The 72,089-nt window shown below is 45.9% G+C and overlaps 1 protein-coding gene across 5 annotated transcripts; it reads left to right on the plus strand.

Annotated features, from left to right (window-relative positions):
* The first annotated feature begins 1,488 nt into the window (after positions 1–1,488).
* Positions 1,489–53,924, plus strand: SLC16A3 (solute carrier family 16 member 3). 5 transcript variants are annotated; one of them, XM_073588147.1, is made up of 6 exons: positions 7,265–7,317; positions 20,138–20,222; positions 34,997–35,238; positions 48,030–48,173; positions 48,316–49,083; positions 53,227–53,924. In XM_073588147.1, the coding sequence occupies exons 3-6, from the start codon at positions 35,016–35,018 to the stop codon at positions 53,514–53,516; spliced, it is 1,425 nt and encodes a 474-aa protein (XP_073444248.1). In that variant the 5' UTR covers positions 7,265–7,317; positions 20,138–20,222; positions 34,997–35,015; the 3' UTR covers positions 53,517–53,924. The 5 variants fall into 5 exon arrangements, with proteins under 5 accessions (XP_073444250.1, XP_073444246.1, XP_073444249.1 ...); XM_073588146.1 differs by having other exon boundaries at positions 7,267–7,331; XM_073588149.1 differs by lacking the exons at positions 7,265–7,317; positions 20,138–20,222 and adding an exon at positions 1,489–1,586.
* Positions 53,925–72,089: the final 18,165 nt, after the last annotated feature.

The raw sequence follows: 72,089 nt of genomic DNA on the forward strand, positions 1-72,089 counted from the left end.
GAGCGGCTGCCCCAGTACAGGTGCCCGCGGAGAGGGGAGGCTGCCCCAGTACAGGTGCCCGCGGAGAGGAGCGGCTGCCCCAGTACAGGTGCCCGCGGAGAGGAGCGGCTGCCCCAGTACAGGTGCCCGCGGAGAGGAGCGGCTGCCCCAGTACAGGTGCCCGCGGAGAGGAGCGGCTGCCCCAGTACAGGTGCCCGCGGAGAGGAGCGGCTGCCCCAGTACAGGTGCCCGCGGAGAGGAGCGGCTGCCCCAGTACAGGTGCCCGCGGAGAGGGGAGGCTGCCCCAGTACAGGTGCCCGCGGAGAGGAGCGGCTGCCCCAGTACAGGTGCCCGCGGAGAGGAGCGGCTGCCCCAGTACAGGTGCCCGCGGAGAGGAGCGGCTGCCCCAGTACAGGCGCCCGGGGAGAGGGGAGGCTGCCCCAGTACAGGTGCCCGCGGAGAGGAGCGGCTGCCCCAGTACAGGTGCCCGGGGAGAGGGGAGGCTGCCCCAGTACAGGTGCCCGCGGAGAGGAGCGGCTGCCCCAGTACAGGTGCCCGCGGAGAGGAGCAGCTGCCCCAGTACAGGTGCCCGCGGAGAGGAGCGGCTGCCCCAGTACAGGTGCCCGCGGAGAGGAGCGGCTGCCCCAGTACAGGTGCCCGCGGAGAGGGGAGGCTGCCCCAGTACAGGTGCCCGCGGAGAGGAGCGGCTGCCCCAGTACAGGTGCCCACGGAGAGGAGCAGCTGCCCCAGTACAGGTGCCCGCGGAGAGGAGCGGCTGCCCCAGTACAGGTGCCCGCGGAGAGGAGCGGCTGCCCCAGTACAGGTGCCCGTGGAGAGGAGCGGCTGCCCCAGTACAGGTGCCCGCGGAGAGGAGCGGCTGCCCCAGTACAGGTGCCCGCGGAGAGGGGAGGCTGCCCCAGTACAGGTGCCCGCGGAGAGGGGAGGCTGCCCCAGTACAGGTGCCCGCGGAGAGGAGCGGCTGCCCCAGTACAGGTGCCCGCGGAGAGGAGCGGCTGCCCCAGTACAGGTGCCCGGGGAGAGGGGAGGCTGCCCCAGTACAGGTGCCCGCGGAGAGGAGCGGCTGCCCCAGTACAGGTGCCCGCGGAGAGGAGCAGCTGCCCCAGTACAGGTGCCCGCGGAGAGGAGCGGCTGCCCCAGTACAGGTGCCCGGGGAGAGGGGAGGCTGCCCCAGTACAGGTGCCCGGGGAGAGGAGCGGCTGCCCCAGTACAGGTGCCCGCGGAGAGGAGCGGCTGCCCCAGTACAGGTGCCCGTGGAGAGGAGCAGCTGCCCCAGTACAGGTGCCCGCGGAGAGGAGCGGCTGCACGGACTACAGGTGCCCGCGGGGAGGAGCGGCTGCCCCAGTACAGGTGCCCGCGGAGAGGGGAGGCTGCCCCAGTACAGGTGCCCGCGGAGAGGGGAGGCTGCCCCAGTACAGGTGCCCGGGGAGAGGGGAGGCTGCCCCAGTACAGGTGCCCGCGGAGAGGAGCGGCTGCCCCAGTACAGGTGCCCGCGGAGAGGAGCGGCTGCCCCAGTACAGGTGCCCGCGGAGAGGAGCAGCTGCCCCAGTACAGGTGCCCGCGGAGAGGAGCGGCTGCACGGACTACAGGTGCCCGCGGAGAGGAGCGGCTGCCCCAGTACAGGTGCCCGCGGAGAGGGGAGGCTGCCCCAGTACAGGTGCCCGCGGAGAGGAGCGGCTGCCCCAGTACAGGTGCCCGGGGAGAGGGGATGCTGCCCCAGTACAGGTGCCCGGGGAGAGGGGAGGCTGCCCCAGTACAGGTGCCCGCGGAGAGGAGCGGCTGCCCCAGTACAGGTGCCCGCGGAGAGGAGCGGCTGCCCCAGTACAGGTGCCCGCGGAGAGGAGCAGCTGCCCCAGTACAGGTGCCCGGGGAGAGGGGAGGCTGCCCCAGTACAGGTGCCCGCGGAGAGGAGCGGCTGCCCCAGTACAGGTGCCCGCGGAGAGGGGAGGCTGCCCCAGTACAGGTGCCCGCGGAGAGGAGCGGCTGCCCCAGTACAGGTGCCCGCGGAGAGGAGCGCACTGGACACAGCCCTATACAGCTGGTGCAGCAGAGCTGTAGGTGTGGGCTATGCCATGGGCACGGGGCTGGTGTGGTGCTGCGTCTGCTGGTGGGGTTTAACGCTTTTGTATCAGTGCAGCTTTGTATGAATGAATGTGATACACAAGTGACCTACCCCCAGGTGCCAGTGTATGCCAGTATCAGGGGTCTGGGTATGGAGGCTGTATGGGCTGTGGTCTCCATGGGGGGAGGTCTGCCCTGCATTGCATTGCTCTGGGTCAGTGTGTGATGTTTGTCGTGTATTATTTGCTGTATTTTCCTATTTGTATCAGTTACCAATCTTCTCTTCCATCTCCAGCTTATTAGAAATACTTTGTCCAGGGCCTCCTTATCGAAGAGATTGCTAATAATCTGAGTCACTGACAAGGCTACTGCATTATTATTATTATTATTCTAATTGTGATATTGATGGTTTATGGATAGACATTTTGGAAACCGCAATGATTTCCATATATTGGAGATTATGGTTATGAATGATCGTTAGTATTTAGAATTGATTTGTATTTATTTATTTTTTTAAATGATGTTTTAGTGACTCTTCAGATGCGGCTGGAGGAGATGACCTATCTGTAGCCTACCCAGGCATGCTGGGGGGGTCATACACTAGCAGTAGGGGGGCTGCATTTGGCTCTTTGCACTTTGTCTGGATCAACAGGTAGTAAATATTGGAAGGGTTTTAGAAGCTGTATAACTTTCCTTCCTGCTGCTATCTGTGCTAAATGCACTGAATTGCATGCACGCGCTGGAGAATAAACTCTGGCTTTTTTAATTTTTTTTTTTTTAATTTATTATTTATTTTTTATTAATTAATCTGCAGTTGTCCCCTGCAGATTGTGTATGGCAGCTTCCCCCCACCTAAACAACGGCTGTTGATCTCTTAGCACCACGTAATGCAGGTCTGGCAATTTGCATAAAACTTATTAGCAGCTGCCATGGCAAAGACATCTGTTGTCCTGTGCCATTATGGTGATCTCCCTTGTATCTCCCATCTCACTGGCGGCTGCTGATGTAGGGAGGATTAATACTCTCGGGTTACTTTAAGGGTTTAAATAGAATTAAATTGAGACCTGATTTGAAGTCTGTTAGGTTTGTGTGCTGGGCCGTCAAAACGTTATTTATTTCTGGCTGGCATCCGGCTTTCCTATTGATCTAAATAGGAAATGTATCCTGCAATAATGATCTACTCTTCATTTCACAGAAATTTACTCTAATTAACACATTGACTTTATTAGTTACTTATTAAAAAAATCTGAAAAAAAAAAATTAAAAATAAAATCAAGCTACACTAGTTTGTTAACTGTCCCCAAACTGTATGCAGTATCCAATATGGGGTAAAACACAGAATGAAGGGTGGTCCTGCGGCCAAATACTATAAAGGGGAGAAAAAAATTACCCTGTTATCAGACTACTATCAGCCCTACCTAACCACAGAGGTTGGCACCCTAGAAAACGCAATTGGCGTGATATTCCCTATTACACCCTATATATTTATCGAGGCAATCAATAACTGATGGCTAATACAGAAATCATGTAGCAGAACCAGTGTCGGAGTGGGATGCCAAAGGCCCACCAGTAACCAACTCCAGGGCCCCACTTTTCAGCTACATACAAATGTGACCTTATCCTCAATCATAAATTTATATAAAAACTAGCTGAAGAGCCCGGCGTTGCCTGGGCATAGTAACTAACTGTGGTTAGTTATAACAAATTATAGTGATTATATTGCACATAAAAACATTTCACATCATATATTCAACACTACAGATTTGCAACACAAATTAACTAAACGATTGCCCAAGTATTGATAGTATTTTATTTTCAACTCATTCAAGAGCCTTTTGATAAACAACATTTTTGGTTTTTCCTTTTGGTGCAAAGATGAACAGATTTTTGGCAGATCCAACTCTTGAACAGACCACGTAAAGTTGACCATGAGAAATGCATGGAGATTGCAAATTGATCCCTACTACTTTCAAGGACTGTCCCTGAGCATTGTTAATGGACATTGCAAATAGCAGTTGAACTGGAAACTGGAGGCGTTTAAAATCAAAAAACAAATCAGATGGAATGAGTGGAATTCTTGGAATGAAAATGTCCTCTCCTTTGGCACATCCTGTTTCTGAGCTGTGTATCTAACCCTATCCTGTGTGATAATGTCTGCTGAGCTGTGTACCTAATCATCTCCTGTGTGATACTGACTGCTGAGCCGTTGTCTGCTGAGCCGTCTATATAATACTATTCTGTGTGATACTGTGTGCTGAGCTGTGTATCTAATCCTATCCTGTGTGATACTGTCTGCTGAGCCGTGTATCTATTCCTATCCTGTGTGATACTGACTGCTGAGCTGTGTATCTATTCCTATCCTGTGTGATACTGACTGCTGAGCTGTGTATCTAATCCTATCCTGTGTGATACTGCCTGCTGAGCCATGTGTATCTAATCCTATCCTGTGTGATACTGACTGCTGATCCGTGTATCTAATCCTATCCTGTGTGATACTGTCTGCTGAGCCATGTATCTAATCCTATCCTGTGTGATACTGTCTGCTCAGCTGTGTATCTAATCCTATCCTGTGTGATACTGACTGCTGAGCCATGTGTCTAATCCTCTCCTGTGTGATACTGACTGCTGAGCTGTGTATCTAATCCTATCCTGTGTGATACTGACTGCTGAGCCATGTATCTAATCCTATCCTGTGTGATACTGGGCTCCCCCTGCAGTCTGTGTCAGAAGGTGGTCTGTGTTGTCACGGTAATAAATTGTGTTATTTCCAGCTTTACAGAAGGACGATAACACCATAGAAATAATAAAAATAATAGGCAAAATTGTTTGGTGAATTGGACCGTGCGGGGTAAATTTCGCCTCACAACATAGCCTATGATTCTCTCGGGGTCCAGACGTGTGACTGTGCAAAATTTTGTGGCTGTAGCTGCGACAGTGCACATGCCAATCCCGGACATTCACACATACATACATACATACATACATACATACCAGGGCCGGACTGGGACTAAAATTCAGCCATTGCATTTGCAGTTACACAGACCCACTAGTCACATGGTGACTATATAATATCTTCGTACACTTGTAGGTTACAAGAAGTGAGAGGAGATTAACATGGCTATATAACGTAGTCACAGCTGTGCCCAGTATTTCAGCTCAGTCCTATTTATTGCTTTTAGGTACAGTACTCCTCCCAAAGCTCTGTCCCCTTTTGTACGCACGGTGACAGAATTCCTGGCAGAACTGCGATCCATTGGGCAACCAGACCCCCTGGTCATAGCCGCCCCTATCATACCTCCCAACTTTTGAAGAAGGGAAAGAGGGACAAAGACTGCGGCGCGCGTAGCCGCTGCAAATTTCAGGCCATGCCCTGGCCACATCCATTTCGCAACTAGTCACACCCATGTCCAGGTCCAACCACACCCATTTAGCACTGCTGATCACACTGACTGGTACTGAGGGCACAGTGGCTGGCATTATGGGCACACTGACTGGCACTAAGGAAGAGAGAAAACAGAGAGAAAAAAGAAACCAGAGAGAGAGAGAAAGAAAGGAGAGCGAGAGAGAAAGAAAGAACAGAGAGAGAAAGAAGAAAGAACAGAGAGAGAAAGAAAGAGGGGAAAGAAACAGAGAAAGAACAGAGAGAGAGAGAAAGAAAGAAGTAAAGAAAAGAAAGAAAGAACAGAGAGAAAGAAAGAGAGGAAAGAGAAAGAAAGAGTGGAAAGAGAAAACAGAGAGAGAGAAAGAAAAAAGAAAGATTAGAGAGAGAAAGAAAGAACAGAGAGAGAGAAAGAAAGTGAGGGAAAGACAGTACAGAGAATGAGAAAGAAAGAACAGAGAAAGAAAGAAATAAAGATTCTATAAAGATACTATAGCAGCCCGGCTCCCATTGTAATGCCCACCTGAGCCTCCCGATGCAGGACATATCATGATCCGCTCACACGGCCGGCACCCCCGATTCCAAGGCGATCCTGCTGTCTGCGCTGTCGGAGGAGGACATGGTGATGGATCTGAAGCATTCCTAGTTCCGTCACAATCTCCCCATGAAATTATCTCATTTCCGGTCAGCTTCCAGCGCATCACGTCCGGTGGAACGTCATGTGTAAGTTTTAAAATGCTCCTCGGGGCTCTGCCGTGTACTCCTGTGTCTGTGGGAAAAGCCCGCTTTGTATGCTTCGTACACACACTTGGCTCCGCTCCGTACATCCCGTACACATATGGCTCCACTCTGTACACACACGGCTCCGCTCCATATACCCCATACACACGCGGCTCCGCTCCGTACACCTTTTACACGCGCGGCTCCGCTCCGTACACCTCGTACACGCGCGGCTCCGCTCCGTACACCTCGTACACGCGCGGCTCAGCTCCGTACACCTCGTACACGCGCGGCTCAGCTCCGTACACCTCGTACACGCGCGGCTCAGCTCCGTACACCTCGTACACGCGCGGCTCAGCTCCGTACACCTCGTACACGCACGGCTCAGCTCCGTACACCTCGTACACGCACGGCTCCGCTCCGTACACCTCGTACACACACGGCTCCGCTCCGTACACCTCGTACACACACGGCTCCGCTCCGTACACCTCGTACACACACGGCTCCGCTCCGTACACCTCGTACACACACGGCTCCGCTCCGTACACCTCGTACACACACGGCTCCGCTCCGTACACCTCGTACACACACGGCTCCGCTCCGTACACCTCGTACACACACGGCTCCGCTCCGTACACCTCGTACACACACAGCTTCGTTCCATACACCTCTTACACACACGGCTCCTCTCCGTACACCTCGTACACACACGGCTCCGCTCCGTACACCTCATACACATACGGCTCCTCTCCGTACACCCCGTACACACGCGGCTCCTCTCCGTACACCTCGCATACGCGGCTCCGTTCCGTACACCTCATGCACACATGGCTCCTCTCCGTACACCTCGTACACACACGGCTCCGCTCCGTACACCTCATACACACAGCTCTGCTACATCTACCCTGTAAACCCCTCCTGACCCCACACATACTTCCCTCATCCAGCACCATGACAACCAGCACAGCAGAGTCCGGCAGACACCAAGAGGCAGGGCAGTACACACAGGACCTGTGATGAGGTCACAGGAGGGACGGAGTCAGGGGTCACATGATCAGGGGTCTGGACAAAGGCTCCTGATCATGTGACCCCTGACTCCTCCCCTCCTGTGACCTCATCACAGGTCCTGTGTACAGAGAAGAGAGCAGGCAAGCGACGCTGTGAGTGGCTGCGGGTGAGGATGGGGTGCGTGGGGGTGGGGTGTGGCGTGGCGGCTTATCTCCCTGCAGCGTGGGATAGAAAAATCCCGGGAGGGTTGGAAACTATAACCGCCGTGTCCGCAGAGGGCTGGCGGCAGGAAGCATCAGCTGGCAAGCGGCCTGATGAGAGGGCGCTGCCGCCCGCGGCCCATATGACAGCGGCCCAGCGGGAAAATGCTCGGTTGGTTATATTACCAATCCGGGCCTGATACATACATACACTTTTTCCCCATTATGTAACTAGGGGCAAAATTGTTTGGTGAACTGATCCCAGGCACCGGCTGCTGAAGGCAGCTCTCATTATTGTCGCCTGGTCTCCCTAAGATTAGCGCAACCAGGCAACAATGATGGGAGTTGTATTCAGCACTTGCTGTCAGCAGGCCGACTCCAGGTTTTCGTGGGCCCCGGGTGAAAGAGTTTCAATGGGCCCCTTTAACACAAACCACAATACATGATGCACAGATACGACATAAATATAGGGATAGTACAATGCCAAAGGTTTCAGTTACTTCTTACTTTACATGAGTAATATCTATTGTAAATTCTACAATAGCTCAGAAACCGGACAGTATAGTTCTCCATACAGTATTATGGGCACCAGATAGTGCTCCATACAGAATAACGAGCCCCATATATTGCTCCATATAGTATTACTAGCTATGAACCCGTTCTACGCCCGGGTGGCGAGCATTTTTATTGGTATATGGTCTCCCATCCTGGTATGTGCTGCCCCCCTCCTATCCTGGTGTGCATGGCACCCCTCATCCCTATCCTGGGATGCATGGTACCATCACCCCCCTCCCAATCCTGGTAAGCATGGCACCCTATTCCTCATCCTGGTATGTATGATCCCCTCACCCACCAATCCTGGTATGCATGGTACCCCCTTATCCCTATCCTGGTATGTATGGTCCCCTCAATCCCCCCATCCTGGTATGCATGGCCCCCTCACCCCCCAATCCTGGCATGCATGGTCCCCTCACTCCCCTTTCGTGGTATGCATGGTCCCCTCACCCCCCCTATCCTGGTATGCATGATCCTCTCACTCCCGTATCCTGGTATGCATGGCCCTCTCACCCCCCTATCCTGGTATGCATGGTCCTTGCACCCCCCTATCCTGGTATGCATGGTCCTCTCACCCCCCCTATCCTGGTATGCATGGTCCTCTCACCCCCCCTATCCTGGTATGCATGGCCCTCTCACCCCCCCTTTTCCTGGTATGCATGGTCCTCTCACCCCCCCCAATCCTGGTATGCATTGTCCTCTCACCCCCCCCAATCCTGGTATGCATGGTCCTCTCACCCCCCCCATCCTGGTATGCATGATCCTCTCACTCCCGTATCCTGGTATGCATGGTCCTCTCACCCCCCTATCCTGGTATGTATGGTCCTCTCACCCCCCCATCCTGGTATGCATGGTCCTCTCACCCCCCTATCCTGGTATGTATGGTCCTCTCACCCCCCCTATCCTGGTATGCATGGTCCTCACCCCCCTTATCCTGGTATGCATATTCCTCTCACCCCCCCCAATCCTGGTATGCATGGTCCCCTCACCCCCCTTTCGTGGTATGCATGATCCCCTCACCCCCCCTATCCTGGTATGCATGATCCTCTCACTCCCGTATCCTGGTATGCATGGTCCTCTCACCCCCATATCCTGGTATGCATGGTCCTCTCACCCCCCTATCCTGGTATGCATGGCCCTCTCACCCCCCTATCCTGGTATGCATGGTCCTCTCACCCCCCTATCCTGGTATGCATGGTCCTCTCACCCCCCCCCTATCCTGGTATGCATGGTCCTCTCACCCCCCCTTTTCCTGGTATGTATGGTCCTCTCACCCCCCCCCCAATCCTGGTATGCATGGTCCTCTCACCCCCCCAATCCTGGTATGCATCGTCCTCTCACCCCCCCTATCCTGGTATGCATGATCCTCTCACTCCCGTATCCTAGTATGCATAGTCCTCTCACCCCCCTATCCTGGTATGTATGGTCCTCTCACCCCCCTATCCTGGTATGCATGGTCCTCTCACCCCCCTATCCTGGTATGTATGGTCCTCTCACCCCCCCTATCCTGGTATGCATGGTCCTCTCACCCTCCTTATCCTGGTATGCATATTCCTCTCACCCCCCCCCCCAATCCTGGTATGCATGGTCCCCTCACCCCCCTATCCTGGTATGCATGATCCTCTCACTCCCTTTTCCTGGTATGCATGGTCCTCTCACCCCCCCTATCCTGGTATGCATGGTCCTCTCACCCTCCTTATCCTGGTATGCATATTCCTCTCACCCCCCCCCCCCAATCCTGGTATGCATGGTCCCCTCACCCCCCTATCCTGGTATGCATGATCCTCTCACTCCCGTATCCTGGTATGCATGGTCCTCTCACCCCCCTGTCCTGGTATGCATGGTCCTCTCACCCCCCTATCCTGGTATGCATGGTCCTCTCACCCCCCCTATCCTGGTATGCATGGTCCTCTCACCCCCCCTATCCTGGTATGCATGGTCCTCTCACCCCCCCTATCCTGGTATGCATGGTCCTCTCACCCCCCCATCCTGGTATGCATGGTCCTCTCACCCCCCTTTTCCTGGTATGCATGGTCCTCTCACCCCCCTTTTCCTGGTATGCATGGTCCTCTCACCCCCCCCAATCCTGGTATGCATGGTCCTCTCACCCCCCTATCCTGGTATGCATGGTCCTCTCACCCCCCAATCCTGGTATACATGGTCCCCTCACCCCCAATCCTGGCATGCATGCTACCCCTCACTCCCAATCCTGGTATGCATGGTCCTCTCACCCCCCATTCCTGGTATGCATGGTCCTCTCACCCCCCAATCCTGGTATACATGGTCCCCTCACTCCCCTTTCGTGGTATGCATGGTCCCCTCACCCTCCTTTCGTGGTATGCATGGTCCCCTCACCCCCCTTTCGTGGTATGCATGGTCCCCTCACCCTTCTTTCATGGTATGCATGGTCCCCTCACCCCCCTTTTGTGGTATGCATGGTCCCCTCACCCTTCTTTCATGGTATGCATGGTCCCCTCACCCCCCTTTCATGGTATGCATGGTCCCCTCACCCTCCTTTCGTGGTATGCATGGTCCCCTCACCCCCCCTTTCGTGGTATGCATGGTCCCCTCACCCTCCTTTTGTCGTATGCATGGTCCCCTCACCCCCCTTTCATGTATTGCATGGTCCCCTCACTCCCCTTTCGTGGTATGCATGCAACCCCTCACCCCCCTTTCATGGTATGCATGGTCCCCTCACCCCCCAATACTGGTATGCATGGTCCCCTCTCCCCCCTTTCCTGGTATGCAGGGTCCCTTCACCCCCTTATCCTGATATGTATGCTCGCCCTCACCCATATTAAACTACACACATACAAAAAAAACATTTATACTGACCCTTCTTTCCTGTGCTCCAGCGCTGTCACGTTCTGCTAGAGGCCGGGGGAGGAGTGTGGCGCCGAAGTATGCGCATGCCCATAGCTCTGTCCGGCGCCATATTGCTGAAGACACACTGCAAATGTGTCTTCAGTAAAATGGTGCCGGATTGCGCTATGCGCATGCGCGATTAAGGTCGAACTCCTTCCCTGGTCTCCGGCCGAAGAGAAGCGCCGCGGCAACGCTGCTCCGGGAGAGGTATGTATGTAAGTATAACGTCGGAAATAGCGGTATGCAGTGTGTATGCATGCCGCCATTTCAGGCGGCATACATAATCGTCACCGCTGGATGCCTCATTCTGTCTGGAGCCAGACTGTGCAGGCGCATCGCGCTTGCGCAGTCTATAAAGGCTTCGGACAGAGTGACACTTAGCGCGTTATATTATAGATGGGAACACAGTGCTCCATATAGAATAATGAGGCCCATATATTGCTCCATATAGTATTATGGGAACAGCATAGTGCTCCTTACAGAATAATGAGGCTCATATATTACTTCATACAGTATTATGGGCACCACATAGTGCTCCATACAGAATAATGAGCCCGATATTATGCTCCATACAGTATTATGGGCACCACATAGTGCTCCATACAGAATAATGAGTCCCATATAATGCTCCATACAGTATTATGGGCACCACATAGTGCTCCATACTGAATAGTGGGCCCCATGTATTTCTCCATACAGTATTATGGGCACCACATAGTGCTCCATACAGAATAATGAGCCCCATATATTGCTGCATATAGTATTATGGGCATCACATAGTGCTCCATACAGAATAATGAGCCCCATATATTGCTCTATACAGTATTATGGACACCACATAGTGCTCCATACAGAATAATGAGCCCCATATATTGCTACATACAGAATAATGGACCCCATATAATGATCCATACAGTATATAATAGGCCCCAGATATTGCTCCATACAGTATAATGGGCCCGTCTAATGCTCCATAAAGAATAATGAACCCCATATATTGCTCCATACAGTATAATTAGTTCCATATAATGCGCCATACAGAACAATGAGTCTCATATATTGCTCCATACAGTATATAATAGGCCCCAAATATTGCTCCATACAGTATAATGGGCCCCGTCTAATGCTCCATAAAGAATAATGGGCCCCATATATTGCTCCATACATTATAATTAGCCCCATATAATGCTCCAAACAGTATATGATGGGCCCCATATATTGCTCCATACAGAATGGGACACTATCCCAAAAGATTCACAGGCTATTAATAACAACTCAGAGCTCTTTGCTTAGTCTTTCCTGGTGATGTTACAGGGGACCCCAGAAAAAAAATGATGTAGGGTCCCCCTATAATGTCAGTCCAGCAAAGGCTAAACAGACAGCTGTGATATTAATGGCCTGGAAGGGGCCAAAGATACCCCCCTCCTCCCAGGCAGTCAACATCAGCCCTCAGCCACCCCAAATCTGACAGTTAACCTCACTCTTTCCACTTGCCTTGTGGTGGTGGCAAGTGAGGTAATAGGGTTGGGGTTGATGTCAACTTTGTATTGTCAGCTGACATGAAGCTCAGGGGTTAGTAATGGGGAGCTGTCTATAAGATGCCTCCATTATTATGCCCATAGTAAATTTGTAAATAAACACTCAGCAAGAAAAAAATCCTTTATTTAACCCCTTAATGTCTATGGACATGCACAGTCCGTCATGGCAGGAGGTAACTTCCCGCACCAGGACGGACTGTGCAGCACGTCATCCCTTTGAACTGTCGCGCAGTGATAGTTCAGTGCCAACTGCTGTCTATGACAGCTGAGAGGCACAGCAAGGGGTACAGGGACCCTTGCAGTCGGTCCCTGCACCCCAAGCGCTGTGATTGGTCAGTCAATCTGACCGACCAAACACAGCAGCGATCGGCCAGGAGAGGCTGAAATTTCAGCATCTCCAGCCCGATCTCAGTGCAGGAGCTCAGCGCTGCAGTGGCTGAACTTTTGCACTGACAGCTGGGAGCGGCTTGAGAAAGGTCCGCACTCACTGGACCGAAACGTTGCTGCATGGGCACATAGCCTGATGGGCTATTAAATAGCACTTTATTGAAACTCTCATGGTGTGCTGCTTTCGTGTTTGAAGGACTATTTAGAGGTTTGGTATATGCCGTGAAGGCTTGCACCTGAATGCTTTTGCGTTTTTTTGTCCTGCTTATTCAATCTTTTTCTCTCTCTCTCTCATACATTATATATATATATATATATATATATATATATATATATTGTATGTGTGTGTCAATGACATATATATACACCTATTCTCTCTCTCTGCATTGCATACGCATGTCACACGGATGTTCCGTGGAAAAATCGCATGGAAATCACATGACACTCACATAGCACTCGTCCAAATCGGACCTTTTTTTTCTCGCAAATGGGTATGAGTCCTTTATACCAGTCTGATCAGCCACAATACAAAGTATTGAAAAAATGAACCAGGCAGATATCCAACCTAAAGAGCAAGCACCCAAAAATAGGTCAGCTGTTGGCATGACAAGATACAAGGTTATTTCTGGTGTATGTGTGAGAATGACTTCTGAGGTGTAAATGTCACTGAAAGGACACCCACCCTGACCCAGAAATCATCCAGGGCTGTGGACAGGGGGCATTCCGGGAACGCCAACTCTAACGTGGGTTAAGAATAGCTTGGCAGCCTCCTAACATGGAGTTTATTTGTATTATATGGTAATCTGATGTAAGGTACAACTCTGAACTATTCTAGGGCTAGAAATTTAGCATTTCTGATACTGGAGTTCTTTTGAGTGGCCATATGCATTTATTACCGTATGTTCCCTGAGACTTATCTGCTCCAAAATTGCCACAGCAGGAAATCTGCCGCAAAAACCACAACGGATTTAATTTGTATCTTCTGTAGCCTAGCCATGTAGCAGAAATAATCCATGCAGAAAAGCTTGCATGCTGCAGAATCCTGCTCATTTTGTTTCAGAAAAACTGTGGATTGTTGCCTTCCCGTTCAGTGAAAAACGTGAAATCCACTGTAGATCCACAGGTTTGCAATCACTTTGTTTCCTCTGTGTGTGAACGTGCCCTCGGGCTGCGTCAACATGGATTTTTCTGCTGCAAATATGTTGTGGAAAATTTGCATGTGTAACAGGCTGTTTTTGCTGTAGATTCACGAGGGAATACATTCCTCCTTGTATATACAGCTCCTATGTCTTTCTATGTATAAGATGTAAGGGGTAACGTTTCTCCTTGTGGAGAGTGACAAGCCAAGCCTGGCATATCAGAGTTAGGAGACTTATACACCAGGCTTGCTCTTCTGGGAAATTAAAAATGCAAATTGCCTCTTCAGAGAAGAAGGGGACTAGACCACTAGTGCCACCTATTGGAAGTAGCAGTCATAAAAGTCGACCCTTTAATGAGCCTCAGCACTGAGATCTCATCTCCCGAGATCTTGGTGCCGAGATCTCTATCTACACATGCCCAGGCAGCCATTTTCCCTAAGTCTACCACACAGTAAACCATGTAAGTGCGGGGGCTCTGGGCTTTCACAAAATGTCGGCAGAGCCCCCGAACCATCGAACACCCGCAGCGGCGCACATCGGAACACTCCCTCATCCCAGCCTGTGGCCTGCAGAAATGCTCCACTCTTGCCTCCTCCAGCAGCGACCTTGGGACCCTGCTCCACCGCAGCCAGTAAGGTATTTCTGCATTATAAGACGCACCCCCATTTTACCCAAAAATTTTTGGGAAAGAGCGCGTCTGATAATACGAAAAATACGGTACATCCAGGTACCTTATAGATGATGTTGTCTCTGATTGGAGTCGTTCTTTGTCTTTTTGTCTTTTTCTTGTCCAGACGCCATGATGACTTTTCTCATCCACAGCCCGTCTCTGCAGACTTCCATCTTCTCGGGTCTTGTGCAGCACATCCCCACACGTTACCCTTAAAAATAGCATTGACATTATAATACTCCTGAATAAAAAATATCTAGCCAACGCTAGGGGGGGGGGGGGGGGGGGGGGTTCGGTCCGATGGGTGTCACAGTTCTGGGTCCAGTGCCTCCCATCTTCTTGCGATGCCACCCTCATGCTTGCTTCATGGCTCCCCGGCATCGCGCTCCTGCCCAGGCATAGTTATCTGCCCTGTGCACAGGCGCCGGGAACGCTCAGAGAGACCCAGCACCTGCGCACTGCAGTACTTTGCTCTGCTCTCTCCAGATTGCCCTCATTTTTAGCTGCCCTGCATGGGCCCCCTGGAGCCTCTGGGCCCCGATGCAGCCGCATCGGCTGCACATGTGGTGTGTCCACCCACATATCACATCTCCCTTGCTTCCCATAATATGTCTGCATACATTTTTCTCCTGGCTACTCATCCTGTGTTCACATCCATCCCCTCACTCGCTGCCCATACAGTGTCCGCATACATTCTCCCCTTCGCTTCCCATACTCCTTTTGCACCCATCCTCCCCATTCTGTGTCTGCAACAATCCATCCATTCACCATACTGTGTCTTCACCCATCCCCCTCATACATTCCCCCATTCACCATGCTGTGTCTGCACCCACCCCCCACTTACCATAGTGTCTGCACCCACCCCCCCACTCACCATACTGTGACCCATACCCCCACTCTGTCATGCTGTCACCTGTCCCCCATACTGTTTCCTCATACATATCTCCCATCTCCACCCTTGCGTCTCATACTGTCTCTTCAGATTTCTCACTCTTCCCATATTGTGTGCGCACCTCTCACCTCCTTGCTTCCCAAACTTGTGTGCTCAAATCTTCCCCCTGTTATATTAAATCTTCCCCAACCCCGTTACACTAAATCTCTCCCACCCTCCCAATAAATCTCCTTCCCACAGATTAAATCTCCCACAGAATAAATCTTCCCCGTTACTCTTAATCTTCGGTGTCTTCAGCTCTACTGGAGAACTTACTACTAATGCTGTTTGTGCGCCTCTGCGCACTGGTGAGTGACGTCAGCAGCATGATCATGCTTCTGATGTCGCTCTGACCTGGCGGTCAAACTACAATCGTACTTGCGTCTGATAGACGAAAGTACAATTGTTTGCATTTAGGCGCCCGAGGCCACGACCGCTCCGGGGGTCCCGTTGTGTGCGCACGCGCACCTCTTGCACCTAGTTCCATGGTTGCTCAATGTTGCTAGTGCACATGCGCGCTCTTCTTGGCTCTGTCTACAGCCGTGTCCTCTCCAGGGTCCTGGAGGACCTGACCTGGAAGTCCAAGTGCTCATGTCCTATATCAGGCTACCTCTTCCTATGAGAGGTGCCTGATTATTGTTGTGCTTCCTGGCTTGGTCTGTTTGGTCCTTGCTCGGCTGCGCGCTGCCTTATCCTCCGTACCTGTACTCTGCTTTGTGCTCCGCTCTTGTACTCTGTCTTCCTGTGCTTCCCAGCACATTCTCCGTGCCTGTACTCTGCCTTGTGCTCCGCTCCTGTACCCTGTCTAACCGTGCTTCCTAGCACATGCTCGGTTCCTACACTCTGCTCTGTCGTGCTTCTTGGCACACCCTCTGCATTGTCTTACACTCAAGTGTGCTTCCTTGCACGCGCCCTGCTTTGCCCGCTCCTGGGCATGCTTGTCTGTGCGCGCCATACGTGCTCCCATGTATTCACCTTGCACTATCCAGTATCTAGCGCACTCCCGTGTACACGCCTTGTATTGTCCTGAACAATCCGTACTCCCGTACACTCGCCCTGTATTGTTCTGTACACTGCGTACTCCTGTATCCATGCTTTGCACACTCCTGTTTCCAGCACACTCCCAGTTGCATCCTGCAGTCACACTCTCTCGTGTCTCCTGTGAGCCGGCCACCAGGTTCCAGCAGTCGCGGTACCTTACCCCCTTGGGCTTGCCCCTGACACTCCCTGAATAGGGGATGGTCTTCACTAAGTCAGCTCGCCCTAGGTGGGTTGGTGCCACATCTCAGATGGTCCACTCCAGGAGTCGTCACAAATGTCATCAGCCTCTACCAGGAAGCCCCACACACTGACCTGATGTTGTCAGTAATATACTCTTGGTATCATGGGTAAACATTTCATTATTCTGTTCTGATCTAAATTATTACAGCTTAGATGCAGAACTCTCAGAATTGCCACCACACAAAAAACACTCTCAATTATTAAAACCAGAATGACTTCATCAAATGGGGAGTTGGCTAATGACAGCAGGGACATTTAAGGAAAGTATGACTTTAGGTTGTGTGAATTCCCCCTGCTGTGCTTCTGGCTTTTATAAAAATGCTTGATGCTTATTGTTAATGTAACAGAGTAGACAGTATTAAGGTATATAGGATAATAAAGGCACCTCTTGGTATATTCAGTTGTCAGATTAGGCTGGATTCTGACAGAGTATTTTGGATATTTGCGTATTACATTATGATCTGATCTCCGCCACTTTTCAAAAAGGTGGTGGGGCTGGACCCGACAGGCGTAAAAACGCCAAAAGTTGCTAAAAGTTTGCGACATTTCAAACAGTTTGATGCCAGAAAACCTATGATGAATGGTGAAATGGGGCCATTGTCTATGGGACTGCCTACTTTATCAGTGGATGTGTGTGACCGACGTTCTAGTCCAAAGGGGCATTGTGGTCCATGCAGTCATGTGGATAGGTGACTTGTGATGTTGGAATACCTTTTTAATATGGTTATACAATGTGTATCTGTATTCATTTTTAACAGGCTCTAGTGGGGAGATGATAAAACATTTAATGACTGTCTTGCAAAATACAGTATATATCAATTTGGGAACAAAAGGTAATTTTGCTCTTGTCCTTCATGTAAATTATTAGCCTGTTACTTCCTGTTCTGTAGTGTTCACTTTTCAGTAGTAATCTCATTACAATCATAGGCAGTGTTGCAATTAATTGTAATGGCTAAATATACCAAAAAGGATCACACTGTTAGTGATAACACTGCTCAGACCCCACACCTCCCTATACAGATCACAGAATATATCCAGAATATTCACCCATAGAAGTTAATGTACATCTTCATGTTGACATATACAACAGTTGCAGGCTTATGCTGCAGAAGGACTATCTTGAGCAGACAGCAGATGGCACTGTGTTAATGGTTAGTTTCTTTATGTAATAGATTGTGATGTATGACTTCTTAGGTTTGTGTGTGTAAATTGTATGCTGTAATCCTCCTTGATGATGATGATATAGATAATGGCAGCTGCATGTCCCAAGTACCAAAGGTTTTACATTCTCGCGATGTTTGAGTGCTAAATGATTAGAGTGCAATCTGCAGTACTAAAGGCCCCATACACATAAGACTACCGTTGGTGAACCTACTGATATCCATGGGATATCTTGACTCTCCCCATCACCTCCCAATGGCAGAGATAAATTTTCATAGAGCCTGTTATATTTCCGTTAGCCGCACCTTTTGTTATGCCCAGAGATAAGTCTCTTTGGCTCTGTCTTAAAGGCATTTTACACATAGCGATATCACTAGCGATATCGCTAAAGCGTCACCGATTTTGTGACGCAGCAGTGATATCGCTAGCGATATCGCTACATGTGATACTCGCCTCCGACCGGCTCCCCCGCTGTCCATCGCTGATCGCGCGAGATCGGCCTGGTCCATTTCTTGTCGTCGGCTTCCTGCTGGCGCTGACAAGCGAGCCATGGATGCAGGCGGAAGACTGTCACACTCGCCGCGTCTGACAGGTGAGTACGACCTTGAACCGCTGCTGCATCGCTAGTGAGATCTGCCTGTTTGGCAGCTCACTAGCGACCATTTAGCGATGCACCAGCGATCCTGAACGGGTCATATCGTGGTCGGGATCGCTGGTGCATCGCTAAATGTAACGGGGCCTTTAGAGAACACAGGAGCGCTCGACAAACTGACCATTCGTGAGTATGGAGTTGTTGGGAAAATGACCATTGGTCAAACAGCTGTCCACTAAACTATCATATGTGTATTGGGGCCTCTAGTCTATTGTTTACTATGGCTCCTAATAAACACTAATTCCAGCGTGAAAATAGTCACACTGAATGACGAAGAAACCCATTAAATTAAAATTCAGTAAATATTTAGTAAATCTATAAAATGTATTATTAAAATTCACAGAGTACCTAGTCAGAGAGGCTACCACCCCACGCAGAATAGTTTTAAGGCTATATTGCTATATGAATCATAAGAAAACATGAAAAAACATGCAGGGAAAATAGTTACCGTAATCCGATCAGTATCAAATGGCCTCCCCTGTGATTATATCAAAAGGTTCAAAATGATACCTCCAGTTATTCATCTTAGGGTACCGTTACACGTAGCAACGCACCAACGATTCCGACAAGGATACGATCTGGCTAAGATCGTTTGTGCATCGCTAGTAAGCAGTCATACAGGCCGATCTTCATAACGACGCATCAGCGATCGGCGATGTCACCAACGACCACGGCGATCGTTGGTACCGTGTCACACACTGTCTATAATAGCAATTCAGACATTGAATAGGCGTCCTTCAGCGCCATCTATATGAGTTCGGAGTCGCCAACGAGTTCGCTCGTCGTTGATAAGGGGCGTCAAACACAGCGATGCATGCTGGTCAGCGTGACGCCAGCGATCAAAAAATGATCCTGAACGTTCACACACGATCAGCGACATCGCAGCAGGGAGCCGGTCGTTTCCGCGTGTCACACTTAGCGAGATCGCTAGCGATGTCGCTGTTGCGTCACAAAATCGCTGTCGCTTCAGCGATATCGCTAGCGATCTCGCCGTGTGTAACGGGGGGTTTTACAGGCAGCTTTTGAGCAGCAAGCACTTGTGCCTGGTTAGACAATGGTACGGTAGAGTTGGCACCGTGCAGTTTGCATGAATAAATAACGGGCAGGACTGGGCAAGAACCTTGCTCTGTACATGTAGTCTGTAGTTCGTTAACAGAGGTATTGTGCATTTGTTTTACCATACTATCACAATATAATCTTTTGTATCCTTCCTGTAAATTACACACTGGTCATGATTCTACATTAGGTGTGTAAACTGTTGCCATGCACCAAGATTAAAAAGGTATTGCACCCTTTTCCGTGACTGAGTCTCTTACATCTGATGTTGCAGCTTGGCTTACTCATTATGCTGACTACAAGAGGGTGCTGTTCATAGGCAAAAAATAATAAAAATATACCTGTACTTCTTTTAAACTGTACAACAGGTGTTAGATTTTTAATCTGTTACCACTAGTAATGGCCCTTCCAGCAAAAATGGCACATTATGAGGTAGTTTATAGGAGACAACCACTACTAAATCACTTTCAGTATCTCATATAAATATTCTCATGCAGCAGTTCGTTTCTGCAATGTCTGCTCTGCTTTTCCTGGCAGGTCACGTAATATTGTTGTCACATGGTTGCTGCAGCCCTGACGTATTCTGACAAAAGTGGACATCTGATCTGATGGAATATTAAAGGTCAGTGGCGTAACTAGAGTCCAATGGGCCTCGATGCAAAATTTTGACCTGAGCCCCCACCTGCATGTTGTTCAGATCTATCAGGCTTCATAGCATTCTAGATCCTATAAAGACATACTGTATGTGTTCACCCCGCATGCAGGGCTGCCACTAGGAATTTCGGGGCCCCATACTGGCAAAATTTATGGGGCCCCCCTTGAGACTCCGCCCAGGCTCCACCCCCAGCTCCGCCTCCACCCTAGCTCCTCCACCACCATGCGAACCTTCCAAAATCCCTCCGCCCTTTCTTGGAAAAACTTCACTTCTACACCACACCCTCACCAATCTCACATCAACACCATATCACATACATAGCCATCAGCTTTAGTTTTGACCAAAAGATTTTTTAAGCCTGCCACCATGACAAGGTAGACTCTATTGACAGGGCCCTACTCTACTCTAACCTATTAAACATTTGGTAACTTTTTTTAACCATTATTGTGCATCCATCTTCAGACAATGACCAGATGATACTGAGTCAGTGCCCATCTAACTCTAACATACTCCAGCATGGTGGCAAAGGCAGTACCTTATATTAGGTTGGTCACATATTAAGTCAATGTAATTGTACCCCCATAAGACCCCCAGATTCTGTTCCCTCTCCCGTCATGGCTCTTTGGGCACCGCCACCATGCCACCGGAGACGGAGACATCGGAGAGAGTCAAAGACAGACAGTCTACTCACCCTGCTCGCTCGCCGCCTCGTGACTGGTCTGCCAGTGCCTACCGTCTGCGCCTCGCCATCCACCGTCCCGCTGCCGTCCACGGTCACCATCTTCTGCTCCCAGCCTGGTCCCACCACGTGGCACGCTGGCACAGCCTATGGGTGATGGTCACACAAAATCCCTCATGCTCCATTCAAACATGGCTTTAGGACCCCAACTTCTCAGAAAAGGGCTTTTGGCTGCCAGCTATGTAAGGTGTATGTGCACCCCAAAACATGAGATCGCAGATATCAGCACTTCAGACCAGACATGCTTCTGTAGACACGGACTGTGCTAACAAATCGCCAGTGATCAGCACTGACACTGGTATCCGAGGTCCCAGCAGTCAAAGATGACAAGATGAGAATGGAGGGGCTGCCATGTCTCTGACTAATATGTCCCCACTGCTACAGATCTGATAGTGAACTGCCAATCAGATCAATTTACCTGAATGACATTGACATAGGGGAACTGGAAAATCCCCAATGTTCAGCACTAGACCTGTAGTGAGGGTCAGCCCTAAGAGTAAGCGCACGAGCAGCACATTCAATGTGGACTTTCCTCAACAAAATCATGTGGCACGTATGGATCTTGTCACATACAAGTGACACACTGTGGATTTTAAAATGCACATTTGAGTGGGAATCTCCCACTCATTTGTATTTCCTCACACATTTCCTGGAGGAATAGAAATGCATATTTATAAGTATCTAATGGTCCCAGGACTGCGCTTTATGTTACATTACCATCACAAATCTGTTCTGTCAAAACCCTGCAAAAGAGCCCTGACCCTAAAAATGGCACAGAGTGGACTGAGAACCAGTGGGACTATAAAGCCCCCAGTCAATTTTACACTGCAGACTTCTCCGCTGCCTTGCACATTGTGAGAATAGAGCAGGTGACTTTATAAGAGTTGTCAAAGGGTGACCCCAAAAAATCCCTGAGGTAAGAAAAGACTAGATAACATTACCCCCTCCCCTATGTCTGACTCTGAACCCTTCAGCTAGTGCAGGGGAGGGAGAGGACTGGGGGGCTTTATTTACTGTATTGGGAGTCATCTGGGGACAAGTGAAAGACCCCTAGAAGATGACATCTCATGCACATAGGGCAACCTGAAACAGTAGGGTAAGTGGGAAGAAGCCGGCTCTGCAGCAGAGAATATAGGGCAGGTGGGTGGGAGTCTGCCCCTGTGGGGTACAACACGGGGATGTACCCTAAGGCTCCCAACCCCACAATGGCACTGCAGCCCCTCAGGGGGAGACAGGTTTATTGAGCTGGACGGAACCGCTGCCCCACAGAGCCTTGCTCTCCCAGCATGAGAGCCGTAGTCATATCGCAGCTGCTGCAGAACTCCTATCTGAAGCGCGGTTTCCCTTATCCCCTTCACACGGTCATAAGCGCCCGCCGCCGACGTTGCATAATAACTTTCTAATGGGCCCCCCAATGCCAAAATGCACAAGCGGCTCTGTACACCTCGTACACACGGCTCCGCTCCGTACACCTCGCACACACGCGGCTCCGCTCCGTACACCTCGTACACACGGCTCCGCTACGTACACCTCGTACAGACACGGCTCCGCTCCGTACACCTCGTACACACACAGCTCCGCTCCGTACACCTCGTACACACATGGCTCCGCTCCGTACTCCTCATACACGCACGGCTCCTCTCCGCTCACCTCGTACACATGCGGCTCCGCTCCGTACACCTCATACACGCGATGCTCCGCTCCGTACACCTCGTACACGCACGGCTCCGCTCCGTACACCTCGTACACGCACGGCTCCTCTCCGTACTCGTCGTACACGCACGGCTCCTCTCTGTACTCGTCGTACACGCACGGCTCCTCTCCGCACAACTCATACACACGGCTCCGCTCCGTACTCCTCGTACACACGGCTCTGCTCCGTACATCTCGTACACACGGCTCCGCTCCTTACTCCTCGTACACACACGGCTCCTCTCCGTACACCTCGTACACGCTCGGCTCTTCTCCGTACTCGTCATACACGCACGGGTCCTCTCCGTACTCGTCGTACACGCACGGGTCCTCTCCGTACTCGTCGTACACGCACGGGTCCTCTCCGTACTCGTCGTACACGCACGGCTCCTCTCCGTACTCGTCGTACACGCACGGCTCCTCTCCGTACTCGTCGTACACGAACGGCTCCTCTCTGTACTCGTCGTACACGCACGGCTCCTCTCCGTACTCATCGTACACGCACGGCTCCTCTCCGCACAACTCATACACACGGCTCCGCTCCGTACTCCTCGTACACACGGCTCCGCTCCGTACATCTCGTACACACGGCTCCGCTCCTTACTCCTCGTACACGCGCGGCTCCTCTCCGTACTCCTCGTACACGCGCGGCTCCTCTCCGTACTCCTCGTACACGCGCGGCTCCTCTCCGTACTCCTCGTACACGCGCGGCTCCTCTCCGTACTCCTCGTACACGCGCGGCTCCTCTCCGTACTCCTCGTACACGCGCGGCTCCTCTCCGTACTCGAGCGGCTCCTCTCCGTACTCCTCGTACACGCGGGGCTCCTCTCTGTACTCCTCGTACACGCACGGCTCCTCTCCGCACAACTCATACACACGGCTCCGCTCCGTACTCCTCGTACACACGGCTCTGCTCCGTACATCTCGTACACACGGCTCCGCTCCTTACTCCTCGTACACACACGGCTCCTCTCCGTACACCTCGTACACGCTCGGCTCTTCTCCATACTCGTCGTACACGCACGGGTCCTCTCCATACTCGTCGTACACGCACGGGTCCTCTCCGTACTCGTCGTACACGCACGGCTCCTCTCCGTACTCGTCGTACACGAACGGCTCCTCTCCGTACTCGTCGTACACGCACGGCTCCTCTCCGTACTCGTCGTACACGCACGGCTCCTCTCCGCACAACTCATACACACGGCTCCGCTCCGTACTCCTCGTACACACGGCTCCGCTCCGTACATCTCGTACACACGGCTCCGCTCCTTACTCCTTGTACACGCGCGGCTCCTCTCCGTACTCCTCGTACACGCGCGGCTCCTCTCCGTACTCCTCGTACACGCGCGGCTCCTCTCCGTACTCCTCGTACACGCGCGGCTCCTCTCCGTACTCCTCGTACACGCGCGGCTCCTCTCCGTACTCCTCGTACACGCGCGGCTCCTCTCCGTACTCCTCGTACACGCCCGGCTCCTCTCCGTACTCCTCGTACACGCGCGGCTCCTCTCCGTACTCCTCGTACACGAGCGGCTCCTCTCCGTACTCCTCGTACACGCCCGGCTCCTCTCCGTACTCCTCGTACACGCCCGGCTCCTCTCCGTACTCCTCGTACACGCGCGGCTCCTCTCCGTACTCCTCGTACACGCGCGGCTCCTCTCCGTACTCCTCGTACACGCGCGGCTCCTCTCCGTACTCCTCGTACACGCGCGGCTCCTCTCCGTACTCCTCGTACACGCGCGGCTCCTCTCCGTACTCCTCGTACACGCGCGGCTCCTCTCCGTACTCCTCGTACACGAGCGGCTCCTCTCCGTACTCCTCGTACACGCGCGGCTCCTCTCCGTACTCCTCGTACACGCGCGGCTCCTCTCCGTACTCCTCGTACACGAGCGGCTCCTCTCCGTACTCCTCGTACACGCGCGGCTCCTCTCCGTACTCCTCGTACACGCGCGGCTCCTCTCCGTACACCTCGTACACGCGCGGCTCCGCTCCGTACACCTCGTACACGCGCGGCTCCGCTCCGTACACCTCGTACACGCGCGGCTCCGCTCCGTACACCTCGTACACGCGCGGCTCCGCTCCGTACACCTCGTACACGCGCGGCTTCGCTCCGTACACCTCGTACACGCGCGGCTCCTCTCTGTACACCTCGTACACGCGCGGCTCCGCTCCGTACACCTCGTACACGCGCGGCTCCGCTCCGTACACCTCGTACACGCGCGGCTCCGCTCCGTACACCTCGTACACGCGCGGCTCCGCTCCGTACACCTCGTACACGCGCGGCTCCGCTCCGTACACCTCGTACACGCGCGGCTCCGCTCCGTACACCTCGTACACGCGCGGCTCCGCTCCGTACACCTCGTACACGCGCGGCTCCGCTCCGTACTCCTCTTACACGCGCGGCTCCTCTCTGTACTCCTCTTACACGCGCGGCTCCTCTCTGTACTCCTCTTACACGCGCGGCTCCTCTCTGTACTCCTCTTACACGCGCAACTCCGCTTCATACACCTCGTACGCGCGCGGCTCCGCACCGTACACCTCGTACACGTACGGCTCCGCTCCGTACTCCTCGTACACACACGGCTCCGCTCCGTACACCTCGTACACGTACGGCTCCGCTCCGTACTCCTCGTACACACACGGCTCCGCTCCGTACACCTCGTACACACATGGCTCCGCTCCGTACTCCTCGTACACACGGCTCCGCTCCGTACACCTCGTACACACACGGCTCCGCTCCGTACACCTCGTACACACACAGCTCTGCTACATCCACCCTGTAAACCCCTCCTGAACCCACACAGAAACTTTACCTCATCCAGCAGTACACCATGACAACCAGCACAGCAGAGTCCTGCAGACATGAGGCCCCTGATCATGTGACCCCTGACTCCACCCCTCCTGTGACCTCATCACAGGTCCTGTGCGCACACAGCAGACGGAGCTGGAGGAGCCTGAACAAAACGTAGGGGGGCCCGGGGCCGAGCGTGGACCGGGCTGCCATTGTTCTCAGGCCCCGTGCGGGCACCGGGCCCCCCTAATCACCGGGGTCCCCGCACAGAAACTTTACCTCATCCAGCAGTACACGACAACAAGCACAGCAGAGTCCTGAATACGTCCAGGGCCCTGATCATGTGACACCGGACTCCTCCCATCTTGTGACCTCATCACAGGTCCTGTGCGCACACAGCAGACAGAGCTCGGGCTGCCAGTGTGCTCGGGCGCCGGGCGGGCCCCTCCTAATCACTGGGGACCCATACACTTGTAAGGGCTGTCATGCCCTGATGGCGGCCCTGCCCGCATGTAATAATGTCATCCAACCTGGCCCCTTCCTGCAATCATGTCCCCCATTATGGGTCCCTTCTTATAATAATGTCCTCCATCCAGACCCCCATCCTGTAAGAAATGCCCTCCATCCTTTGTCCCTTCGTATAATAATGTCCATCATCCAGGGCTCCTTGCTATAATAATGTCCTCTGTCCTGAGCCCTTTCCTTTAATTTAGGTAGTGTCCGATTGTAGTGAGGTGTTAAGAGCTATTGTGAGGTAGTGTCCGGTTGTAGTGAGGTGTTAAGAGCTATTGTGAGGTAGTGTCCGGTTGTAGTGAGGTGTTAAGAGCTATTGTGAGGTAGTGTCCGGTTGTAGTGAGGTGTTAAGAGCTATTGTGAGGTAGTGTCCGGTTGTAGTGAGGTGTTAAGAGCTATTGTGAGGTAGTGTCCGGTTGTAGTGAGGTGTTAAGAGCTATTGTGAGGTAGTGTCCGGTTGTAGTGAGGTGTTAAGAGCTATTGTGAGGTAGTGTCAGGTTGTAGTGAGGTGTTAAGAGCTATTGTGAGGTAGTGTCAGGTTGTAGTGAGGTGCTAAGAGCTATTGTGAGGTAGTGTCAGGTTATAGTGAGGTGTTAAGAGCTATTGTGAGGTAGTGTCAGGTTGTAGTGAGGTGTTAAGAGCTATTGTGAGGTAGTGTCAGGTTGTAGTGAGGTGTCCTGATAGTGAGTTATTGTGAGGTAGTGTCCGGTTGTAGTGAGGTGTTAAGAGCTATTGTGAGGTAGTGTCAGGTTGTAGTGAGGTGTCCTGATAGTGAGTTATTGTGAGGTAGTGTCCGGTTGTAGTGAGGTGTTAAGAGCTATTGTGAGGTAGTGTCAGGTTGTAGTGAGGTGTCCTGATAGTGAGTTATTGTGAGATAGTGTCTTGTAGTGAGGTGTCCTGATAGTGAGATACTGTGAGGAAGTGTCTGGTAGTAGCCATGTCTTGGTATAGGAGGATGAGCATTAATGTTATAGGTGGGCACTCAACTTTATTGGCATGCGCAAAGAGACACAAAAATGCATGAAAAAAATACTCCAAAAATGCACCAAACACCACACCTGAGGCCATGTGCACACGATGCAGATTTGCAGCGTTTCGGCAGCGGATTTTACCGCGCAGAAACGTTGCATATCCGCATTGTGATGTACAGTACCTTTAAAATGAATGAAAAAAAAAACGCTGTGCAGACGCTGCGGATTTTTCCGCGGTACAAAATCCGCAGCATGTTACTTCTTTTGTGCGGTTTTCTATCTCCCCTGTCACCAAATCCGCAGGGGGAAGACCGCAATGGAAAACCGCACAAAAACCGCATGAAAACCGCGTGAAAAAAGGAAGAAATCCGCAGGAAAAATGCAGGTCATTTGACCTGCGGTTTTCTTCCATTCTGCACGGAATAATCCGCAGGGCTCAAAACCCCGTCTGCACTCAGCCTAAACCTTTCTTTTTGCTGCAGCTTATTTCCTGCCAACAAATCAGGTTTTGCTGCAGAAAACAAAAGCAGCAAAAACGCCCTGTGTGAACTTACCCTAATAATTTCCTCATCTTGGCATGCATTTTGTAACAAATGTCTCCCATGCTGGGCCCCTTCTTATAATTATGTTCCCATCCTGGGCCCCAGCCTATAAAAAATGTTGTCCATCTTGGGCTCCTTTCTATTGCAATGTTAAAAATGTCCCCCATCCTGGGCCTCTTCCTATTATAATATCAGAACTGTACCCATCCTGAAACCCTTACTATTATAATATTATAAATAATGTCCTCCATTGTGAACCGCTTCTTATTATAATGTACTTTGTTCTGCTGTTCTTTTCCAACACGTTAAAAAAGAAAGAAAAAAGATTATTCTTACCTTCCCCAGCTTCCTGGTAAAGGCCGTAACTGTTCAGCAGCCGCTGATTGGCAGCAGTGCCGATATCACAGGAAAAGGTGCCGCTGCTGGACACGAGTATCAATTTTATTTGATGGGGCACGCAAATTATTAAACGGGGTTGTCTACTACTACTGGACAACTCCATTAAACTGACACAAGGGGAAACCGGGCAGAAAATTACATATTAGGCCTGTTTCACATCTCCGTTTTTCAGAACAGTTGTAATCCGCGAAAATGGCGGAAAACGGATCCGTTAGCGGATGGACAGCAACGTGTGGCACCGGACCGTTGTTTTGACGGATCCGGCGAAGGAACCCGTGCCCGGAAAAACGAGAGAGAGAGAGAGAGAGAGAGAGCATAGCCTACGTGTGCACATAGCCTAACTTGGGCAAAAGCAACTCTGAGAAACATCTCTCTTCTCAGAATAGTGGGGATGCAAAATACTAGAAAAGGAAGACGTTATCAAGATGCTGACTAAAGAAATCACCATGTTTTAAAAACATGTCTGCTTGATCTGTGAATATCACCACCCACTGGAACACCCTCTCCTATTTATATTCTCCAATAATAACCAATTGAAATTCTTAAAGCCATACTTCTCAAGAGGCTGAAGAGTTTCAGTTTATTTTGGTGCAGCTTGACTCTGCTGAAATGGATTACTGCTGAAATAAGCCCTCTCGCCCGGCCCCGGATCCTGCATCTTCAGGAGTGGCACATTATTTTATTATTAAAAACCCACAGCTTTACTTAAAACCACATGACCATGACAGTCACAGTAGGCTGCATGCATGCATCCATGTACTGTCATATTATAAGTTTGCTTTTTTATAATAATAATAAATTTTATTTCTATAGCGCCGACATATTCCACAGCACTTTGTATTTCAGAGGGGACTTGTACAGGCGATAGACATTACAGCATAACAATAATCTCATAGATCATAACAGATACCAAGAGGAAGACAGCACACAGACCCATAGTTTCATGGATGTACTCACTTTTTTGACTGCACAAGCACATGGGTATAACGTACAAGCCAGGGGGACAACCTGAACTTGAGAGATCTCTGTTCAGACTGGTAAAAGCCCTAATCTGACCTTTGTCTGTCCCTACCTGACAGTGGAGGTTGGCACCCTAAGATAAAGCAATGGTGCCCCCACTCGACAGCTGCTTTCCCTGAATGCTCCTAACAGCTCCTAGTATAGCTATGCCTGTGTAGCAACTCACTCTGGAAAATGACACTAAAAACTGCAACTGACCCTGCCGGTTTCTGTACGGACTAGATATCCTGACTCTGCAGTCCCCAGTGGTACGTGAGGTTACAGAGAGAACTAATCACAGACAAAGAGATGGCAACTCTGGCCTAAACTTCCTAAAAGGCCAACAAGTTGCTTCACGTTCCCCCTAAAGAACCGGAGGGCAGGGCAGAGCAGAGTGTGAATTACGGTACCTACAAGAAAAGTGTGCTGAACAGAAGAAAGATCCCAAAGTGAGTAAAGCAAATAACAAAATACCAAACAAAGAATAAAGTAAGTACTGTTAACAAATATACTGCCTACTTCTTAATAATAAACAGAAGATAGGAGCAAAGTATAGCAAAGAAACAGCAAAGTCAAAATGCTTCACTTCAATCTCACTGACTAACTCCAAACATCAACATAATGTCAGAACATCTAAATGAATCTATTACAAGCAGGAAACGACAGCAGGGGGGACAGATTATAAAGCAGCACCCAAAAGGTAATAGCTACACAAATGGAAACACCTGTGTTCTGCTAAGCTGACTACAGCCTGAAAAGCAGAACAAAAACACCCAGAGAAGAGATGTGTCTCCTGTGGCTCGGCAGAAAGAGAATCCAGCCACAGAATACAAACTGAATCGAAGAGTATGATACTCACGCATTCATGAAAATCACAGATCTGAATGTGAGACTCAGATCATGTCAAATTCTGATCAGATTTTGCTAATGGGTCTATGTGCTATGCCAGAAGAAATTAGACAGCACACCAACGCTTCACATGCATGTGTGAATACACCCTTAGCATCAGATGAAATGCTCAGCAAGTATATTCTGAGATACCGTGAGATCCCCTGGCTGCCTGATATACAACAAGCTGCAGACAGCACACCAGGGGCGGCACGTTCTGACTTGCCACAGTAGCGGAGCCAGTCCACTTCAATGACCCTACCAAAGATCCTCACTCCTGTGCTTTAACAGCTAAGCTGCCCCAGGATGATGTTACCATTTTTACATCCTTCAGGTTGGCCATCAAATCTTATCCATATTCATCACCTTTATTTAACAGCGTCTATTCAATACAATAGTCCACCATAACGTATCGGTCACTTCCACCAACTGCAATATCAACACATCAGTGCTATGACAACAATAGAATAAGCAGATTTAATTTAAATTGACTCTAATTTGACCATTTTTTATTGTCCTGAAATGTAAATTTAAATATAAAATCAGGCAACCCTCAATAAAATGCTCTAAATCCCCAACTCCCGAGAAGTCATCCTCTATCTCTCAGAAGAAGGAAAATACCAAAATGCAAATCAACATGTTTTCAAAATTACATGATGGTATATGCACAAAAAGAAAATTAAAGATAAGGATACAATGATACATAAATCAACTTAAACAGATAGGCAGTCACACATTTGTACAGTTTATAAAAAAGGGCTGGCAAGATGTTTCTGCTATATCTCCTTCACTCTCCACTGCCAGCCTGCATACCAGCCTGCACCCGTCAGTGCCTGCCTATATACGTCCCGTAGCAGCCTTCACCTGCCAGTTCATGCCTGTGTAAGTAGGTTGCGGGTTGCAGTAACGGACAGGAGGCAGAACAAGAGCTAACAGGTTTATTAACCTAGGGATTACTCCACGCAGGGAGGTGATGGGTAAACGGGGATATGGCAGGAGGAAAAGGCCCAGTATAAGAGCGGGTTAAGGTAACAATGGCAATAGATAATGCAACTGTTCATGAGGGGTTAAACTTATCGGCTTCTTAGCTGTAGAGTCCTAATGCTCAACGTTGGCGACTCCGCAACCGGCGCGTGACAATCCCGGGGTTGTCCTGAAGAAATTGAAGTTCCAGTTCCTAACGGTGCCGACGAGTCCTTGATGTCTCGAGTGGGGTCCTGGGTCTGAATTCGTCATACAGAGTGAAGAGTAGTCTGTGACGCTGCCCGAGCATGGTTCAGCTTGGCAGAAAACTACGGGTGAGGTAGGACACAGTTCTATGCAAGTCACCCTGTCTGTCTCAAGCGGCATGCGCACAGCAAAAACTGGCCTGGAGCGTGTGGCACTTTCAGATGCAGGGGCCAGCGGGCACACAGCAGGTCTCTGCTCAGTCATTGTACTTGACAGTTGGGGGTCTATTGCATGGGCCTGCGCTGTCACGTTGCTCGAAGGTCAGAGCCCCATCCTTCCCCTGCTGCGCAAGCTGTCTTACTGCCAAGTCTCTCCTTCCTTTCCCGCGCACAGCCCCTTTTATAAAACATATGCCCTCTGTTGAATAGTGCAAAGGTCGGTCCGGGACGGAAAGCTTTCCCCTGGGCAACAATGGTGACAGCCTGACAGTTCTGGGATCGGCGCAAGAGAGGTACCCCCAGTCCGGTCCATCTTCTTACACCTGTATACCAGCCGTACCAACCTGCACCTGTCAATGCTTGCCTGTATACCAATCTACACCTCCCAATGCTTGCCTGCATACCAGCCGTACCAGTCTACGCCTTCTGTTCCTGTGTTTCTGCTGTGCCTGCCTGTATCAAATTAACTTTCCTACTAGGTTGTTCCAGCTATCTGCCTCTTGAGGGTCAGCTACTGTGCGTCTGAGGCCCATCCTGGTGTAGCACTTGTTGTCCATCTGGGGCCAAGTCTAACCCCACCATCAGGGGCGCTGGTGATAAGTCAGGTGTTCACCTAGTTATGTCCCTCCAGGCTCTCCTCGGACCACGGCACAGTGGTTCCACCACTTGCAATGTGTCAGTCAAAGGTTGACAATCTGAGCTCCAATGCTGAGTCATTGCCTTGGTTCTGAACAGGATGTTGGAGGAATTTTAGCCCTGAATAGATTTTTTGGGTTATCTCTAGATCAGAGGGATCCATATGATGGTTCATGTTTCTTCTTTTGCCTCAAATTTGCTCTAGTGATGTGCTCCAGTGACTCATCAGATAAAAGTTTTTGCTTCACCTCTATGGTAGTACTTTGGGGCCCTTTATGGCCATTTCTGTCAACTTTCTGTATTTATCTGCTGTGTACTAGCGTTTCTCCCAGGAGGTCTCTGTACTCACATGGGTAACAAGCCTCACATGCTCGACTGCCTAGCACTGATAAGACCACCACCTTTCATCATTTCTGGACCTGCAGGCTGGGCTAAATATTAGCTGGTGTACTGTGGGGGAAGCCACATAAGCAAACCACCAATGAATATACTAAATACACATTTCAACGTGCCATATATGATAATAAACTCTATATAAGGCCATGTTCACACGTTCAGTATTTGGTCAGTACTTTACATCAGTATTTGTAAGCCAAAACCAAGAGAGAAACAATCAGAGGAAAAGTCTAATAGAAACACATCACCACTTCTGTATTTATCACCCACTCCTGGTTTTGGCTTACAAATAATGATGTAAAATGCTTACAAAAATAAGGAGCTTGTGAATGTGGCCTACTACAAAGTCTAAATAAGAGGTTCCTATTCTGACTTGGGGATCAGACCTCTCTATGATGTCCATATGCCCTAATAGGATATATAGGCAGGTCATGTAGACTGTACATAGAGGAAGATCTGCTTCAGGATTCCTTAGGACCATGAAGTATTAAATGTGCTTGGCAGCAATGTCCTATGTTCTATTAAAAGTTTTGGCAGCCGTAAATAAAAATTTACAGTTTATCTTCTTGTCTAGACCAGTATGAGTAGCACATTACAGTTAGTAGTGAGACCTTTTCTTTTGACTGCAGATGCAGGAGTGGACAAATCCCGATTGCCAGTGTTCCTAAACATTTGCTGCCAGTGGGTGGCTACATTTTAGTGTTCATTTCATGTTTTTGGAGTTCTTAATATCTGTATATAAACAAAAAAATCCTGTTTTTTTTGGATTGAGCAATCATGCTTTTAAAGGGGTTTTCCAATCTGCCGAATCGTGCACACTGCCATGATTCCCCTTTCGAGTGGGGTGATTATGTGACTACAAATAAGTGATTTTTTTTTTTTTTTTAGAGAAGTCAGATGAAACTAGTTGGCACAGCAAATCACATAAAGATGCTTCTCACAAAATTAGAATATAATCAAAAAGTTAATTTATTTTAGTTCGTCAATACAAAAAGTGAAACTTACAGGCAATGAAAACCCAAAAGTCATTATCTCATTAAATTAGAATAATTAGCAAAAAACACCTGCAAAGGCTTCCTAAGCATGTAAAAGGTACCTTAGTCTGTTTCAGTAGGCTCCACATTCATGGGGAAGACTGCTGACTTGACAGAGGTCCATAAGGCAGTCATTGACACACTCCACAAAGAAAGTAAATGTTGGATTTCATTTGGAAATCAAGGTCCCAGAGTCTGGAGGAAGAGTGGAGAGGCCACAATCCAAGCTGCTTGAGGTCTAGTGTGAAGTTTCCACAATCAGTGATGGTTTGAGAAGCCATGTCATCTGCTGGTGTAGGTCCACTGTGTTTTATCAAGACCAAAGTCAGCACAGCCATCTACCAGGACATTTTATTTCCAATAATCTTTATTAAATTTTTAAGAATTTTTATGAGGGTAGGGAAGGAATACAAGAACAAAGGGATAGGGTGGGGAAACAGAAATACCCTCTGAAGACAGGGAAGACCCCCAAAAATGGGGGAATAGGCAGACTATATACGTATCACATCAGAGATCACAAAGTTTTACATATTAGCTTAAGAAATGCAAGTGATCTACCAGGACATTTTAGAGCACTTCGTGCTTCCCTCTGCCAACAAGCTTTTTGGAGATGGAAATTTCATTCTCCAGCAGGATTTGGCACCTGTCCACACTGCTAAAAGTATCAATACCTGGTTTACAAACAACAATATCACTGTGCTTGATTGGCCAGCAAACTCGTCTGACCTTAACCCAATAGAGAATCTATGGGGTATAGTCAAGAGGAAGATGAGAGACACCAGACACAACAATGCAGATGAGCTGAAGGCTGCTATCAAAGCAACCTGGGCTTCCATAACACCTCAGCAGTGCCACAGGCTGATCACCTCCATGCTACGCCGCATTGATGCAAAAGGAGCCCCGACCAAGTATTGAGTGCATTTACTGAATATACATTTCAGTAGGCCAACATTTCGGATTTTAAAAATCAATTTTTCAAGCTGATGTTATAAAGTATTCTAATTTACTGAGATAATGACTACTGGGTTTTCATTGGCTGTAAGCCATAATCATCAACATTAACAGAAATAAACACGTGAAATAGATCACTCTGTTTGTAATGACTCTATATAATATAGGAGTTTCACTCTCTGTATTGAAGAACTGAAATAAATTAACTTGTTGATGATATTGTAATGTTGTGAGAAGCACATGCAGTCACGTGACCACCCGCACATATGAGGAATACAAAGGAATCATGGCAGTGTATGTGTTGCACACAGGCTGTCACATTTTGGCAGTCAATTTGAAATTGCAAACCTTTCTTCTGAGACTGGAAAAAACCCTGTAATTACTAATTTATGGATTTCTCCTATGTACTTTATGCTTTTATAGCTAAATGTTTTTCCCCCCAAAACGCTGTAACCCAAAGTTGCTAAAAAGCCTAAATACATGTCAAGTGCTATATTGTGGGCAACCACTGTAGTCTGGTGATCTGCTTGTGTGATGTGTATGTATAGATGGTTGTGGATGATTCTTACTCCAGGCTTACTTCAGGACATGTCCACAAACAGCAGGTATGCTGCAGACATTACTGCCGCACATGATTTGTAAATGTGGTTGTTTCTGGAACCTTTCCATGGATTTGATATCCCATACCACTACAGTGCTGAAATACATGCCAATTGATTGTGGGGGTACAAGGATGTAAAATTGTGGTTCAGGGCAATGACCAATCTGGGTATAAGTATTAAATCTTTTTTGTTCTTCATTGCAGGTGGATAGAATAGTGCACCATGGGAGCCGTGGTTGTGGATGACAATCCGTCGAAAGTGAAGGCTCCGGATGGTGGTTGGGGATGGGCCGTTCTTTTTGGCTGTTTTGTCATCACTGGATTCTCCTACGCTTTTCCTAAAGCAGTCAGTGTATTTTTCAAGGAGCTAATCAGGGAGTTTGGCATTGGTTACAGTGACACAGCATGGATCTCCTCTATCCTACTAGCTATGCTTTATGGAACAGGTAAGCACTCTTCATGCTCTAAAACTCCCATTTTGAGTAAGTTTACTCAAAGTGGCCAACCAATAAATCCCTTCCCTATTTGTGAGGTAAATTTACAACACATGCCAATTGCCAGTATATAGAAAGGTCTCTTGAGCTGTGCCCGCTCCATACATGTCAGGTGCTGGCTGTGTTAGGGTATGTTCCCATGGTCAGTAAAAGCTGCGGATTGGACAGCCGCAGCGTCCAATCCGCAGCGGCCAGTTGTTACAGCATAGTGGAGAAGATTTTATGAAGTCCCATCTCCACTATGCATGCAGGGACGCCTCCGGCGTCCCTGCATAACCAGACATGCGGCGCGCCTTTCTAGACCGCAGCAAGTCTATCTTGCGGAGACGCTCATAATGACAACCCAAAACATCCTGTTGTAGCTGTTTTAGATCTGACCCAAAGTCAAATATGTCGTATCACTAGTGAGGCCGAATTAAGAGATTAAGCCCCCAAATAACAAGCGCTCAGAGAAAAGAATGCACACTGGTTGTGAGCAAGTCACTTTTCTATTTATTCACCCAAGAATGCAGAATTTTATACCATTTACAGCAATGTAACTCATGTAGCCCCCCCTGTAACCCAGGTCATGATGACTTTATTTACCATGTACCCAAAACATGTTTTTGAGTACATTGCATATGAGATAAGAAGTATAAAATCCGAGAATTGGAGACTATAAGGCTGCAACAAAACAAATTCTAGCAAAACAAGGAAAAACATTAACCCTTCTATATCAAAATTACCCTAATCAAACGTTTATATACCCCATTTCATAATAACATATATTGCCCCCTCTAATATCAATGACAGCTTGAAGTCTTTTGTGGTAGTTGTGGATGAGGTTCTTTATTTTCTCAGATAGTAAAATTGCCCACTCTTCTTGGCAAAAAGCCTTCAGTTTCTGTAAATTCCTGCGCTTGAGATCTCCCCAGAGTGGCTCAATGATATTGAGGTCAGGAGACCGAGATGGCCATTTCAGAACCTTCACTTTGTTCTGCTGTAGCCAATGACAGGTCGACTAAGCCTTGTGTTTTGGATCGTTGTCATGTTGGAACATCCAAGTATGTCCCATGCACAGCTTCCGGGCTGATGATTGCAAATTTGCCTCCAGTATTTGTTGATAACATGCTGCATTCATATTTCCTTCAACTTTATCCAAGTTTCCTGTGCTGTTGTAGCTCACACATCCCCAAAACATCAGAGATCCACCTCTGTGCTTTACAGTAGGAATGGTGTTCCTTTCATCATAGGCCTTGCTGACCTCTCTCCAAATGTAACGTTTATGGCTGTGGCCACAAAGTTCAATTTTTGTCTCATCACTTCAAATTACCTTGTTCCAGAAGTTTTGAGGCTTGTCTCTGTGCAATTTTGCGTATTGTAAGCGAGATACATTGTGGCATTTGCACAGTAATGGCTTTCTTCTGGTGACTTGACCGTGCAGCCCATTTTTCTTCAAGTGCCTCCTTATTGTGCATCTTGAAACAGACACACCGCTAGTTTTCAGAGAGTCCAGTATTTCAACTGATGTAATTTGTGGGTTTTTTTCTTTGCACCTCAAACAATTTTCCTGGCAGTTGCGGGTAAAATTTTTGTTGGTCTACCTGACAGTAGTTTTGTTTTTACAGAGCCCCTGATTTTCCATTTGTTAATCACAATTTGAACGCTGCTGACTGGCATTATGAATTCCTTGGATTTCTTTTTGTATCCCTTTCCTTTTTTATACAGTTCAACTACCTTTTCCCGTAGATCCATTGACAATTCTTTTGCTTTCCCCATGACTCACAATTCAAAAATGTCAGTGGCTAGATGAAAGATGCAAGAGTCTGTCTGGATCCCATAAACTCTCTCAGCTTTTATGCAAACACACTGATTACAAGAAAACAGGTCACAGTTGAGGATGTTACCTTTAGTAGCCATTCAAATCCATTTGTGTCAACTTCAGGCCAAAATCACCAGCGTATGTAAACTTTTGATCAGCGTCATTTATATGTTTTGGGTTGTCATTATAATTTAAAAAGAGAAAACACAGTAGTTTGACAATAAGTGGCTTAACCAAACCACTCTCCATGGGTGGAGAAAAAGTTTTGGTATTAACATTCATATTCTCTGAAAAAAGACCAAAAAAGCAAAAATTCTACCTGGGTATGTAAACTTTTGAGCACAACTGTATATCAGTGGAGGTACAGTGTAAGCTCATGTTTTGCATGTCCATGCAGCACAGATACACCATATGGACTTGTGTGCGAGACCTTGGACTGAGATTCCAGCAGCAAAAGATGTTATTGTGATTTGTGAGGATAATGACATCTACTCGATGTAAACTTACAGCATGCTTTCAAGAGCACATCAAATCCCGAGGCTAAGGGAAAACAATGTTTTTGGGAAGCTCAGATACCCAGATACACTAGACAGGAAGCGGTATTTGTATGTTGAGCTGTCGTTCTTTGTCTGGATTATATTTTTTCCAAACCATTTTGGGTTCCTGCCAGGAGCACACTGATTCTCTCAGTTGTATGTGATTTCTCTCCCCGAGCCGGATAAGCCAGACCAGGATAAGGACGGTGTAATCCAGCCTAGTGTTGTATCTAGCTGCTGAGTGAAGAAAGGCTAATGGTCCAGCTGGACTGGCAACCTGTCACTTATTTACATGGGATCATCTATCTTCCAGTCTTCTATGATGGCGGTCTCATTTTATTTCCTGATTTCATATAAAGGGAACCTGACATCTAAAAAATGTTATCTGATTTGCAAGCAAGCGGAGCTGATTAGCTTGGGATACATTTTTGTGGGAGAACATTTCAGTAAAATTTACTTAATGTTCATTGAAATCCTTGGTGTTTGTATACAAATGAGTCCATGTGGGTGAGCCTATTAGTGATTGACAGTCTTCCCTGTATCATCGTGCACGCACAGAGAGCTGTCAGTCACTAGTAAGACCACCCACTTTACTCGCATACATGCAACACCAGAGATTTAATTGAATAAAATACGTTCGGCTATGTGCACACATTAACTCTTTGGGGCAGAAATTTGTGCACCTTTTCTGCATCTCTTGGCAGGAAAAATGCAGATTTTTTGGATTGTGTCTAAATTAGCAGCGCAGATCAAAAAATCCACGCTACCCTGGTATCTCTCTGAAATCTGCAACATGTACACAGGCCTTTATGCTGAATCTTTTCCAACAAAGGTTGGAAAACTTGCATTTTATTTACGCCCTGGAGTTTGTATGCTTATGGCCGGGGTCACACTTGCGAGTGTGATGCGAGAAACTCGCGCATCAATACCCTGCACTGCCGCCGGCATTTGGGACCGTACTGTGCGTCTGCATGTATTTCTATTTTATAATCTTACTAGAGGTGTGCCTGATGCTATTGCATCGGGAGGGAAGTGGGTGTGTGTGTGTACGTGTGTGAGTACGTGTGTGAGTACATGTGTGCGTGTGTGTACATATGTGTGTGTACATGTATGTGTGCGTGTGTGTACATGTGTGTGTCTGTGTGTACGTGTGTGTATGCATGTGTGTGTGTGAGTACGTGTGTGTGTGTCCCGCTGCTGCCTGCCCACCCACCTCAGTGCAGTCACAGCCGGTAGGAAAGAGGGTGGTTTGCGGCTTGTGCTGGAGATGTGAGTACATGTGTGTGTATGTGAGTACGTGTGTGTACTTGGGTATTCCAATATGGCGGTCGGCGTACTTCCGGTGCGGTGGATTGTGGGATTCGGGGACATCCAGACGGAAGTGGATGACGGATAATTGAAGGCAATTATATATATAGATACATGTGCGTCTGCTGTGTACTATGTAATGGATGCGTCTGACCATGTAGGAACATGGTCTGATCATACTACATCTCCAGGGCAGGGAGGAAGTAAAAGAATATACAGACATTACAGTATGGGATCACAGCTGATTCTTTCTTGGAGGTCAAACATTGTTTAAAAACAGGCAGAGAAATGTTCCTGCACGGTCAGACACAGCCATTACACAGTACACAGCAGGGGCACATTTATATGATTACCTTCAGCACAGGAACATTTTATTTAAATGCATCCAATTGTGGAAAATATTATTATTAAAAGATATATTGATTAAAATGAGATTTTATTTGTGTGAAAATCTTTTTAATTTCTCCATTTTCTCCACTCTGTGAGTCTGCATATATCGGACTGCGCTTGGATGGCATCTGAGGGCAGTCTGAAGTTTTGCATGCACCCATAGACTTGTATGAGTGCGCACTATCTGATATCCACTGCCAACTCAGCATGAGAAAATAACCGCTAGTCAGCACTGCTCCATAGTGAAACATCAGATGGCACTCGTCTGAGTTTTACGCTGGCTACATGCCAGTCTGAAAGAGCCCTAATCACCCCCATACACATTAGAGAAAAGTGGTCTGATTGTGTTGACTTTGAATAGGGGTGGCTGACTACGTCTCGTGCAAGAGGGTATCTGACAGCAGTTTATCATTCAGTACACAGCCCCGTTTAGCCAAGATGAGGGAGGTCAGAATCACAGAACTTATTGAAGGTCCACATCCAACAATTTACTCTGTGCTATAAGTTGATTTTCCTTCCAGAAATGGACCTTAGGCTGGAGTCACACACAACCATTAAAAAAACGGTCCCATTTTAACGGTCCGAAATCGCACAAAGGTATCTTAACCATTGATCCGTTTTTGATGCGATTTTTCTTCATCAATGCGATTTTCATCGCATGTAAGGATCCGTTTGACATCCGTCTGGCGAGATTTTCTCGCAGGATACCAAAATGGACATATAATGGAGCCCAATGACAGGTTTCCCCACACAAAGAATGAATAGATCTAGACACATGTATATATATATATTATACATGTCATAGAGACACATTAATATATATTACAAATTCATACAGTTCATCAGAGCAGAATAGCCGCAGAAACATTTGCCGGCTTTTGTATAATTATTCTCCTGCCCGACATGAAATGACACATGGTTTACATATAGTTAGACATAACAAAAAAACATGAAATGAAATGGTTAACTATATGTAAACCATATGTCATTTCATGTCGGGCAGGAGAATAATTATACAAGAGCCGGCAAATGTTTCAGCGGCTATTCTGCTATGATGAACTGTATGAATTCGAAATATATGTATAAATGTGTCTCTATGACATGTATAAAATATATATATATATATATATATATATATATATATATATATATCTGTGTCTAGATCTATTCATTCTTTATTTAACCGGTCTCTGTGATTTTACTGTATTGGAAGAATTGCCGGCTTTTGCTAAAGGACACCGGGTGCGATTTTATCGCAAGTCACACATCTGGTCCGTTTTTAGTCCCATTTTTCTCGCCCCCATAGACTTGTATTGTCGAATCCGATCCGAAAATCGGTGACAATCGCAGCATGCTACGATTGTCTTGGTCCGAGGATCGGATCCGATCAAAAATCGCATGATGGGAGCTGCCCCATAAAATAACATTGGGACGACTGCAATGCGATTTTTTATCGCATTGCATTCGTCCGATTTAACCCCTTCCTGACATCCGACGTACTATCCCGTCCACGGTACCCGGGCCCGTATGACCGTGGACGGGATAGTACGTCTACCGCGATCAGCGGCGCCCACGTGGTGAGCGCCGCTGATCGCGGCCGGGTGTCAGCTGATCACAGCTGACACCCGGCACAATGTGTCAGGGGCGGTCACGGACCACCCCCGACACGTTAAACATGATCGCGGTGTACCGGGAGTTAAAGGGAAGCATCGGGAGGGAGGGGGCTCCCTCCGTGCTTCCCTGAGCCCCCCACGGCAGCGCAATGTGCAGCGCTGCTGCGGGGGGCTCCTATCCTCCAGGCCCCCGAATCCAAGATGGCGACGGGGGCCTTCGGGGACCTGAGGAAGCTGGCTTCCTCAGTGCCTGCAAAGCGCAGGCAAGAGGAAGTCTTCTTCAATGCCTGTGACAGATTGCTGATCTGTCACAGTGATCTGTGATGTGACAGATCAGCGATCTGTCACAGGACAGTGATGTCCCACCTGGGACTATGTAATAAAGTAAAAAAAAAATTAAAAAAAAATGTAAAAATAAATTAAAAAAAATCGCCAAATAAATTAGAAAAAAAAAAAAAAAATATTCCCCCAATAAATCCATTTTTTGGAAATAATAAAAAAAAAAACAATAAAAGTACACATATTAGGTATCGCCGCGTCCGTAATGACCAGCCCTATAAAACTGTCCCATTAGTTAACCCTTTTAGCGAACCCCTTAAAAAATAAAAATAAAAAACGAAGCAAAAAATAATGATTTATTACAATACCTCCAAACAAACAAAAAGTGTAATAACGCGCGATCAAAAAGACGCATATAAATATCCATGGTACCGCTGAAAACGTCATCTTGTCCCGCAAAAAACGAGCCACGATACAGCATCATCAGCGAAAAAATAAAAAAGTTATAGCTCACAGAATAAAGCGATGCAAAAATAATTATTTTTTATATAAATAGTTTTCATTGCATAAAACCGTCAAAAACATAAAAAAATGACCTAAATGAGGTATCGCTGTAACCGTACTGACCCGAAGAATAAAACCGCTTTATCAATTTTACCACACGCGGAACGGTGTAAACGCACCCCCCCAAAAGAAATTCATGAAACGCTGGTTTTTGTTCATTCTGCGTCCCAAAAATAGGAATAAAAAGCGATCAAAAAATGTCACGTGCCCGAAAATGGTACCAATAAAAAACGTCAACTCGTCCCGCAAAAAATAAGACCTCACATGACTCAGTGGGTCAAAATACGGAAAAATTATAGCTCTCAATATGTGGTGATGCAAAAACTATTTTACAATAAAAAGCGTCTTTTAGCGTCTGACAGCCGCCAAACATAAAAACCGCCATAAATAGTAAATCAAACCCCCCGATATCACCCCCTTAGTTAGGGAAAAATAATAAAACTAAAAAAAAAGTATTTATCTCCATTTTCCCGTTAGGGTAAGGCTGTGGGCACACGCTGCGGATTAGGTGCGGATTTTGTAAAATCCGCAGGTGAAACCGCAGGTCAAAAGACCTGCGGTTTTACCTGCGGATTGCTCTGCGGTTTTGTCCTGCGGTTTTTCATCTCCTCAATAGAGGAGATGGCAAACCGCAGGAGAATCCGCAGAAAGAATTGACATGTCAATTCTTTCTGCGGATTGAAAACCGCAGATAATCCGCGCGGAAAATTCCGCACCGTCTGCACTGCGGTTTTTGATTCCCATAGGGAATCATGGTACTGTACACCGCAGCAAAAACTGCTGCTGGTCCGCAGCGGCCAAAACTGCTGCGGAACCGCAGCAAAATCCGCAGCGTGTGCACACAGCCTTAGGGTTAGGGCTAGGGTTAGGGCTAGGGTTAGGGTTAGGGCTAGGGTTAGGGCTAGGGTTAGGGCTCAGATTAGGGTTAGGGGTGTGTTGGGGTTAGGGTTGGAGTTATAATTGGGGGTTTCCACTGTTTGGGCACATCAGGGGCTCTCCAAATGCAACATGGCGTCTGATCTCAATTCCAGCCAATTCTGAGTTGAAAAAGTCATATGGTGCTCCTTCCCTTCCAAGCTCTGCCATGCGCCCAAACAGTGTTTTACCCCCACATGTAGGGTATCAGCCTACTCAGGACAAATTGCAAAACAATTTTTGGGGTCCAATTTCTCCTGTTACCCTTAGGAAAATAAAAAATTGGGGGCAAAAATATCATTTTTGTGGAAAAAAATGATTTTTTTATTTTCACGTCCGAGTGTTATAAACTTCTGTGAAACACTTGGGGGTTCAAAGTGCTCACCACACATCTAGATAAGTTACGTGGGGGGTCTAGTGTCCAAAATGGGGTCACTTGTGGGGAGTTTCAATAGTTTAGGTACATCAGGGGCTCTCCAAACGCACATGACACCCGCAGACCATTCCATCAAAGTCTGCATTCCAAAACGTCACTGCTTCCCTTCCGAGCCCCGACGTGTGTCCATACAGTAGTTTTCTCCCACATATGGGGTGTCAGCGTACTCAGGCCAAATTGGAAAACAACTTTTGGGGTCCAATTTCTCCTGTTACCCTTGGGAAAATGAAAAAAGTGGGGACTAATTGATCATGTTTCTGGAAAAAATACGATTTTTTTATTTTCATGCCCTGGCATTATAAACTTCAGTGAAGCCCTTGGGGGTTCAAAGTGCTCACCTCACATCTAGATAAGTTCCTTAGTGGGTCTAGTTTTCAAAATGGGGTCATTTGTGGGGGGTTTCCACTGTTTAGGTACATTAGGGGCTCTCCAAAGGCAACATGACACCCGCAGACCATTCCATCAAAGTCTGCATTCCAAAACGTCACTACTTCCCTTCCGAGCCCCGACGTGTGCCCATACAGTAGTTTTCTCCCACATATGGGGTATCATCATACTCAGGACAAATTGGACAACAACCTTTGGGGTCCAATTTCTCCTGGTACCCTTGGGAAAATAAAAAAATGGTGACTAAAAGATCATGTTTGTGGAAAAAATACGAATTTTTTATTTTCACGCCCGGGCATTATAAACTTCTGTGAAGCACTGGGGGGTTCAAAGTGCTCACCACACATCTAGATAAGTTCCTTGGGGGGTCTAGTTTACAAAATGGTGTCATTTGTGGGGGGTTTCCACTGTTTAGGTAAATTAGGGGCTCTCCAAAGGCAACATGACACCCGCAGACCATTCCATCAAAGTCTGCATTCCAAAATGTCACTACTTCCCTTCCGAGCCCCGACGTGTGCCCATACAGTAGTTTTCTCCCACATATGGGGTATCAGCATACTCAGGACAAATTGGACAACAACTTTTAAGGTCCAATTTCTCCTGGTACCCTTGGGAAAATAAAAAAATGGTGACTAAAAGATCATGTTTGTGGAAAAAATACGAATTTTTTATTTTCACGCGTTATAAACTTCTGTGAAGCACTGGGGGGTTCAAAGTGCTCACCACACATCTAGATAAGTTCCTTGGGGGGTCTAGTTTCCAAAATGGTGTCATTTGTGGGGGGTTTCCACTGTTTTGGTACATTAGGGGTTTTCCAAACGCGACATGGTGTCCGATCTCAATTCCAGCCAAAAACGTCAAATGGCGCTGCTTCCCTTCCGAGCTCTGCCATTCACCCAAATAGTGGTTTACCCCCACATGTGGGGTATCAGCGTACTCAGGACAAATTGCACAATAACTTTTAGGGTCCTGTTACCCTTGGAAAAATAAGAATTGAGGGTGAAAAGATCATTTTTGTGGAAAAAATATGATTTTTTAATTGTATGGCTTTATGTTATAAACTTCTGTGAAGCCCATGGGGGTTCAAAGTTCTCACCACACATCTAGATAAGTTCCTTAGGGGGTCTAGTTTCCAAAATGGTGTCATTTGTGGGGGGTTTCCACTGTTTTGGTACATCAGGGGTTTTCCAAACGCGACATGGTGTCCGATCTCAATTCCAGCCCAAAACGTCAAATGGCGCTGCTTCCCTTCCGAGCTCTGCCATGCGCCCAAATAGTGGTTTACCCCCACATGTGGGGTATCAGCGTACTCAGGACAAATTGGACAATAACTTTTAGGGTCCTGTTACCCTTGGAAAAATAAGAATTGAGGGTGAAAAGATCATTTTTGTGGAAAAAATATGATTTTTTAATTGTATGGCTTTATGTTATAAACTTCTGTGAAGCCCATGGGGGTTCAAAGTTCTCACCACACATCTAGATAAGTTCCTTAGGGGGTCTAGTTTCCAAAATGGTGTCATTTGTGGGGGGTTTCCACTGTTTTGGTACATCAGGGGTTTTCCAAACGCGACATGGAGTCCGATCTCAATTCCAGCCCAAAACGTCAAATGGCGCTGCTTCCCTTCCGAGCTCTGCCATGCGCCCAAATAGTGGTTTACCCCCACATGTGGGGTATCAGCGTACTCAGGACAAATTGCACAATAACTTTTAGGGTCCTGTTACCCTTGGAAAAATAAGAATTGAGGGTGAAAAGATCATTTTTGTGGAAAAAATATGATTTTTTAATTGTATGGCTTTATGTTATAAACTTCTGTGAAGCCCATGGGGGTTCAAAGTTCTCACCACACATCTAGATAAGTTCCTTAGGGGGTCTAGTTTCCAAAATGGGGTCACTTGTAGGGGGTTTCCACTGTTTAGGTACATCAGGGACTCTCCAAACGTGACATGGCGTCCAATCTGAATTCCAGCCAATTTTGCATTGAAAAAGTCAAACGGCGCTCCTTCCATTCTGAGCTCTGCCATGCGCCGAAACAGTCGTTCCCCCCCACATATCAGGTATCTGCGTACTCAGGACAAATTGCACAATAACTTTTGCAGTCCAATTTCTCCTGTTACCCTTGGTAAAATAAAAAAAATTGAACCTGAATTATTTTTTTTATGAAAAAAAGTTAGATGTTCATTTTTTTTAAATATTCAAAAAAATTCCTGTGACGCACCTAAAGGGTTAATAAACTTCTTGAATGTGGTTTTGAGCACCTTAAGGGGTGCTGTTTTTAGAATGGTGTCACTTTTGGGTATTTTCTATCATATAGACCCCTCAAAGTGGCTTCAAATGTGATGTGGTCCTAAAAATAAAATGGTGTTGTAAAAATGAGAAATCGCTGGTCAACTTTTAACCCTTATAACTTCCTAACAAAAAAAAATTTTGGTTCCAAAATTGTGCTGATGTAAAGTAAACATGTGGGAAATGTTACTTATCAAGTTTTTTGTGTGCCGTATCTCTGTGATTTAAGGGCATAAAACTTCAAAGTTGGAAAATTGCAAAATTTTCAAAATTTTTGCCAAATTTCCATTTTTTTCACAAATAAACGCAAGTTATTTGAATGAAATTTTACCACTAACATGAAGTACAATATGTCACGAGAAAACAATGTCAGAATCACCGGGATCCATGGAAGCGTTCCAGAGTTATGACCTCATAAAAGTACAGTGGTCAGAATTGTAAAAATTGGCCCGGTCATGAACGTGCAAACCACCCTTGGGGGTGAAGGGGTTAATCGCCAGTGTGACCCCGGCCTTACAGTTCAGATCAAAATGACCTTTGCAGACTGTGATAATTGCCTTCAGTTGCCATACTGGGTCCTGGGCGCGGGTGAATACTCACTAGCACATTATCTGGTGTGGTTAGTAGACAACAAATCGGCTTCTGCCACAACCGTCTCTCACTAATGAGGCGTAATCCATTACTGAGAGCTTAGCCTGTCCAGTATGACACAGCGATAATTCATCCTGATTCTCTGTGAACATCCATTGTCTTGCACTGTGAATAAGAGCGAGGTGCCGATTTCTTCAGTAAGGGATCACATTTTAGATTCTGTTTTTTTTTTCTTGTATTTTTTGATTATAAGGAGAAAAAAAAATCTGTACAGGTTTCTATTGATAAACCCTCCTCGTTTCCGATTACTAACTGGTTTATATCATCAGTATTGGCTGATTCCACTGAAATTGGCAGGGTAAGCGGCAGTCTAATGTGTATAGTGTGTATGGGCACCACCTGTTACTGGATTTTAACATGCTGAATTCTTTGTTGCTTGATGGATTTGTCAGGTTGACAAATCCAGCAAGTCTTTCAAGAAGAAGACACTTCAGGAAACGCTAGTGTTTCTTTTCCCAAAATATCTTTTTTCACAGATTTTTTTTTTTGGATGTTTCTGAAACGCTTTGTCAGTGTTTTTGACTAATTGTTTTTTTGTTTTTTTTTTAAACTCCAATCAACAATTTTCAAGTGAAAATTCTAGCAGAATGCTGAAAAAGATTCCCTGATGTTTGTTGAGCCTTCCCACTGACTTGCAATGTGAAGTATAGAGCATTTTCAGAGCAGAAAATATCTGAAGAATGGACACGTCTCTTCATTTAACCACTTGGTTGTCTTTGGAAACCTAAAGTGGTTAAAAGACTTTCAAAAGACTGAACATATCAATATCAAGTCATGTTTCCATAGAAATGCAGCTGCTTGCTGTTTTGAGCAATTAGCGCTTTTTCAGGTGGTTTTCTGAGCGGAATCCACCTGAAAAAGACGTCATCTGCACATACCTCAGCTCCAGATTTTACATAGGTGATCACCTACGCGTCCATGATTATTGGGGCATATGGAGATGACTTTTCTTGTTCATTGCAAGGTTTAGCCCAGTTTCCATAATAGTAAAAATCAATATCCCCCAAGATGGCATTTGGATAGTGATTAGCGAACATGCTCAAATAAGGTGTTATCCGAGCATGCTTGTGTGCTAACCATGTGTCTTTGGCGTGGTCGAAAAATATGTTCGCGTCCCCGTGTCTGCATGTCTCGCGGCTGTTAGACAGCTTAGCAAACCGGCAATCCCTGCATGTATTGCGGCTGTCTAACAGCTGCGAGACATGCAGCTATGGGGACTGAAACATATTATTCGGGCACGCTGAAGACTCTCTGTTAGCAGGCAAGCATGATCGGATAACATCTTTTTCGAGCACGTTCACTCATCACTATATTTGGATAATGCAAATATTAAAGGATGTGACTGAATGTTGTGTTATACAGGATAAATGGAAGGCATGACTTGATCAGAAACATGGTGTTCAGAATTGTGACTACTTGCAAAAAGTTTAAAACCAATATTTCCTTGGAAAACGCCTGACTTGTATAATTACGGTATATGTAATAATAATGCGGACGCCTCCACTCTATAATTACTTATCTTTTTGATATGTATATTTTTCTCCTTTTTATTGGTTAACTACTATATCTCCTGTTTTAGGTCCTATCTGTAGTATCTGTGTAAACCGGTTTGGGTGCCGGCCAGTAATGATGGTTGGTGGTCTATTTGCCTCACTTGGGATGGTGTGTGCCTCCTTTTGTACGAACATCATAACAATCTACCTCACTGCTGGAGTCATCACAGGTAGGTTATATGATTTTGGGTAGTGATGATATGAAGAATTTTAAGAATTGATAATGGGTTTAGCGTACATTGTAAAATAATATTAGCTGCAAAAGTTAAAAAGTAAAATTTTGAGCTTGATTTTCTTTTTGTTTTGTGACAGGTCTGGGACTGGCATTAAATTTCCAGCCTTCTCTCATTATGTTAAATCGATACTTTGACAAACGGCGTCCACTTGCCAATGGATTGGCGGCTGCTGGAAGCCCTGTGTTCCTTTGTGCCCTGTCTCCATTAGGACAAATTCTTCAGTACGAGTTTGGCTGGCGGGGAGGCTTTCTCATATTAGGAGGTCTGCTCCTCAACTGCTGTGCATGTGGTGCTCTGATGAGGCCACTAGAGCCACCAAAGACTGAGAAAGAAGAGACCAAAGAAGTAGAAAAACCCAAACCTAAAAAACTTCTTGACTTTTCTGTGTTCAAGGACCGTGGATTTGTCATCTACACTTTAGCTGCTTCTATTATGGTATTGGGGCTTTTTGTTCCTCCAGTGTTTGTGGTGAGCTATGCAAAAGACCTTGGTGTTCAGGATACAAAAGCTGCTTTCCTCCTTACCATTCTTGGATTTATTGACATTTTTGCACGGCCCACCTGTGGGGTCATTGCAGGACTGCAGTGGGTTCGTCCACGCTGTGTCTATCTGTTTGGCTTCGCAATGATATTTAATGGGTTCACAGATCTAATGGGATCCATGTCAGATACATACGGAGGCCTTGTGGTTTTCTGCATCTTTTTTGGAATTTCATATGGGATGGTTGGTGCTTTACAGTTTGAGGTCCTCATGGCAATTGTTGGCACACAGAAGTTTTCTAGTGCTATTGGATTGGTTCTTCTGATGGAAGCAATGGCTGTACTTATTGGACCACCATCAGCAGGTAAGCTTAGAAGTTGACTCTTTTTTTCCTTTTCCGACTCATGGGAACTTAAATATTACCACTAATTAATTAGATAATTTCTCCACCTTCCAAGATGGCTATTCCAACTTGCCGGATCACACAGATCTCTATATTTTTTGCCTTTGGAAATTAGTAAACACATAGAGTATCCCTATATTGACTGTGGAACAGCATTTAGTGCATTTATATGTGAGCTGGAACTCAATTCTGATACTCCATAGACATTGAAATAGCCACTTCCAGCTTACACTTGGGGTGCATTCAGACGTCCATACAAATCAGTTATAGATCGGATCACAATGCATGGACTGGCCATGGGTTCCCTGTCTAGAACATGACAGCTTCATAGTAATGTACAGTAATGGCCAGAAAATGAAGTGTTTTTCCCAGAAAATTATTTCAAATACACATGTTTTGTTATTCACATATTGATGTCCTTTGTGTGTATTGGAGCAACACAAAAAAACAGAGAAAAAAGGTAAATTAGGCAAACTGGGCATAATGTAACACAAAACCCTAAAAACTGTTGACACTCTCAACTTAATGTTTGGTTCCACACCCTTTGGAACAAATAACTACAATCAGTTGCTGCCTATAATCATAAATTAGCTTCGTACACCACTCAACTGGAATTTTGGACCACTCTTCTTTTGCAAACTGCTCCAGGTCTCCCATATTTGAAGGGTGCCTTCTCCCAATAGCAATTTTAAGATCTCTTCACAGGTGTTCAATGAAATTTAGATTTGGACTCATTTCTGGCCCCTTCAGAACTCTTCAGTTTTTTGGTTCAATCCATTTCTGGGTGCTTCTTGAAGTACGTTTGAGGACCTTGTCATGCTGGAAGACCTATGACCTAGGATGAAAATCCAGCTTTCTGATACTGGGCACTGCATTGCAAACCAAAATCTTTTGGTAATCTTCACATTTCATGATGCCTCACACACAGTCAAGGCACCAAGTGCCAGAGGCAGCGAAATAACCCCAAAATATTCTCCACCATATGTACTGTGTTCTTTTCTTTGTAGACCTCATTCAGTTTTCGGTAAACATTAGATTGATGTGCTTTACCAAAAGCTCTATCTTTGGCTTGCTCACATACATTTTGACAAACTGCAGTCTTGCTTATTTGTCTCTGTGTCAGTAGTAGGGTCCTCCTGGGTCTCATGCCTTAGCATTTCATTTCATTCATATGTCAACGGATAGTTTGCGTTGACGTCAATGCACCCTGAGCCTGCAGGACAGCTTGAATGTCTTTGGAAATTGATTGGTGTTGCTTTTCCACCATCCGGGCTATCCTGGGTTGCAACCTTTCATCAATTTTTCTCTGCCGTCCACATCCATGTACATTAGCTACAGTGCCATGGGTTGTAAACTTATTGATTATGTTGTGCACCGTGGATAAAGGAACATCAGAATCACTGGTGATGGATTTGTAACCTTGAGACTGATGATATTTTTCTACAATTTTGGTGCTCAAGTCCTCAGACAGTTCTCTTCTCCTTTTTTTGTTCTCCTTGCTTAGTGTGGCACACACATACACACAATGCAGAGACTGAGTCAACTTTTCCCCTTTTTATCTGGTTTCAGGTGTGATTTTCATATTGCCCAGACTTGTTACTTGCCAGAGGTGAGTTTGAATGAGCATCACATATCTGAAACAAAGTTGTTTACCCACAATTTTGGAAAGGTGTCCACAATTTTGTCCAGCCCATTTTTCGGGTTTTGTGTGAAATTATGTCCAATTTACCTTTTTTCACTATTTTTTGTGCTGTTTATATCCTTTGTGTGTATTGGAACGTGTATAACAAAACATATGTAAATGCAATAATTTTCTGGGAAAAATACTTAATTTTCTGAAACAATTTCAAGGTGCCAACACTTTTGGCCATGATTCTATGAAGCTGTCATGCTTCAGTCGGGAGACACGTGGCCAGTATGTACATTGTGGGTCGATCTCAGACTGACTTGTACGGACGTCTGAAAGCGCCCATAGTGATCTGAGAAGATGGAATAGTAGTCATGTGACCCAGTAGAGGACCGGAGGGCACTATAAACTGTGAAAGACCATGATTGGTGAATCTATTACTGCGCTTGCACTACATATACATTTGCACAGGTTTCAAAAATTAAAAGTTTGGTGGTAATGCTTCTTTAAAAGGGTTGTCCACTACTCTGACAATGCCTTCTCATTCCTCATGTTTGGCCCAGTGAAAATAAAAACACATATACACTAGTGCCAGTGCTATTCCAGCAGTGTTGGCACTCGTTCCCGGGGCTCACATATGGTTATGTTGTCACGTGAACCAGTACTGGCTTCACAATCCACGCATTCGGACAAATCGAACATCAAGAGGAAGAGAGAGAGTAGCCTCAGCCCTGACTTCCTGATGATGTTCACTACATCTGAAGGCAGAGATGGTGAAACTAGCACTGATTAGGCGCAAGGCTCACGTGCCATAACAACCTCACGTGAGCCCCAGGAATGCAAGTGTCAACACCGCTGGAACGGTGCTGGCACCAGAAGTGAGTTGAGGTGTTTTTATTTTAACGGGGTGAAATATGAGAAATAAGAAGAGGTCCAAGTAGTGAACAACCTCTTTAAGTAATGGTGGCTTTCTAGACAGCTTTTAAATATACTCTTGATAGAAAAGCAATCTTGTTTTTTTTTTATCGGATAGTACTTACACCGATGCTATTCAATGGTTCTGTGCAGGTGACCAATTTATTTTTCACTGACAGTATGTGTATGGGAAAAAATCGTAGCAGGCAACATTAGCTCTGAAATTGAATGGGTGTGCCGTCGCCATGTAATGTGGGATGTTCTGAGACGTTGCGCCAGCTCCAAATCAAATTGTAAAATCCAACTATGTGCAGGAGAGAGTCACTCAGACACACACACACTTCTCAACAGAACTCTGTTTATTACGTCATCGGTTGCTCTTTATATAGGCATTTTCTGGACATACATTGTAGCAATATAATTGGCTCAGCTTATCTCTACATATGTGCTGGCATTAGCATATATGCATGATATACATGTCATTGGCTAAAGTTAATATCATCTACACCCACCTTAAGGGTTTAGGTGTGACTCTCACTTCTTTACTTTCATTCTCCTATGTGCTATTTCTAAGGGCCCTGTTACACATAACGATGTCCCATGATCGTACCAATGATCCGACATGATGGGATCGCTGGGACATCGTTAGGCTGGTCGCTGGTGAGCTGTCACAAGACAGCCCCTCCAGCGATCAGGACCAGTGACGCTGGACGCTGGTTTCTAATGTAAACATCGGGTATCTAAGAGCCGCTCGACTCCTGGATACCCGCTGTTTACCTTGGAAACCAGCGTGTATGCCGGTTTCCAAGGTAAAGAGTGGGTAACCAGGAGGCCGCGGCTCCTGAATACCCGATGTTTACATTAGAAACCAGCGTCGCTGATCGCTGGTCTCTCGCTGCCACACGCAGCGATGCGCGCTGGCCAGCGGGAAACCAGCGATCGAAAAATGGCCCAGGCCGATCCAGGCCGATCAGCGATACCCGGCAGGGGGGCCGGTCGCTGATCCCCGTCACACACAGCGATCTCGGCGAGATCGCTGTGGCGTCACAAAATCAGCGATCTCGCTAGCGAAATCACTGTGTGTGACGGGGCCTTAAGTCTCATTAGACAAAGGAATTCCTGTGACTCCTTATCTCCAAATCAGACTCCATTTTACAAACCAAAGAGATGCAATTAGAATAACCAAAAATGATTCAAGATAGATAAATAAATCCTCTTCATAGGTGCAAGATTTTTTTTAGATACTTTACAATTCTGTAATATAGGAAACTATGTATGGTCCTGTAAATGATTGATAGTTGCTGAGTAGAAAAACGGACAGCACACAGATAAGATGTGCGAAAACCATCCCATTTTTCTGGATGAAAATCAGACTGATATTTTTTTTTTATATGATCGTGTCACCCTGGCCTTAACTGCATGATGGTTTACAAGAAAAAGTTGTGGTATATATTTTTTTTTTCTTCCAAAAACCTCTCCCATTGAAGTTGAATCCAAACACAATGTCTGTTGTTGATCTAAAGTGTTTATCATATTGATGACCTTTTTTCTATTATTCACAGGAAAACTTTTGGATGCAACTGGAAGATACATGTTTGTATTTATTATTGCCGGAACGGAAGTGGTCACTTCTGCATTAGTTTTAACTTGTGGAAATTTTTTCTGTATTAAGAAAAAGCCTGCAGAACCAGACCATAAAGAAGATGTTGCAGAAATAAGGGAGATCAATAAACCAGAAGACCAAGCAACCCAAGAAGCAAAAGTGGAATCTGCCGAGGCAGAACAGTTCTTAAAAGATGAAGAGAAGGAGAAAAATGGTGAAGTTATAACTAATCCAGAAACCTGTGTGTGACCGATGACTTGGCATTTAGCAGAATTTAATTATAGGATTACCATTAAGGCTGTGCTAATAATTGATTACTCCAGTGTATTCAGGGTACTAAATCACATTTGGAGAAGTGGAAGGAAAAAGTCATCTTTTTTTTCGCCGTCTAAAATGTTAGCTAGTATTAATTATTGTAAACTGTTATATCAACCCATTGAACTTAAGCATTTGGGGTTTACACTGTTTTAGATATTAACTTTTTTTGTGTGTTCACTGTAAATGTACTGTTTATATTTATCATTTTATTTATAGTGTCTCTTTATGAACTTTTTATTTCAGATTTTGATTTTTGGTTGTTTTGGTATTACACTGAAGTCAGTTATGTTCATATAAACAAATAATTTTTTAAATAAAAAAATAGTTGTGTGCACTTTATTTTATATATATATTATATATACAGTATATGCACTATATGCAAAGGCATTTTTAGTAATAATGCAAAAGCCTTCATATAGTGTAGGCACAGGGTATTAATGCTGTTTTTTTGAGACGAAAAGATAATTTTTGTGGAAAAATTTGACTTTTTATTTTCACGGCTCAACGTTATAAAACTTCTGTGAAGCATCTGGGGGTTCAATGTGCTCACCATACATCTAGATAAGTTCCCTGAGTGGTCTAGTTTCCAAAATGGTGTCATTTGTGTGGGATTTTCACTGTTTAGGAACATCAGCGGCTACCAAACGTGACATGGCATCCGCTAATTCTTCCAGCAAATTTTGCATTCGAAAATTCAAATGGCGCTCCTTTCATTAGTAGCTCTGCCATGCGCCCAAACAGTGGTTTTTCCCCACATATGGGGTATTAGCATGCTCAGGAGAAATTGTGCAACAATTTTGTGGTCTAATTTTTCCTGTTACCCTTGTGAACATAGGGTCTAAAGTACATTTTTTTGTGAAAAAAATTTAAATGTTCATATTTTCCCACATTCCAAAAATTCCTGTGAAGCACATAAAGGGTTAATAAGCTTCTTGAATGTGGTTTTTAGTACCTTGAGGTGTGCAGTTTTTAGAATGGTGTCACTTTTGGGTATTTTCTGTCATGTAGACCCCTCAAAGTCACTTCAAATGTGAGCTGGTCCCTAAAAAAATGGTTTTGTGAATTTTGGAAAAATTAGAAATCGCTGGACAACTTTTAACCTTTATAACTTCCTAACAAAAAAAAAAATTTGTTTCCAAAATTGTGCTGATGTAAAGTAGATATATCAAATATTATTTATTAAGTATTTTGTGTGACATATCTCTCCGATTTAAGGGCAAAAAAAATTGAAAATTGCAAAATTTTACAATTTTTTGCCACATTTCCCTTTTTTTCATAAATAAACGCAAGTCATATCGAATAAATTTTACCACTAACATGAAGTACAATATGTTACGTAAAAACATTCTCAGAATCAGTGGGATCCGTTGAAGCGTTCCAGAGTTATAACCTCATAAAGTGACAGTGGTCAGAATTGTAAAAATTAGCCTGGTCATTAAGCAGTAAATTGGCTCCATCACTAAGGGGTTAAAGAGAGAAAACACAGTAGTGTGACAATAAATGGCTTCATCCAACCACTATCCATGAGTGAAGAAAAAGTTTTGGTGTTATCATTCATAGTCTCAAGGCCAGGTGCTTCACAGAAGTTTATAATGTTGAGCCGTGAAAATAACAAAAAAAAAACACCTTTTCCTCACAAAAAAATTTTTTAGCCCCAATTTTTTTATTTCCCCAAGGTAACAGGAGGAATTGCATCAAACAATGTTCTGCAATTTCTCCTGAGTATGCCAATACTTCTTTTGAAGCACAATGCAGAGCTCAGAAGGGAAGAGGCGCCATATTGGAGCTCATATTTTGCTTTAATGATTTGAGGGTACCATGTCACATTGGTAGAACCCCTGAGGTGCCAGAACAACAGATCCCCCCCATATATGAACTCATTTTACAAACTACACTCCCCAAAAAAATCAGTGATGTGCAGTGATCATATTGACACCACATGTGCCTCACAGAATTTTATACCATAGAGAGGTGAAGAAAGAATAAAAGAATAAATTACATTTTTACCACTAAAATATTGTTTTGGCTCAAGTTTTTAATTTTTCTAAGGGCTAATAGGAATTTTTTTTTTTTACAACAAATAGAGGTCCATTTTTTTCAGAGTACGCCAACACCTTACATGTATTAGGAAATATTTTTCATTCACAGTGCAAAGCTCAGAAGGGAAGGCGCGCTTACCGGGAGTGGTGTCTGCGGTGAAGCGGGGTCCCAGGGTTGCTGCTGAAGGAGGCAGGAGTGGAACGTTGCTGCTGGGATGAGGGGGGTGTTTTGATGTGCGGCGTGCCGCTGCGGGTGTCCGATGCTGCCTCTGTGCTATGTCCCCAGTGTTGCTGTCACCGTGCTCTGTCCCTGGTGCTGCCGGGTGCTGCCGACACGCTCTGTCCCCCCATGCTTGCTGCCGCTGCGCTCTGTCCCTGGTGCTGCAGCCGCGTTCTGTCCCCCGATGCTTGTCGCCGCCGTGCTCTGTCCCTTGCTGCATGGGGGCTCTGTCATTTCATCCATGCTACAGTTGTGGCCAAAAGTATTGACACCCCTGCAATTCTGTCAGATAATACTCAGTTTCTTCCTGAAAATGATTGCAAACACAAATTCTTTGGTATTATTATCTTCATTTAATTTGTCTTAAATGAAAAAACACAAAAAGAATTGTCCTAAAGCCAAATTGGATATAATTCCACACCAAACATAAAAAAGAGGGTGGACAAAAGTATTGGCACTGTTCGAAAAATCATGTAATGCTTCTCTAATTTGTGTAATTAACAGCACCTGTAACTTACCTGTGGCACCTAACAGGTGTTGGCAATAACTAAATCACACTTGCAGCCAGTTGACATGGATTAACGTTGACTCAACCTCTGTCCTGTGTCCTTGTGTGTACCACATTGAGCATGGAGAAAAGGAAGTAGACCAAAGAACTGTCTGAGGACTTGAGAAACCAAATTGTGAGGAAGCATGAGCAATCTCAAGGCTACAAGTCCATCTCCAAAGACCTGAATGTTCCTGTGTCTACCGTGCGCAGTGTCATCAAGAAGTTTAAAGCCCATGGCACTGTGGCTAACCTCCCTAGATGTGGACGGAAAAGAAAAATTGACAAGAGATTTCAACGCAAGATTGTGCGGATGTTGGATAAAGAACCTCGACTAACATCCAAACAAGATCAAGCTGCCCTGCAGTCCGAGGGTACAACAGTGTCAACCCGTACTATCCGTCGGCGTCTGAATGAAAAGGGACTGTATGGTAGGAGACCCAGGAAGACCCCACTTCTTACCCCGAGACATAAAAAAGCCAGGCTGGAGTTTGCCAAAACTTACCTGAAAAAGCCTAAAACGTTTTGGAAGAATGTTTTCTGGTCAGATGAGACAAAAGTAGAGCTTTTTGGGCAAAGGAAAAAAAAAGAGGCATTCAAAGAAAGAACATGGTCCCTACAGTCAAACATGGCGGAGGTTCCCTGATGTTTTGGGGTTGCTTTGCTGCCTTTGGCACTGGACTGCTTGACCGTGTGCATGGCATTATGAAGTCAGAAGACTACCAACAAATTTTGCAGCATAATGTAGGGCCCAGTGTGAGAAAGCTGGGTCTCCCTCAGAGGTCATGGGTCTTCCAGCAGGACAATGACCCAAAACACTTCAAAAAGCACTAGAAAATAGTTTGAGAGAAAGCACTGGAGACTTCTAAGGTGGCCAGCAATGAGTCCAGACCTGAATCCCATAGAACACCTGTGGAGAGATCTAAAAATGGCAGTTTGGAGAAGGCACCCTTCAAATATCAGGGACCTGGAGCAGTTTGCCAAAGAAGAATGGTCTAAAATTCCAGCAGAGCATTGTAAGAAACTCATTGATGGTTACCAGAAGCGGTTGATCGCAGTTATTTTGGCTAAAGGTTGTGCAACCAAGTATTAGGCTGAGGGTGCCAATACTTTTGTCTGGCCCATTTTTGGAGTTTTGTGCGAAATGATCAATGTTTTGCTTTTTGCTTCATTCTCTTTTGTGTTTTTTCATTTAAGACAAATTAAATGAAGATAATAATACCAAAGAATTTGTGTTTGCAATCATTTTCAGGAAGAAACTGAGTATTATCTGACAGAATTGCAGGGGTGTCAATACTTTTGGCCACAACGGTACCTGTGCCTGTGCGGTGGATTCCTTCCGGGAAAATGGGCGCCGCACATGCGCAGATGGAGATCTCGGCACTGAAATCTAGCGTGACATCTTTATATGGTTCTTTTTTTTTAAAGAATACCAAAAATGGGTTCCTTTCTACCATAAATATATATATACATATACACACACACACACACACACACACACACACACACACACACACACACACAGCTCTGGCAAAATGCAAAATTTTCAGTTTTTCTCTTTATGCGTATGTTTTTGAGTAAATTACAGTGCTTTTTTTGCGACGGTACGGCGTACCGGAAAATCTGAAGGTGCTGCCGCACACCTTAAAATAATAGAGCATTCATTCTTACCCTCCGTCACTCTGTCACCGCTGCTGTCCTCCAGTCCCTGCTTCTTCCTGCTTGAACCTGGCTATGACCGGCGCAGCAGCAATGACGTCATCGCTGCTGAGCCTGTCACATGACGCCGGCGAAAGCAGGAAGAAGCAGGGACTGGCAGCGGTGGCGGAGGGTAAGAATGAATGGTTCATTATTTTAAGGTGTGCGGCAGCATGGGGGGCTGTAACCTGTGATGGGGGGCTATATACCACTGATGATTCATGAATACCTGATCGAGAGAAAGTGCTCTGAGAAAATGGTGCCACTGCAACACGCACTCTGTACCATTCCTATTTCCTCCAGCGAATGCGAACGGGGATTTTCGCAGATGAACCTGATCGCGACACCATCCCGTGCACCGTTGGTGACAAAGACTATTTCTTCACTGCTTTTTGTCAGACTAGTTGGGCCACCTTTGAAGCTGTTTGATCCAACAAAGTACGTTGACTCTTGGATACTTCGAGGTCGGCGATCAGCCATTGACAGAAATAGTAAAGAACGAACTCGAGACGTCATGGCTGATGAAAATTTGGTTGAAATTTGGCATTTCTTATAGAATACAGCCTAGGTAAATCAGTTAAGGAATACGAAAACCATATTTTGCAAGTGAAAAAAAAGTTTATACAGTATTAGTAATTTTTTATTTTTCTTTTGCAATCTGAATTACATAGTTTTTGATTGAAATTAGCGTACAGACTACAGTACTGAATAATGAGAAATTAATCAGAAATGCCTACTGGCAAATATTTTTTTACAAAAAAAGCCCTGGTAAAATGTAAATTGTTCTTTTATTTTATAAACTACTAACAACATGTCTTCAAATTTCCAAGCACTAAATTTTATATTTATTTTCAGAAAATTAGAAATGGTCAAAAGAAAAGAAAAATGCGTGCTTGCAGACTTCAAATAATGCTAAGAAAACAAGTTCATAATCATTAGGAACAACAATACTATTGTTTTAACTCAGGAAAAGTTCAGAAATCAATATTATGTGGAAAACCATGATTTTTAATCACAGCTTTCATGCGTCTTGGCATGCTTTCCACCAGTCTTTCACACTGCTTTTGGGTGACCTTATGCCACTCCCGGTACAAAAATTTAAGCAGTTCTTCTTTGTTTGATGGCTTGTGACTATCCATCTTCCTCTTGATTACATTCCAGAGGCTTTCAATGGGGTTTAGGTCTGGAGATTGGGCTGGCCATGACAGGGATTTGATGTGGTGGTCCTTCATCCACACATTGATTGACCTAGCTGTGTGGCATGGCGCATTGTCCTGCGGGAAAAAAACAGTCCTCAGAGTTGGGGAACATTGCCTTGAGCAGAAGGAATCAACTGTTTTTCCAGGATAACCTTGTATGCGGCTTGATTCATACGTCCTTCGCAAAGATTAACCTGCCCAATTCCAGCCATGCTGAAGCATCCCCAGATCATCATCGATACTCCACCAAATTTCACTGTGGATGCAAGTCATTGTGGCTTGTACGCCTCTCCAGGTCTCTGTCTTCACCCCAGCTGCCATTCCTTTTGTAGATCACTTGATGCCATCCTGCAGTTGCTGAGTGACTTTCGAATAAGATGACGGTCATCTTGGTCAGTGGAGAGTCGTTTTTGTCCTCTGCCGGTCTGTAACTCTGTTGTTCTCAATGTCTGCTGCTTGACCTTGTTATAATGGACTGCCGTCTTAGAAATTTTAAGGATGGAGGCAACATGACGCTCACTGTATCCCTCTGCTACTAAAGCCATAATTGAGCCCTTCTTTTCCTCTCTCAAGACTTTTATTTTCAAATATTTTGGAATGGTTCAAAGTTATTTTTTTTATTCCTATTACTTTGGGGATAGTACTAGTACTTGTTTTGCCATCCAGCTTGTCCTATTGGAAGAGGATTGTGAACAAATTTTCCTCCGTTAAATAAGATTTGGTTCAGGTGATCACCTTATTAGAAGCACATTAAGTAGAATGAGGTGTACTCTGGTTGGAATTTAAGTGATGCTGGAATGGAATGGCTGTCAGACATGTAGAGAAGCTGATTTTTATGAAACTGTGCAGTGGTCTCTTAATTTTTGTCAGAGCTGTGTGTATATATATATATATATGTATATATATATATATATATATACACACACGTGGTCAAGATTGTTGGTATCTCTCGTTTAATGACAGAAAAACCCACAATGGTGACAGAAATAACTTGAATCTGACAAAAGTAATGATAAATCAAAAATCTATGAAAATGAACAAATGAAAGTCAGACTTTGCTTTTCAACCATGCTTCCACAGAATTTTTTTTTTTAAATAAAAGTCATGTAATACCCCTGAAAATAATGTGGCAAAAGTGACATGTTAAATCAAGGTGTGTCCACTAATTAGCATCACAGGTGTCTACAATCTTGGAATCAGTGAGTGGGCCTGTATAGAGGGCTTCAGCTACTCACTGTGCTGTTTGGTGACATGGTGTGTAGCTCACTCAACATGGACCAGAGGAAGCAAAGGAAAGAGTTGTCTCAGGAGATTAGAAAGAAAATTATAGACAAACATGGTAACCCCTTTACCCCCAAGGTTGGTTTGCACGTTCATGACCGGGCCAATTTTTACAATTCTGATCACTGTCCCTTTATGAGGAAATAACTCTGAAACTCTTCCATGGATCCCGGTGATTCTAACATTGTTTTCTCGTGACATATTGTTCTTTATGTTAGTGGTAAAATTTCATTCATATAACTTACATTTATTTGTGAAAAAAACGGAAATTTGGTGAAAATTTTGAAAATTTCGCAATTTTTCAACTTTGAATTTGTATGCCCTTAAATCACAGAGATATGGCACACAAAAAACTTAATAAGTAACATTTCCCACATGTTTACTTTACATCAGCACAATTTTGGAACCAAATTTTTTTTTTGTTAGGAAGTTATAAGGGTTAAAAGTTGACCAGCGATTTCTCATTTTTACAAAACCATTTTATTTTTATGGACCACATCACATTTGAAGACACTTTGAGGCGTCTATATGATAGAAAATACCCAAAAGTGACACCATTCTAAAAACTGCACCCCTCAAGGTGCTCAAAACCACATTCAAGAACTTTATTAACCCTTCAGGTGCTTCACAGGAATTTTTTGAATATTTAAAAAAAAATGAACATTTAACTTTTTTTCACAAAAAAATATTTCAGGTTCAATTTTTTTTATTTTACCAAGGGTAAAAGGAGAAATTGGACTGAAAAAGTTATTGTGCAATTTGTTCTGAGTGCGCTGATACCTGATATGTGGGGGGAACCACTGTTTCGGCGCATGGCAGAGCTCAGAAGGGAAGGAGCGCCGTTTGACTTTTTCAATGCAAAATTGGCTGGAATACTGATCGGACGCCATGTCACGTTTGGAGAGCCCCTGATGTACCTAAACAGTGGAAACCCCCCACAAGTGACCTCATTTTGGAAACTAGACCCCCCAAGGAACTTACCTAGATATGTGGTGAGAACTTTGAACCCACAAGGGCTTCACAGAAGTTAATAACATACAGTGGTACAATTAAAAAATCATATTTTTTCCACAAAAATGATCTTTTCACCCCCAATTTTTATTTTCCCAAGGGTAACAGGACCCTAAAAGTTATTGTGCAATTTGTCCTGAGTACGCTGATACCCCATATGTGGGTGGAAACGACTATTTGGGCGCATGGCAGAGCTCGGAAGGGAAGCCGTGCCATTTGACTTTTTTGGCTGGAATTGAGATCGGACACCATGTCGCGTTTGGAAAGCCACTGATGTACCAAAACAGTGGAAACCCCCCACAAATGACACCATTTTGGAAACTAGACCCCCCAAGGAACTTATCTCGATGTTTCGTGAGAACTTTGAACCCCCAAGGGCTTCACAGAAGTTTATAACGTACAGCCGTACAATTATAAAATCATATTTTTTCCACAAAAATGATCTTTTCACCCTCAATTCTTACTTTCCCAAGGGTAACAGGACCCTAAAAGTTATTGTGGAATTTGTCCTGAGTACGCTGATACCCCACATGTGGGGGTAAACCACTATTTGTGCGCATGGCAGAGCTCGGAAGGGAAGCAGCGCCATTTGACTTTATTGGCTGGAATTGAGATCGGACACCATGTCGCGTTTGGAAAGCCCCTGATGTACCTAAACAGTGGAATCCCCCCACAAGTGACCCCATTTTGGAAACTAGACCCCCTAAGGAACTTATCTAGATGTGTGGTGAGCACTTTGAACCCCCAAGGGCTTCACAGAAGTTTATAATGCCCAGACGTGAAAATAAAAAAATCGTATTTTTTCCACAAACATGATCATTTAGTCTCCATTTTTTTTATTTTCCCAAGGGTACCAGGAGAAAATGGACCCCAAAAGTTGTTGTCCAATTTGTCCTGAGTACCCTGATACCCCATATGTGGGAGAAAACTACTGTATGGCACATGTCGGGGCTCGGAAGGGAAGTAGTGACGTTTTGGAATGCAGACTTTGACGGAATGGTCTGCGGGTGTCATGTTGCCTTTGGAGAGCCCCTGATGTACCTAAACAGTGGAAAAACCCCCACAAATTACACCATTTTGGAAACTAGACCCCCTAAGGAACTTATCTAGATGTGTGGTGAGCACTTTGAACCCCCAAGGGCTTCGCAGAAGTTTATAACGCCTGGGCGTGAAAATAAAAAAATCATATTTTTTTCCCACAAAAATTATATTTTTGCCCCCAATTTTTTATTTTTCTAAGGGCAACAGGAGAAATGGGACCCCAAAAGTTGTTTTGCAATTTGTCCTGAGTAGGCTGATACCCCATATGTGTGGGTAAAACACTGTTTGGGCGCATGGCAGAGCTTGGAAGGGAAAGAGCACCATTTCACTTTTTCAACTCAGAATTAGCTTGAATTGAGATCAGACGCCATGTTGCGTTTGGAGAGCACCTGATTGCCCAAACAGTGGAAACCCCCCAATTCTAACTCCAACCCTAACCCCAACACACCCCTAACCCTAGCTCAGCCCTAACCCTAGCCCTAACCCTAGCCCTAGCTCTAACCCTAATGGGAAAATGGAAATAAATACATTTTCTTTTAATTTTATTATTTCTCCCTAACTAAGGGGGTGATAACGGGGGGTTTGATTTACTATTTTTGGCGGTTTTTATTTTTGGCAGCTGTCACACGCTAAAAGACGCTTTTTATTGTAAAAATAGTTTTTGCATCACCACATATTGAGCGCTATAATTTTTTCGTATTTTGACCCACTGAGTTATGTGAGGTCTTATTTTTTGCGAGACGAGTTGACGTTTTTATTTGTATCATGTTCGGGCGCGTGACATTTTTTGATCGCTTTTTATTCCGATTTTTGGGACGCAGAATGAACAAAAACCAGCATTTCATGAATTTGTTTTGGGGGGTGCGTTTACACCGTTCCCCGTGCGGTAAAATTGATAAAGCGGTTTTATTCTTCGGGTCAGTATGGTTACAGCGATACCTCATTTATGTTGTTTTTTATGTTTTAGCGCTTTTATGCAATAAAAACAATTTTATATAAAAAATAATTATTTTTGCATCGCTTTATTCTGCGAGCTGTAACTTTTTTATTTTTTCTCTGATGATGCTGTGTGGTGGCTCGTTTTTTGTGGAACAAGATGACGTTTTCAGCGGTACCATGGATATTTATATGCGTCTTTTTGATCGCGCGTTATTGCACTTTTTGTTCGGCTGTATGATAATAAATCATTATTTTTTGCTTCGTTTTTTATTTTTATTTTTTAAGGGGTTCGCTAAAGGGGTTAACTAATGGGACAGTTTTATAGGGCAGGTCGTTACGGATGCGGCGATACCAAATATGTGTACTTTTATTGTTTTTTTTTTTTATTTCCAAAAAATGAATTTATTAGGGAATATTTTTTTTTTTTTAATTTATTTAGCGATTTTTTTAAAATTATTTATACACATTTTTTTTTAAACTTTATTAGGTTGTCCCAGGGGGGGACATCACTGTCCTGTGACAGATCGCTGATCTGTCACATCACAGATCACTGTGACAGATCAGCAATCTGTCACAGGCAGTGTGCAGGTTTCCTCCTTGCCTGCGCTTTGCAGGCACTGAGGAAGCCAGCTCCCTGCAGGCCCCCGAAGGTCCCCGTCGCCATTTTTGATCCGGGGACCTGCAGGGAAAGAGCCCCCCGCAGCAGCGCTGCACATTGCGCTGCTGTGGGGGGGCTCAGGGAAGCACGGAGGGAGCCCCCTCCCTGCCGATGCTTCCCTTTAACCCCCGGTACACCGCGATCGTGTTTGATCGCGGTGTACAAGGGGTTAACGTGTCGGGGGTGGTCCGTGACCGTCCCTGACACATAGTGCCGGGTGTCAGCTGTGATAATCAGCTGACACCCGACCGCGATCAGCGGCGCTCACCACGTGGGCGCCGCTGATCGCACTAGACGTACTATCCCATCCATGGGCATAGGGGCCCGGGTCCCATGGATGGGATAGTACGTCTGATGTCAGAAAGGGGTAAAAGGTGAAAGTTATAAGACCATCTCCAAGCAGCTTGATGTTCCAGTGACTACAGTTGCACATATTATTCAGAAATTTAAGCTCCATGGGACTGTAGCCAGCCTCCCTGGATGTGGCTGCAGGAGGAAAAATTCATGACAAATCAAAGAGATGGATAATACGAATGGTAACATAAGGACATAAGGTAGTGTTTGCATAGGATGTAGGTGAAAGGGTAAGTTTAACCAGCAACAGACTCAGGGAGAGTGAGTTAATGTTGGGACCAGTCCACAGGGGGAGGGCTTAGTGCTAGGGCAAGCAACCTGCTTCCTGAAGTTAGTCAGAGAAGAGTTAGAGTCTGAAGAAGGACAAGTGTACAGTGCTGCCGTTTGGATGAACTACAGCAAAGGAGACAAAGGGACAATGAGGTAGCACGAATAGGAACTGACAGGAGAGACAGAGTGGCCTTCTATCTTATAGGGGTCCTTGGATAGGATGACATGTCACAAGAAACCCTGAGCTTGATAAACGCCGAAGAAAGTACGGATGTGAAGAGGACTGAGACGGTGGGACTAGTAAGGGTCCCGAGCGGTAGATGCAGGGCGTCCATCGCGATAGGACGCGGAGCCACTGAGCGGCTGTAGAGAAACTCACTGTACTGTGGCGACAAGCTATGCTGTGACGGAGTAGGGTAAAACAGTGTGCTATACCGGTCCTGGAGCAGACTACAGTGGAAGGAAACAGTGTCAGTGAAAAGGCTTCTTGCTGTGAATGAAAAGTGCTTAAAACTATGTACTTGCTGTCTCTTGGATATAACCCTCATCTGTTCAAACATGGTAACTTTAGAAAATAAGACTTCAAATTCAGTAATCTGTGGGACTCGTCGTCCTGGCCAGCCAATACCATCGGCTACCGGCAGCCTGCACGGGCACAAGGCCTTCACGACACTAACACCCAGCCATGAACTATAATTGTCTGTAGGATGCCAAAGCGAGTGGGAACAGAAACTCGCCCACGACTACCTCGCTTGGAAGGCATCAAAGCAGCTAGCCTGTATCCACTGCTCATGTAGTCTGCAGGGTGGAAAACGGGTGAAAAATGCAGCATACAGGTCATAGAATAGCCAGAAATATTGTTACTCATTATGCACACATGACTGATTTTGAAAAGAGACCCGAAATGACAGGTGCACTTTAGGAAGTAGAGGTTGCTCTGCCTCTGAGGTTACTGATCCAGAAGCCATATGGTTCCTCTACCCAGAAATAAAAGGGCTAGAAACAGGAGAACACCAATGTTGCTAAATAAGGTTGTAAAAAGGGCAATAAATAATAAGAACAAGGCATGTAAGAAGCTAAAACAAGAAGAAGGCAATGAAGAAGCATTAAAAAGTTATAGAGAAAAAAATAAAATGTGTAAAAAACAAATACATTTAGCAAAAGTGGAAACTGAGAGACTCATTGCTAAGGAAAGTAAAACAAACCCCAAACTATTCTTTAATTATATAAACAGTAAAATTATTAAAATTGATGATGTCGGCCCTTTAAAGAACAATGAGGGTGAAATCATAGAGAGCGATGTGGGAAAAGCAAATGTTTTAAATACTTTTTTCTCAACAGTGTTCACACAGGAAAAGGATTTGCCAGGGGAAATGCAGAGTGATAATGTAAACTCCCCATTAAGTATTACCTGCCTAACCCAGGAAGAAGTGCAGAACCGCCTTAGTAAGATTAAAATTGACAAATCACCAGGCCCTGATGGCATTCACCCTCGGGTATTAAGGGAGTTAAGTAATGTGATAGCCAGGCCTCTATTCCTTATATTTAAAGACTCTATAGAAACAGGGTCTGTTCCTTTTGATTGGCGGCAAGCAAATGTGGTACCAATATTCAAAAAGGGGTGTAAAAGGGAACCTGGAAACTATAGGCTGGTAAGCTTAACATCTGTGGTGTGTAAAATTTTTGAAGGGTTTCTAAGGGATACCATTATGGAATATCTCAGTGTTAATAAATGTTTAACTCCATATCAACATGGATTTATGAAGGATCGCTCCTGTCAAACTAACCTGATCAGCTTCTATGAGGATGTAAGCTCTCAAATGGACCAAGGAGAATCATTGGATGTCATTTATCTCGACTTCTCTAAAGCATTTGACACTGTCCCACATAAAAGATTGGTAAGTAAGATGAGAAAGCTTGGGCTAGGGGAAAATGTGTGTAGATGGGTAGGTAGCTGGCTTAGTGATAGAAAACAAAGAGTGGTTATTAATGGTGCATACTCAGATTGGCCAGGGTTACTAGTGGGGTACCACAGGGTTCTGTATTGGGCCCCCTACTATTTAATATATTAATGATCTAGTGGATGGCTTACACAGTAAAATATCAGTATTTGCAGATGATACAAAACTATGTAAGGTAGTTAACACAAAGGAGGACAGTTTGCAACTACAGACAGATTTGTGTAAATTGGAGAATTGGGCTGAAAAATGGCAAATGAGGTTTAACACAGATAAGTGTAAGGTTATGCACATGGGAAGGAGAAACAGATGCTACAATTACTTACTAAATGGGAAACTGCTGGGGAAATCAGACATGGAAAAAGACTTAGGCATCTTAGTCAATAAGAAGCTAAATTGGAGTGCCCAGTGTCAGGCAGCTGCCACCAAAACAAATAGGGTAATGGGATGCATTAGAAGAGGTCTGGGGACACGAGATGAAAACATAATTCTCCCTCTGTACAAATCACTCGTCAAACCACACTTGGAGTATTGCGTGCAATTTTGGACGCCGGTGCTCAAGAAAGACATTACTGCACTTGAAAGGGTTCAAAGGTGGGCTACTAAAATGATAAATGGAGTTGGTTCACTACAATACCCAGAAAGATTATCAAAATTAGGTCTATTTACTCTAGAAAAGAGAAGACTTAGGGGAGACCTAATATATATGTACAAGTATATCAGAGGGCAATACAGAGATCTCTCCAATGAACTGTTTGTACCAAGGACTGTGACAAGAACAAGGGGGCATTCTCTTCGTTTGGAGGAAAGACAATTTCTGCACCAGCATAGAAGAGGGTTCTTCACGGTAAGAGCAGTGAGGCTCTGGAATTCTCTTCCTGAGGATGTGGTGATGGTCAACTCACTGAATGAATTTAAGAAAGGAATGGATGCTTTTCTTGTGAGTAACAATATAGAAGGTTACGAATAACATAATATTATAGATAGATGGTTGACCCAGCTTAGGGGAAGGAATTTTTTCCCTATGGAGAAAGTCTTAGTTACTCACCGGTTAAAGGTATTTTTCGGAGTCCATGACAGCACCACCTGAGAGAGGGGATCCGCCCTTCAGGAACAGGAAACCTACAGATACAAAAGGGCGGCACCTCTCCCACGCATCAGTTGGATTACAGAGCATAAGAGGACCTCCAAGGTTAATGGCATCATTTATGTACAATACTATCAATACTTAATTATTTATCACCAGTGGACATATACAAGAGGAAGATGTGCACACCCAATTTAACTAAGGGAAGGGAATATACGGGTGCTGTCATGGACTCCGAAAAATACCGTTAACCGGTGAGTAACTAAGACTTTATTCGGTCGTCCATGACAGCACCACCTGAGAGAATTACAGAGTAATAACTACTTTAGAGAGGGACTACAGCCTGCAGCACCCTTACACCAAAGGAGAGGTCTGCGGAGGCACCCAGGTCTAGCCTATAATAACTATAAAAGGTGCTCGGAGAGGACCAAGTAGCCGCCTTACATATCTGGTCAATGAAGACTTCCGATCTTTCGGCCCACGAGGCCGCCATGGCTCTGGTGGAATGTGCCCTCAGCTTCCCAGGTGCTGACCTGCCTTTTGAGGTGTATGCTAATGAAATCACCTCTCTAATCCACCTGGCTAGTGTATTTTTTGACGCTCTAAAACCTATCCTAGGGCCTTGATGGGAGACAAACAGGGCATTATCTTTCTTCCAGGGATCGGTAACTGCCAGATATTCTATGAGGCATCTCCTAACATCCAGGGTGTGTAGTTTCTTTTCCTTCTCATTAACTGGATTAGGGAGGAAGGATGGAAGGACTATTTCCTGTGTCCTATGAAAGCTAGAAACTACCTTAGGTAAGTACGCTGGATCAGGCCTAAGTATTACCCTATCGTCTTTAAACTGTAAATAAGGAGGACGCCTAGATAATGCCTGGATGTCGCTTACTCTACGAGCTGACGTCAGAGCTACCAGGAAGGCTACTTTGAGGGACAGGTTTTTTATGGAAGCTGATGAGATAGGTTCGAATGGAGCTTCCGTCATCGCCGTGAGCACTAGATTCAGGTCCCATGGCATGAACCTATCCTTCACGACTGGTCTGGATCTACCTGCGGCTTTAATGAATCTACTGACCCAGTAATTACCCGCGATGTTGCAGCTAAAGAGGGCCCCCAAGGCTGATACTTGTACTTTAAGGGTACTGGTGGAAATCCCCATGTCCAGACCTTTCTGTAGAAAGTCTAAGATTTGAATTATAGGCGCTGAATCTCCAGCGACTACTCCTGAGTTCTGAAGGAATTTCTTCCAAATTCTGATGTAAATTTTGGTAGTAATGATTTTTCTTTTAAGTAGGGTGTTAATCAGGTCGGGGGAGAACCCTTTATCTTTTAGCAGTGACCGTTCAAACTCCACTCTGTCAGATGTAGGCCAGCCACCTGAGGATGGAAAACTGGGCCCTGGGATAGGAGATCCGGGATGTCCGGAAGAACCCAAGGATCGGACACTGACATGGTCCTGAGGCATGAGAACCATGCCCTCTTGGGCCAAAATGGAGCGATAACTATAACCCTTGCTCCGTCTTTTCTGATTTTCCTCATCACCAGGGGTAGTAGAGATAGGGGAGGGAAGGCATAGGCTAGCCTGAAGTCCCACTTTATCAGAAAGGCATCTACCGCCAGAGGATTCTCTCTGGGATTTAGGGAGCAGAATTGTCTTAATTTCCTGTTTTCCTTGGTGGCGAAGAGATCTACCTCTGGTTGTCTCCACTTTTGTACAATCAGGTTGATGATGGAGGTTTTTAGGGACCATTCTCCTTGCTTTAGCAGATTGCGGCTTAAGAAAGCTGCCGTGATGTTTTCTTTCCCTTTTATATGTAGAGCTGTTAAAGATAGAAAATGCTGCTCTGCTAGTTGGAACAACCGCTCTGCTACATTCATCAGGGGTTTGGAACAAGTCCCGCCTTGGTGGTTGATATAAGCCACGGTGACCTGATTGTCGGAGAACACTCGTACGTGATGGCCCTGTAGATACACAAGGAGCTTTTAGCTGCCTGCTCCACTGCTGTCAATTCTTTCAGGTTAGACGACATTTCTATCTGATGATGCTCCCATAGGCCCTGGACCAGAATCTCATCCATATGAGCCCCCCAACCGGAAGGGCTAGCATCCGTGGTGACTATGCGGGTTATGTTATACTCCCAGGGTACCCCTCTAGATAAATTATCCTTCTCTAGCCACCAATCTAGGGACTCCTTTATGTTTCAGGACTAGGTTAGCTGGCCCTCCAAGTAACTCCCAAGGACTCTTTGATGTAATAAAACCTCGCCCTGTAGTTTCCTTGTATGAAACTGTGCCCACTGGACTGCCGGGATACAGGACGAGAGGGAACCCAGAAGGGACATGGCTTTCCCGAGGGACATGGTGGGGTTATTGGAAGCGTTCAGGACTTGATAGTGTAGGCGAACAAGCTTCTCCGGAGGCAGACTGCATTCCTGTTTCCCAGAATCTAGGATTAGGCCTAAGAATTGCTGGACTCTCATCGGCTGTAACTGAGGTTTCTTGATGTTAAGCAACCATCCTAACCGCTCTAGGGCAGACATCGCCCTTTGAAGCTGTTCCAAACAATGTTCCGCCGTTTTGCCTACAATAAGGAAGTCATCCAGGTAGGGGACTACTAGAATGTCTGATTCATGTAGATGGGCCATAACTTCCGCTATAACTTTAGTAAACACCCGGGGAGCGACTGCCACCCCAAAGGGGAGGGCCGCATATTGGAAATGTTGAACTGACCCATCTAACTGAACCACCACTCTGAGGAAGCGCTGATGAGCTGCATGAATGGGTATATGGTAGTAGGCGTCTTTTAAATCTAACACCATCATAAAGCAATTTTGAAACAGCAATTTTATTGTGGAATTGATTGTTTCCATTTTGAACGGACGTATGACCAGAAACTTGTTGAAGGCCTTAAGACTTATTATAGTCCTGAAGGAGCTGTCTGGCTTACGGACCAGGAACAGAGGGGAGTAGAAACCTTTCCCCCTTTCTCCCTCTGGAACCTCTGTTAGGACCTTCTTGCGGCATAGCTCACGAACCTCGGCCTCCAGGGCAGCTTGTTCTGATGTGGAAGACCTGAGTGGGGTGACCTTAAATCGATCTTGGGGAACCCAGGAGAATTCTAGTCGTAGTCCTGCAGCCATCACCCCCAGTATCCAGTTGCTACTAGAGATCAGCGACCAGGCTGGGTAGAAGGCAGCTAGTCTCCCTCCTAGCGGAGCAACTAGTCATTGGGGCGGCTTTTTAGTGTCACGTGCTGGACCTTCCTGGCGCCCCCCTCCTCCAAACATAAATCCTGTACCTTTCCTTCTTTTCTCATCCTATCTGCCTTGATATCTGGACGGCCTTCTATGGAAATATCCCTTCCTGGTAAAGGGACGTCTATAAGAAGGGTTCGGCAGACTGGGGAATTTCTTTTTATCATCCCCGGCTTTTTCTAATAGTTCATCCAGGACGGGGCCAAAAAGATATTCCCCCTCACACGGAATGGAACAGAGTCGGGACCTGGCCTGGTATCTCCCGTCTCCCGGCCAGCATTTTAACCAGAGCGCCCTTCGAGCAGCATTAGACAATCCCGCGGTTCTAGCTGCCATCCTTGCCGAGTCTGCCGAAGCATCAGCTAAAAAGCAGCGGCATTTTGGATGATCGGCAGAGTTTTACGAATGGATGCTCTCGAGGCTCCGTCTTTCAGCTGAGAATCCAGTTGATCTAGCCAGACCATCATGGATCTGACTGTACATGTGGCAGCTATCGCTGGCCTTAGGGCGCCCGCTGACATCTCCCATGTTCCCTTTAGAAAAGAATCCGCTTTTTTGTCCAGCGGATCTTTTAAGGAGGCCATGTCATCAAAAGGTATGGAGGATTTTTTGGAGGCTTTGGCTACTGCTGCATCCAGCTAAGGGGCCTTATCCTATCTGCTTACCACTGGGTCATCAAAAGGGTACCTCCGCTTGAAGGCTGGTGGCAAGGTGACCCCTTTTTTCAGGCCTTTTCCATTCTCTATCTATCAGACTCTGGACTTTATCAGTTAATGGAAAGGCCCGCGCTTCCTGGGATCTAGACCCCCGAACATCATGTCTTGTGCTGAGAGTTACGGCTTTGTGTCTGCTACCTCCATGGTGGACCTTATTGCTTTGACTAGCCTATCCATTTGGTCTAAGGGGAAGCAGAACCGGCTAGAGTCTTCATCCGAGGAAGACGAA

The sequence above is a fragment of the Dendrobates tinctorius genome, unplaced genomic scaffold (assembly GCF_039654945.1).
Source record: "Dendrobates tinctorius isolate UK_male_01 unplaced genomic scaffold, ASM3965494v1 ptg000103l, whole genome shotgun sequence".
NCBI lineage: Eukaryota > Metazoa > Chordata > Amphibia > Anura > Dendrobatidae > Dendrobates > Dendrobates tinctorius.

Coding starts and splice junctions, on each gene's coding strand:
- SLC16A3 (XM_073588149.1), top strand. CDS start 35,016: ATGGGAGCCGTGGTTGTGGATGACAATCCGTCGAAAGTGAAGGCTCCG. Junction 48,174..48,315: donor CACTGCTGGAGTCATCACAG/GTAGGTTATATG, acceptor GTTTTGTGACAG/GTCTGGGACTGGCATTAAAT. Junction 49,084..53,226: donor TATTGGACCACCATCAGCAG/GTAAGCTTAGAA, acceptor TATTATTCACAG/GAAAACTTTTGGATGCAACT.